At 41.2% G+C, this 72,089-nt stretch overlaps 1 non-coding gene across 1 annotated transcript; it reads left to right on the top strand.

Annotated features, from left to right (window-relative positions):
• Positions 1-39,756: 39,756 nt before the first annotated feature.
• LOC126163328 (U6 spliceosomal RNA) lies at positions 39,757-39,863 on the top strand. The gene has a single exon (XR_007535219.1). It is a non-coding gene; the product is annotated as a U6 spliceosomal RNA (small nuclear RNA).
• Positions 39,864-72,089: the final 32,226 nt, after the last annotated feature.

Genomic DNA, 72,089 nt, shown 5'->3' on the forward strand with positions numbered 1-72,089 from the left:
GCTTCATGGAGACGGTTGCGAATGGTCCTCGCCGATACCCCAGGACCAACAGTGTCCCTAATTTGCTGGGAAGTGGCGGTGCGGTCCCCTACGGCACTGCGTAGGATCCTACGGTCTTGGCGTGCATCCGTGCGTCGCTGCGGTCCGGTCCCAGGTCGACGGGCACGTGCACCTTCCGCCGACCACTGGCGACAACATCGATGTACTGTGGAGACGTCACGCCCCACGTGTTGAGCAATTCGGCGGTACGTCCACCCGGCCTCCCGCATGCCCACTATACGCCCTCGCTCAAAGTCCGTCAACTGCACATACGGTTCACGTCCACGCTGTCGCGGCATGCTACCAGTGTTAAAGACTGCGATGGAGCTCCGTATGCCACGGCAAACTGGCTGACACTGACGACGGCGGTGCACAAATGCTGCGCAGCTAGCGCCATTCGACGGCCAACACCGCGGTTCCTGGTGTGTCTGCTGTGCCGTGCGTGTGATCATTGCTTGTACAGCCCTCTCGCAGTGTCCGGAGCAAGTATGGTGGGTCTGACACACCGGTGTCAATGTGTTCTTTTCTTCCATTTCCAGGAGTATATATATATATATATATATATATATATATATAGTGACCAGCATTGCACTGGGCTGTGCTAGAAAAGTTTCTTATAGGAGCATATATATACGCGTTGTCCAGCAACATAATTGGGGTAAGAATTTTATTTATATATATATATATATATATATATATATATATATATATATTTTAAAAAACTGACTTTCTTTACGATAACTGGCGTGACTATCAATATGAGAAATCAGTAAAAACTTTAAAATCAGATGAATGACTGTTAAAAGTTATCTTTATAAGAAAAATTATTATTGATAAATTATTGAACATTATTTACATGTGACTTTGATATGACAATAGTACAAAATGAGTTATTACAAATTACATATGCGCGCGGCAATAAATATTAATAAGTTTTGCTTTTACCTTATACTGCATCGCTCAGGCACCGCCATCGTTCTCGACGACCGGCCTTGATAATTCCGTACAGGACACAAGTGCTCTCTGTGAGCTATACAACTAGACAACAGCTCTCTTAAGAGCGACCTGACCCAACCGCCCGACTGCGACCTACTACCACTTCTACTGCCGACACTGCTCTCTGCTCTACGATTCTATTGTAGCACACACATTGCAGGCAGCGCGTGAGCAATCCATCGAAGTTACATCTGCTCGAATGCGCTAGCAAGAAATTGCTTGGTCATGGACCTCTTACAACTTCATGTAACGCGTATTTACTTTATATACTGCGGATTCACAACTTCACTCGCTTGAGTGCCCTATTGCGACCATTGTCTACCAGTTCTCGTCCCAATCTTCATTTATAAAAACACTCACAAATAATAAATGAGTCCCTTTTTCTTATCCACATCAGAATGTTCTCTCCCTGGATCGCATTTACTTCTTGTACAAATTAACTGACATAGTTTTTACATTTGTCTTTTTTACAAGTGATGTGCTTTACACGAATAATGTGTCGCTCGAATAATGTGTCGCTCGTGTGTTTTTTCTCTCTTTTTTATGTTAAGCCGTGTTTGCTGCTAGTGGTCTTATTTTTACAAAATTCTTTACTTCCACCTTTTTATATTACACAGATTGAGTATCATTACCTAGGTTATCGTCATGTTACCATTGTAACCTCCCCAGAAAAATTTAAAAGCACAATATTTAATAAAAATGGGAGCCAAGTGTAACCTCCCGAAATGAAATTTACTGACAAAGGCAACAAAAATGTGAAATTCGCAATCTGACTCTGCTGTAAGCTCCCGCAAAAATAATGAAAAACAATTCAGTACTAATGAAATCTCAGTGATAATGATAATTCAATTAAACCGAAATATCGGTCTTTGGCCCTGTGCAAATCAGAATTAAATTCTTACCTCATTGTAACTGCTAGTCAAATTTCTGCTCTTATTCTTGCGCACAGCTTGGAGGAACTGCATTGCAAATAATAATATTCCTTTTTTTTGTAATTTAACTGAAACTTGTCTTCAGGGAAGTGGAATGAAATCGTTAATTCAATTAAATAAATATTTTTTTTGTAAAATTGCTTTTGAAATCAAAATTATTATTGGGGCAATTGTTGGAAATTAATTACAATAAATAAACTTTACATTATCTGATGATTACCTTAATTAACAATATACCTCATTCAGCATCTTGACCAGTGTTGCCGACAGACTACATCACACAACCGCACTGGGCTGCTACTACTGACCGACTGCTCTGCATGACGACTACTAGCGTACTGCTCGACGACTACTTGCAACACTCGCGCGGTCAAGCGCAGACTAACCACGATTATAGGCTCTCTGGTCAAAGATTTTAACGTGCCTCACCATCGCTGCTATGTTACATACGTCTTTCATAACCCTCCACTGGGGGGGCAAAAATTTGGCAGCGATGGTGAGTCATTTGGACTTGCCATCGCAAGAAATTTTTACAATTTACAGAATATTCAAATTTAGTACATAAATTAAATGTTGTGCACATGCACCGAGTACAAAATATATCAGACAAAGACAGGATGTGAATACGAAACATAGTAGTAAATCAGAAAACTGTATATACAAATTATTTGACAGATAGCAAAGTGCACACACACTGAAAAAATTCTTTAGCATTTTCAGAACAAATAAACAGAATGGCAGAAAATCGTGTTGATAAGTGACATGAGTGTACTGGCACTGGAGTTGAGAACATATTAGCAATTTACGAAATGTATATACAATTAGTAACAAATGACATAAGTGCATACGTACTGAAGTATTGAATATACAGAATGAGTACAAATCATATTGAAAATGCACAGGCACTGAAGTTCAGTAGAAAACATTTTAACACACAACATAAGTGCACATGCACTGTAGTTCAGAACATATCATTAAAATAAAATAATAAATAAAAAATGTATATACAATATAAAAGACAAGAGTGCATATACTGTACTTGAGAACAAATCGAAAAAATGTCTTAGGCATTTTTGCAATAAATAAACATAATGGCAAAAATCATATCGACAAGTGACATAAGTGTACTCGCACTGGAGTTCAGCGAATCAAAAAAAATGTATAACCCATGAACATAAATAATGTTAGCAAAAAAATGATTTTCACTATGTGACAAGAATTAGGATAGGAAAGGGAAGGATTGCATCATGGTTGTAGCACTTTAGATTGCACACAGCTGTTCTGAAAGTCCATATCTTTCCACAGAAGTACAACACCAAGTGACACAATTTGAAGTTTCTTTCCCATCAGAATCTATCAGTGTAGTCAAGACACTGAACTGTCGTAGTAATGTTCCATGTTTTCATTTTGGCAGTACATTAGGTACACCAAACAGTGGGACCATAATAACGTCTTCATCGCTCACGGTGGTGGACAGCATGTCGTGTCAACACCACGCTCTTACAAGGCACACCAACGTAGAATTAGTGCAAAACCAAAGATAGTGCTCCATGATCACTAGGATAGACAGGACAAATGGACATTGCAGTAATTCAGGGTAGTTAGCTCATGATGTGAAGGACATTAAGTCACATAATATTGACAATTACAGTCTTCATTAGTAGTTTGTGGCATTCATAGCCCAGTGATTGAACATTTCTGTACCAAGTATGTAGTATTACAGAAAAATGTTCATTAATTGTTTTACATAGAAACAGTAACCTTCTTTTCCTAGTTACAAAGCATTATTAAATAATCGCATTCTTTTCCAGTTACAAAGTATAGCATAGTTAATTAATTATGTGTCATTCCAACAGTATTAATCACTAGCCTTCTCCTAATTACAAAGCATTATTAAACAATCACATTCTTTTCCAGTTACAAAGTATGGCATCGTTAATTAATTATTTGTCATTTCAATAGTAATAATCACTAGCCTTCTCCTAATTACAAAGCATTATGAAGCAATCGCATTCTTTTCAGTTACAAAGTATTACATCGTTAATTAATTATTTGTCATTTCAATAGTAATAATCATTAGCCTTCTCCTAATTACAAAGCATTATTAAACAATCACATTCTTTTCCAGTTACAAAGTATGGCATCGTTAATTAATTATTTGTTATTTCAATATAGTAATAATCATTAATCTTTTCCTAATTACAAAGCATTATTAAACAATCACATTCTTTCCCAATTATAAAGCATAGTTAATCATTTGTCATTTCAATATAGTAAGAATCATATTCTTTTCCAGTTACAAAGTATCAACATTGAAAACAAGAGCTAATTAATGGCATAATTAATAACATAATTCATTGAGTGACATTAATTATTGGCACTCAGTGGCCATCAAGTATCGAATAGTATAAAACATTGTTCCTCATTCAGTATTATTCAGATCATTAAGAAGTAATAACAATTCATTGAGTGACATTCAGATCATTACGAAGTCATTATTAAAAATCAGCTAATTACAGTCATAGCATTAATAATCATACACATTATAAGTAGTCTCATTACAATAAACAGTGGAGTTATTATAAGGGAAAGCAAGAAGAGAAAAAGAAAAAAAAAATTGGTTCTGGGTTGTTCTTGTAAATGAAAAATGTGTAACGTCATTCGTCATGAGTCAGCTGTAGCAAGGTTGTGAAACAAGGCAGTAATGTGATCACATGTATAAATGATAGACACAAATGGGTAAAAAATGTAAGTGCTAGTACAGGTATAATAAGTAACAGGTTTAGTAAGTATCTTGAAAAGCTTCTGCTGGAAAAAAATACAAAATGGATTATTGAACTGAAAGAAGAAACGCATACTATGCTGAAAAGTAGTGAACTTCGAATTAACAAGTAGTGAAATGTGTATAAACATGTGTTCCATAGCTGTCCTTTCCAAAACTTTTCAACATCCTACTATGCAATATAACACCTGCTGTCAAAACAAACTGCAACAAATACTTAAATAACTACGTAGCATAAATACATAACTTCAACATTATCCTCATCTGTAAAGAAAAAACTTCATTATCAATCACTTCATTATCCATATTATCATAACTTCATTATTATCATCACCTGTAAAGAAAAATTTCATTATTCATAATAGCATATTCTTCATCATTATTCATCAGTATTCATTATCATCTGCAAAAATATCACTTCATTACTCATTATACAACTATTCCTTATCTCTAGCATATTTCATCACTAAAACTAAGATGTGTAGTTCTGTCCGACAGCCTGCATCAATCACCTTGTATTCTGAAAGAAAAAATTAGTTAAGACTGCTATTCTACGATGAGTATAGTATATTCTTGTTAATGCTTGTTAATTCTGATCCATTTACTCTTCCTCATAAAGTTATTGCATCTTCTATCGTTTATTCCGTAGTTGAAATACCCATTTCCGTTTAATTTATTTCGCTTACACGTTATTTCTTTCTGAAAATGATGAACAGAGATTAACGTCTTGCATTTAAATCATATACCCACTAAATAATAACTGGTTTATGGTGACACAATTAACCATACAGCATAACATTACAGACAACGTAATATGTCAAAGACATTGACAGTGTTCAAAGCCAAAATGTACAGAGAATATCACAATGCAGCAGCAAAAAATGTAAAAGTCACGATGTTGAGATGTCATAAGGCCAAAAAAAAAATGTCAAAGTCGACTGGTGTGTGTTATATCTTAACTATTTCACAGTGCATATAGACAGAACTGGAATACAATCGTACATAAAAAAAGTGGAAAATGTGCATGGTCTGATGTGTAACGACAAGAAAAGCGACCTGCTAACCTTACCTTGCCGGACACTTGCCAAGAAAAAATACGGTAATCATCAGTAATTAGACAGGTGAATATAATTGCATTAGTAAATGGCATCATAGCATGTTACATCATAAAGTGATTTCATTCAATAAACGGTTTAATGTTTGAGATATGGTGATTGCCTTTCGATTTTCTGGTTCTCAAAGTTTCGACGTGTACAACATTGGGGTGAGGGATGCTGCGAATCCGATATGGACCTGCGTATAGAAGTTCAAATTTACTGCACTTACCTTTTAATTTGCTGGATAAATACTGTGTACGTACTAATATTTTCTGTCCAATGTGAAAGTCTCGACGTGTACAAACCTGTTTTTGCTGTCTTCTCCGGCGCTCTGCGGCACGTTTGATGTTGTTCAGCGCAATGTCAATTATTTCGTGGTATCGTAAGCGACGAGATGTAGGAAAATTTACAAATTCTTTAATTTTGTTTGGTGGTTCAACGTTTTTCAGTATAACAGACGGAGATAGCATAGTGGATTCATTTGGAATGGAATTAATTACATCTTGGAATGAGAGTATGTATGTATCCCAATCAATATGTCTTTTGTGGCAGTATATTCGGCACAGCTTACCAATTTCTTTCATTAATCTTTCACAGGGGTTCGAAGAAGCGTGGTACTTGGATATATAGATCGGAGAAATGTTTCTGGCTCGTAACATGCGTGTCCATATGCTACTTCGAAATTGAGATCCATTGTCAGAAATTACTTTCATCACATGCCCTACATGAAATAGAAAATGTTTTACAAATGCTTTCGAAACAGTTTTAGCAGTAGCTTTGCGTAACGGAGTGAAGGTAACAAATTTTGAAGTGAGCTCAACAGCGACAAAGATGTAGCAAAAACCTCTGTTAGTTCTCGGAATCGGACCAAAAATATCTACTGCGGCCATATGTCTTAATTTAACAGGTACAATATGATATAAAGGAGGAATATGTGAAGTGGTGTCTGATTTAGCTTTCTGGCAAATTTTACAAGACGCTAAAACTCGTCGTATACGTTTCTCCATGTTGTTAAAATAACAGTTCTGTCTCAGTATAAGAAAACATTTTCGTGCTCCGTAATGTGCGTAATTTAAATGAGTGTACCAGATTAGTTTGTTAACAAGTTCGTCGGGGATGCATAATAACCAATTGTTGCTGTCAGGATGAGAGCGGCGAAACAGAATATCATTGCGTACAGTGTAGTGGTTCCTAATCGTAACATTTTTCCTATCTTGCCAAAGGTGTTTAATTTCTTTCCACACATTGTCTTTATTTTGTTCTTGTGCTATGTCCTGTAATGACGATGAAATAAAATTTTCAAATGCTACTTGCTGAATGTACATGACACTGAAATTTGTTTTGCAGAAGTTGGTTGCTACGTCTTGCTGATTGTTGCCCAGAGAACGCGATAGTGCGTCTGCTATAACATTTTGCGTACCGGGAATGTGAACTATTGTAAAATTAAATTCCTGTAAATAAAGTTTCCATCTGCTTAATCTGTCGTGAGTGAATTTGGCCGAAAGTAAAAATTGTATCGCTCTGTGGTCTGTGTACACGGTGGTATGTCTGCCATAAAGAAAGTGCCGAAATCTCGTAAAAGCCCATACAGTTCTGTAACGGAATAATTTCGTTCAGCGGGTGACAAAATGCGACTTGCAAATGCGATGTTTTTAATTACTATCGAACCATCTTCTTCAATTTCCTGGAAAATGTGTACGCCTAAAGCGGTGTTAGAACTGTCGGTGGCAATGGAAAAATTTCTGGTAAGATCTGGGTGCGATAAAAGTGGAGCATTCAACAAAGCATGTTTCAAATAACATTCTCATGAACAAAATTCTGTGTGTCAAAAGTATTGCTTACGTTACTGGAATATGCAATCTGTACTGTATTTAATCAAATTCTATCTGACGTGTTATTGAATGTACACTGAAAATTGTGCTAATTAATTTTACGTATGTCGTGATAGTCATTCCTATACGGTGTATTGCGATAGGAATTGAAATACTGTTTTTTCTGTACGTAGTTATTTCCTCGTGGCTATGCGTTACTATTTGTTGTAGCTGGGACTATACGTGCACGCGGCGAAACATTAAAGCTTGGTTGACCTTGTAGACTGCATTGTTGATTACGTATACTAAGTGGCTGACTTTCATGCTGTTGTGGTGAAAACCTATATTGTTACCAAACTACGTTTGCTATTGCTGAAAATTTTTACACATACTGATGATTATAATTTTTATCTGTTATAATAATTACGGCGATAGTTGTCATTTCGGGAGTCTCTAATGAAAAATTGTCACTTTCGGTAAAATTTGTCTTATCGTGTTTTTTTTTTTTAACTTACTACGTTTCTTAATTCTAGATAGAGCAATAGTTAAAGAGCTGTTTAGATAGATGTAAAGGATAGTAGAAGAGAAGGCAGCAGTGCAGAAAACTAAAGATGAAACAGCACTACTACAGCTCGGGGCCCTATGCTCGCTACGGCACATATTCATTAAAGCGTAATGAATCCCCTGAGGTTTATTACGCACTGCAAATACTTTTCAGCTTTTGCCTTACAGGCAATGCCGGTAAAAATTCAGAAATAAATTGCTGTATCCATACTAATTCAAGTTTTTGCATTACACGAAATGTTGGTAAAAATTTAAGAGCAAATTGTCGTATCCAGTTCAAAGCTAGTTTCTGCGTTAAGGTAATAGCGGTGAAAGTACAAAAATAAATCGTCGTATACAGTCCAAATCGTGTATCTGTGCTCTGTCATTATTAAATTCCTTAGTTTTTCTTACGGATAAAAACTGCTCGTAATCAACGTTATCGTCTCTGAATTTGTGAACACGTTCAGGTTTGTGCGAGAATCGGTTTGTCTGTGTCAGTTCGGAATCTACGTTGTGTACTCTCTGTTGATTACCCAAATGATACGCGCTGCGTGAGTCTGACAAATGTTCATAAAGTGGCGTCTGTTGTGGTATGTTATTAACTGAAATGTTTTTCATCTCTGTTACTTCTTGTTGTAAACTCGACAATTTTCTACGTAACGTGTTGTTAGATGAATCGATCTCATTAATTGTCTGCTGTAAATTCTGAAATTCTGGTGTTTGGTTAAATGAAATCGGTGTAGTATCGTCTGATTTATTGTCATTACTACTTTCAATAGCATCAATACGACTGGCTAATTCATCATATTTTTCAGTCAGTATTTTTGCCTGATCATCGGTTTTAGAATCGGACGCATTAATCTGTTTCTGCAACTTACGCGTAGTTTCGCTCAGTTTTCTAACATCAGCTTTGATGACATCGCAATCCTGCGTTAGTTCTAATTGTTCGAATCTGTCTGTCACTGTTTGAATATCTACTGTGTGTGTATCTGTTTTTGATTTAAGATTGGAAATTTCGTCACGTAATTCTGTGTTCGACTGTTTGATGGAATTAATTTGGTCGGACACTGAGGCAATATTGTTGTCTACGTATGTCTTCGCTTTCGCGAACATTTTACGTTTGTCTTCTTGTCTCTGAGCCGTGATTGTTTCCATGACTTGTCGTTTTACTTTGTTTTGATCTTGAATAAATTTGCAGAAACGCGTATCACTGTTCTGTATGTGCTGATTAAAGCGTTCGTCAATCTGAGTATTCTGTTGGTCGAATTTCGCGTCGATCTTTTCATCCATTGTGCGCGAAAGTTCTGCTGTCATTGCTTTAAACTCGTCCCGTAATTGTGTAGCTTTTTCAGAGCATTGTTTAGCGACTGTACTAATTTCCGCTCTAAGTGTTTCTGTTGCGGCTGTTTGCATTTCCCTTAATTCCTGAGCAACAGACTTAATTTCTTTGCTATTTTTTTTGTGAACAAGCCTCAATTTCCACGCGTAACTGTTCCTTAGTGTCATGACACTGCGCGGCAACGGCTCTAATTTGTTCACTAAGCTGTCTGGAATTGTCGTCTAATTTTTCATTTAACTGTCTGGAATTGTCGTCTAATTTTTAATTTTGTTGTCTGACCTGTTCGCTAAGTTGTCTGGAATTTTCATCAAGGTTCTCTAATTTTGCGCTCTGTTGTTTGACCTGTTCACTAAGTTTGTCTTGTTTTTCGTTCTGTTCGTTCCTAAACTGTAGCATTATTGCCATAAATTGTTCCAAAGTAACATTACCTACTCCATTATCTGTGCTGTTTGATTGTGTACCTGGAATTGTCGCGCTTTGTGTGACCATTTGGTCATTCTGCAATTTACAAAAAGGATTATCATTCGGACCTACACTGTCACTCACTATTTCGGAATTAAATAAATCCGTCGTACTTTGTGTATCCTGTTCATTTTCATTAAAAATATTTGTCTGAACGTTACTTGAATTTTCCAAACCGGGTGTGTTCCGCTGGGCAGTGCTCATTACTATAGAGCGTCCCGCGTCATCAATTGTCGTCAAGTTAACAGACGAGACAATTGAGTTCGTTTGTTCATCATTAAGGTAAAAGTCATCACTAGTGGTTGGAACGCATTGATTGTCAGTGAACGCAGGATTGTCATCATTACACTGCGTGTCACATGTCCTATCGGTAAAGTCGTTTGAGCCGGTAATTTCGTTCGTAATACCTCGCGATACACTATTCACAGTCTTTCGCGGCATTTTTATAATAGTCACAAATATTCACAAAACAAATAAGCACAAATGCAAAAACAACACACAAATACAACAGAGCAACGAATTGCCGTTGACCTGTAGAAAGAAAGTCACAAGATTAGTAAAAGCGTAGCGCCAAATCCTAATTATAACTAAGTAAATAAGAGCAGATATCTGACTGTTTTTCAAAAGACTCTCAACGAAATACGATCCTGGACTGGGTGTCGCCAAGTGTAACCTCCCCAGAAAAATTTAAAAGCACAATATTTAATAAAAATGGGAGCCAAGTGTAACCTCCCGCAATGAAATTTACTGACAAAGGCAACAAAAATGTGAAATTCGCAATCTGACTCTGCTGTAAGCTCCAGCAAAAATAATGAAAAACAATTCAGTACTAATGAAATCTCAGTGATAATGATAATTCAATTAAACCGAAATATCGGTCTTTGGCCCTGTGCAAATCAGAATTAAATTCTTACCTCATTGTAACTGCTAGTCAAATTTCTGCTCTTATTCTTGCGCACAGCTTGGAGGAACTGCATTGCAAATAATAATATTCCTTTTTTTTGTAATTTAACTGAAACTTGTCTTTAAGGGAAGTGGAATGAAATCGTTAATTCAATTAAAAAAATTTTTTTTTGTAAAATTGCTTTTGAAATCAAAATTATTATTGGGGCACTTGTTGGAAATTAATTACAATAAATAAACTTTACATTATCTGATGATTACCTTAATTAACAATATACCTCATTCAGCATCTTGACCAGTGTTGCCGACAGACTACATCACACAACCGCACTGGGCTGCTACTACTGACCGACTGCTCTGCATGACGACTACTAGCGTACTGCTCGACGACTACTTGCAACACTCGCGCGGTCATGCGCAGACTAACCACGATTATAGGCTCTCTGGTCAAAGATTTTAACGTGCCTCACCATCGCTGCTATGTTACATACGTGTTTCACCATGTACCCACGAAATAATCCCGTTCTACTGTAGATACTGGTCGGCAACGAGCAAAGCACAACCAAAATCCAGACAACACCGACCGTGATCACGAAATTAACAAATACTTCCGAAATCGCCTGTGGCAAAAATCTAAACTCCCGCTCCGCATAAACTCACATAACTCATGGTGTCATCACTTAACATATAATGGATCATGCTGATGAAATTGTGACAGTACACCTTTGCGTAGCAATTCTATAATTTAAAATAGAATTCATAACAACTCACATGAAATAGATAAGCAAGAAATTAGCATAGACATAAATAGTCACATAAAAATTAAATATCAGTCCAATAGCACCTTGTACTAGCTTCTGCTTGATTTGCATACTATAAATGCTATGTTTCATGCTGCTTGCAAACTAATATTTACAGTCTGAGTATAGTTATTACATGGCCTGTAGATATTTAACTAATTGTCATTTACTTAGTAGTATTCAATGCATAAGTGCATCACATATTTATTTCATAGAAACTAAACTTGAGAAAACGAATGTTTACAACAAGATAACCAGTTACACTGAATATTACTGTCTCTTGCTCTATGTACACTTAGTTGCAGGTAACACTTCATCTGTTTATGTTTGTATTAGACAGCAAATTATGAAAACATAACTTTAGTTTCCATTTGGCTTTTTCTTATTACTTTCTCTTATCCTTCACTTTAAATTATCTATGCAGAAATATCTTCCATAGTAAACTTGTAAAACTTCTAGACTTCATATAACTAATGCTGAAAATAATCTTTTCACTGACAAAATACTCAGTCCTCATTTCCACATTTCACAGCTTTAGTGCCATACTGATACTTTCTCATTACATAGAGTCACTTTTGACAACATAAACATACTTTCATGAAAACACACAGGAAAACTTCCTAACTACTCCTTATCTTCGAGAAAATACTTAAAACTAAAAGGTCATTATTGCTTCTAATGTCAAATGTCAGCAGTTTTATTACCTTCTAATGCTACCTATACAAACATATCATTGGTAATAATTATGTCCATTGTTGTGATACACTAGTACACGTTCTTCCTTGTGCAGTAGACTGTAAGAGTATGAGCATAAAACTTAAGGAGTGTATATAGTCACCATACAGAGTGGTAGATAAAATATAAAAGACAAAATACTTTGGTATCTGTGCAAATATCCTTACCGAACATATTTCTTCACATCCTATTGGTGATAATAAAACTTCTGGTCTGGTTCTTATGGGAACAATAATTTTGTTGAGAGGTCGTGCATCCAGAACAAGGCTCATCTCTCTTCCTGCCATGCTCACAACTAATAATGTGCTGCTGTATGGCGATGCGGAAGGCTCTATAACACGCCACTGTATCATCTTCTTAAGCTCCTGATTGACAGACTCCCTTTTGGACCACAGGACGGAATAAGTTGCTTGGCAGTGTTTCATGCGGCAGGACTTCTATTCGGTAAACATAATCCTTAATCACGCCAGGCTTTAATGAAAGTACCTCGACGAATTTCTCGAGTAACATACGTAATTCTATTTTCTGTTCATCCGATAAGATTTTTGTTTCATCGGATTTGCATCGTATGAGTCAAGAATTTACCTCGTTTTGCCCACTGTTCTTTAGCTCAGGCGCTAGCTTCCTATACTGTGAATGGTCTTACACCCACAGCATTCTATTCTTGATAATTTTAACTTGTGTTCCTTGGCTCACTCTTCCTGTGTTTCGCTTTTGTCTTTATCGGATTCCAAACCTCATATGGCATTTCCCATGCGGGAGGTCGATCATTACGTCCCGTTCCCACATGAATTCCATGCCTACGAGACAGGACACGGTTAAATTTTTCACGACGAGAGACGTGCATTGATCCGCTCCATTCTCGAATTATATACCCATCCGTGCTTGCAACGTAACTGTCTGGCCTCTGGCAGCAATAGCACCAGATACCACACAGTTTTGAACTGGCAAAGTCGGAATCTTTACAGAGTGCTCTATTTTCTTGAAGAAGTTAGCTTCCACCACGTTTACACTTGCGCCTGTACCTAAAACCAATCTCATGGAATACCTCCCACAACTGCCTGACCAGCGGCTTGTACATGCTCCGAGGAAACTTCAACATTATAGCCTACCTCATTAAATAACTTTAACCGATGTCAGTCCATCGTTATATCGTCGAATGTTTATCTGTTAATTCAAACTATTACCCCATACCGTCCCACGACTGGCATCAGGGAGCTCGATATAGTCGCGTTTAGTTTGACCCCCCGGACGTCGATGTCGGTGGTGCTTCAACCACCTCGACTATCCGGACGCCCTGATTGTAGTTAAACCTATTCTGGTTTACCAGCGTACGCTACTCTTGGTTATTTTGCGACCACTGATTATTGAGGTCTTGATTCCTACTGTTATTTTGTCGGTTCCCGTTACGGTCATTTTGATAACCAGGATGGTACCGATTACTATTTCATCTCTCCCTTTGAAAGAGTGCCTGTCCGCTTAGTGGACCACCATTGTTGCCGTTCTGGTGTGCGTGTACGGTCTGCGACGTGCCACCGTCACCTCGCTACCCGCCCTTACGACAATTATTGTGGCCGTTCTTATTCTCGGACTGCGAGCCATTGTTGTCAGTGCTGCTTATCGCATCTTCCTGTATTAGGTCTATGGTATCAAGCACTGACAAAAAATGTTCAAGGTCAAAATCAGGGACTGTTATTAGATTTTCTCTTATGTGCAGAGGCAACTTTGCCTTTAAGATGCGCAATACATCTTTGTGCGTGGCCGGCTCGTCCCAGTATCTCGTTAAATTAATGTATTTTTTGAAGTCTATCGCTTTGGGTTGTAATTTCTGGGCTGAAGCCGTTTTCTCTAAGACGTTCTTGTATACTCACTGACCAATACTTGGTTAGAAAAATCTTTTCAAATTGTTCGTAATGTGTACAGTTCTCTGCCGCTTCAGTAGTCAACGAATTGCCTTCTCTGCCTCTCGTTCCATGACTTGGGCAATACGCTGCGAGATGAACTTGTTTTTGGCCTCGGATAAACACCTGAACCTGTCTATTTTTTAACAGGCTTTCTTGCTGAAAGATCTTTGTTAACGTTACACCTGCCCCCATCTCATCCCGCGATTGTTGTACAGTGGGGTTTACAGGCTGATGCCGTTGAACGTATGGATGTGGTATTGTTTAAACTGCTCGTTGCTCTTCTCTTACCTACAACGAAACTTCGTGTCACTACTGTGGAAGGTCGTGATGTATCATGTGCCTTATGTGGTCTATTTCAGAGCGGAGCGTTTGTTTTGCCGTGGCGAGTTGGACCATCGCTTCGCTCCCATCGCGTTGTATTGAGCATTTTGTTTTTCTGGTCAAGCCACTTGGCGAATTCGATATTTAATTTTTCACTCTGCTCATCTATCCTGGTTTTTAACACTTCTTCTTCTGTTTATACGGACAGGTTGTCGACACGTTGTGTTAATTCGTGCATCGTATCTTCCATCGTCTTCTGTGCTGATGGTATTGTTTCCACATCTTCTGACAGTTTGGAAACAGGTTCTGGTAAATTCTTATATGCCTTCTTCAGGCTAGTAATTTCAGATGCTATTGCTCCTAAACAAGTGTTTAATTATTTTACTAACCCCTCATTTACCTGAGTGATTTGAGATGGCGTTGCATCTCTCTTAGCAAGAGTAGTATTGACCTCCCTAGAGATTACAGAAAAGGTGTTGTTTATGCGTGAAGCAAGCGCTTCATCGCGTGCGTTAATTGTCTTTGCCAGTTCCTTATCGCGAGCATTAATCATCCCAGCATTTTTATTGAATAACAGGGAAAGGGGATCTACGGTGGAAGGAGGTATTTACTCGGCACTTTCAATTTCTTGTGTCTGCGTATTAACTTCTGCCTCCTCATTTTGAGCATCGGATTCTGCGACCGTCGGATCGGTACTATTATTACCGCCCGCCATCGACGTTATTCTCATAAACACTATCATTTGCGGAATCCACGGTTTTAGGTTTACCTACCCCTGTCATAACACAAATTGAAAATATACGTTGAAATAAAATCTCTGGACAACACACTGAATGTGTGTGACTAGGGCCTCCCGTCGGGTAGACCGTTCGCCTGGTGCAAGTCTTTCGATTTGACGCCACTTCGGCGACTTGCGCGTCGATGGGGATGAAATGATGATGATTAGGACAACACAACACCCAGTCCCTGCGAGGAGAAAATCTCCGACCCAGCCGGGAATCGATCCAGGGCCCGTAGGATTGACATCCTGTCGCGCTGACCACTCAGCTATCAGGGGCGGACAACACACTGAATGATTAGCGTAAACTGATCATGAACTAATTGTTGTATTACTAAACTGACAATATGGATGTTTCAAACTTAAACAATACACTATCACTCGTTTTCATTTCACCTGCGCGCAGCGGGAAGGTAATCATCTTGTTAGTATAGCGCTTAGCAACAATGCCTACTGCAATTGCAAACTACGAAAAATGCAGGAAATCCAAAATTGACCATGAATTACATGAGCTACGCGTTGTAGACTACATGCAACATGTTGATAACCATACATTTTCCGTGTTGCTGCTTGGTGTCTGCTTTAACTCGGTTACATTAGTTAATTTCATTTATCTTTCATGTAGCCGACATCAGTTTTTACTTGTCCCCAACAATACAGTCAGTTCATGAAAAACAGAACAAACTAGCATAAGTAAGCATCTTACAATTTTTTGTTCGAGCCCCACGTTGGCTGCCCCAATTTAATATTACTGGTACTTAAAAAAATAATATTAAAGTTTGGAAGGTAGGAGACGAGATACTGGCAGAAGTAAAGCTGTGAGTACCGGGCGTGAGTCGTGCTTTGGCAGCTCAGATGGTAGAGCACCTGCCCGCGAAAGGCAAAGGTCCCGAGTTCGAGTCTCGGTCGGGCACACAGTTTTAATCTGCCAGGAAGTTTCAATATTAAAGTTATTGATTTTGCGGGTGGCAATGCTTCCGAAATGGTATAGTGGTGCATAGAAAATTTTTACTTGTCGCTGATTAGATTCCCATCAGACCGACGAGAACGTTGACCGACGGCCTTGCTTAGAGGCCAGTGACAGATCTAGAAATTACGCAGGTTGCCTAATTACATTGCCCGGATAAAAGAGAGCTTAGGGACGGTGAAATAAAAGTTTTATAAAGTAATAGCCGATTGAACACTAGTAGCTTTCGGCTGTGGCTACCAAACATTCATCGGCAACTCTCCTTCGCTGCAGCCTGAAAAAGTTCTAAAATGAAGCATAATAATTTGATGTGTGGAATTAATGAAAAAGGAAAGTACAGTCTTAGTTAAAATACGGCTTTTGAAATTAAATTAGAGTAATTATTTGCCAAATTTTACAGAGCGACACATACATTTTTGGAACAGCCATCGAAAACAAATGAGAGAGAGAGAGAGAGAGAGAGAGAGAGAGAGAGAGAGAGAGAGAGAGAGAGAGAGAGAGCTCTCAGCTCTTGCTTTTATATAATCCACAAATAAATTACGGCGACTACGTTCAGCTTACTTTACAGTTTCGATACATTAAGTCGCGAACTTTCTGTACCGGAACAGCAAAAATATACATTCATACATTAAATCGTGACCTTTTCTCCTTACTTTGCGGATTTATTTATACGGAGAAAATTTATTCTTAATGTATTTTAGGCTTAATTAAAAGATTGGGGCATATTCTATTAATTATTGAAAAAAAGCAACATTTCATCCCTTAACTTCGTCAGTGTCACGCTGTACACTGAGGTGATAAAAGTAGTGGAATAGCAATATGCAGATATGCAGAAGATTGGTTGGTTGATCTGTGAGAGGGGACCAAACAGCGCGGGCATCGATCCCACCAGATTAGTGAAGGTCGGGGAAGGAAGTCTTCCTTGCCCTTTCAAAGGAACCATGCCGGCATTTGCCTAAAGTGATTTAGGGAAATCACGGAAAACCTAAATCCGAATGGTTGGGCAGAGGTTCGAACCGTCTTCCTCCCGGATGCGAGACCAGTGTTCCAATCAATGCACCACCTCGCTCGGTGTATACAGATGACGTTGGTATTCGCGTACACGAGGAATAAAACGGCAGTGCCCCGGAGGAGCTCTCATTTGTACTCAGGTGATTCACGTGAGAAAGTTTCCGATGGGGTTATGGTGGTACGAAGGAAATCAACAGACTCTGAACGCAGAATGGTAGCTGGAGCTAGACATATGGGACACTCCCTTTAGGAAACCGTCAGAGAATTCAGTATTCCGAAATCCGCATTGTCAAGAGTGTGCGAGGAATATCACATTTCAGGCATTACCTGTCTCTCATCATCGACAACGTTGTGGCCGGCGGCTTTCACTTATGGACCGAGAGCAACGACGTTTGCGTAGAGTTGTTAGTGCTGACAGAAAAGCAACACTACGAAAAATAACCGCAGAAATAAAATCTAGACTGGGAATTCTTTCGCAGTTATGGACGGCTGGGGCTCATTATTTCTGCTGGGGACTACTAACGACGAACCCGGTCCTTACGACGTCGAGTTACTGCAGTATGCCATTCAAAGAAGGTCCGACACGGTATTAGGAGGTATTCCACGACTTTGTCACCCCACGGCATGTAAGTATCAGTCATCGGTCATAGTCAAGTAGCTGTGACAGGACGTGCCGCTCTCACAATAACAGCAACGGTTAATATACAGTTACAATAATATTTTGCTTCGCCAGCGAGACAAGGCGTTAGACGACCACTGTTTCCAATAGCAGACAGCTGGTATCACGTCCGGTCTGCCTAAGCACTGACCACGCAAATTTACTGTCTTGTGATAGAGGTGTACATCTGTGTCAAGACACAATTAGCCTCTCAGATGCATTCAAATATGATACAAATCTAAGTGGTTCACTCGTGGTGCTCTGGCAGGGACCAAAAGAAAAGGCATGTTTTTAAAGTTACGAAAGAATGTCTGTTTCGAAAAGGAAAGAAAAATGTGCTGGTATTGACTTCCAGTTCTACCATTCAGTATTAAAATCATCTCTCCGTAATGTTGACAAGCTCTTTCGAAGGTCGCTATATATCCATTCGAAGAATTAATGCATGTACACATTCATAAGGTGATAAACGCCTCCTAAACACTTGGTCCATTAGAACATTCATTTAACTTTGACCTATGACGCAGCATAGGCTATGTACAGGGTGATTATAATTAAAGTCATACTTTGAAACGGCTTTAGAAATAACACCACTGGTCAGAATGACGTCAAATTGCAACGGAATATCGTCGGAGAAAGGGGAAAACGTATCGCAGAAGAAAAACACATTCTTACAAAATGTAGCAATGGATGGTGCTGTAAGCATCATAATGTAATAGTGGTCGACTACAAATGACAAATGAATCATACAACAATGCCTAAGGTGTGTGTTTGACGTTAAACAAACTGTACTACTCAGTGTCCATGGGTGTACACGTGTGATACTGTTAGTTACGTAAACCCGTCTGGAGAGCGGGATGGCCAGGGTGTTGGATCGTTCCTTCCAATCCACCGATCCGGACATTACTCCCCTCTCCAGACATTACGCCCCTTGACTTTCTTTTCTGGGGCCCTATCAAGGACGGAGTCTTCGTCACACGTTTCTGACGTCGACGAACTGAAGGCTAGGATACAAGCTGCTGTGGGCACTTAAAAATAATTTAGTCTGTATTAGGAAACCAACCGACGCTTTTTGTTGGAACAGAACGTCGCATGAAGCACGTGACCAGCAGTACTTGTTCAGACTTACTGCAGCTACACAAAGCAGAAAAGAGATTGCAAATATCGGTCGAAGAAGCAGAGAAAATGCGCTTAACGACCCTTAGGAGAGACAAGAGTTAATATTTTTACAATCCAACTGTAACACAGCGTCCACGTCCCAACCAAGGCCTTTACAGACTATACTTCTACCTAATGTCAGCGCACTCAATGCTAACTTCGAAAGTCATCTCTTATACCACCATCTTAATTAGCTGATACTGAGGCTTAGAAAATGATTTTCTTTCCGCACCTTAAACCTCCTGAGTCACTTTGTTATTAAGTGAGGAAATGAGGACAAATCAGGTCAATAGCTTATTGAGTACATCATAGATATAAAAACAAACGTTTGATTTCTTAAAATATGTTGTTTGCAAAAAACAAGCGGCAAATCTATCACCATCTATCGATGGCCCTTAATTTCATTGTTTCATTACGCCCTAAACCGCTTGAGTTTACTCATTAATGTTAAAACAGATTATAAATATATCTGATCTATCTCTAATACGTTAAAGATAATGATGGTGGATAAATTCACCACTTTACTCTGAATAAGAACAGGAACAGAAATATGGTACACTATTTGCTGTGAATTATTGTCATATTTCCCAGATGAAAAAAAGAGAGAAATTCTTTTGGTAAGTTTCCGTTCCAGTAGTTCACTATTGAAAATACAGTGGGTTACAGGACCCACCAAAGCTGCAAAAAAATTTGAAATTTATTTTTGTCATAATTGTTAAACATTTGTCATTTAAAGAAGCTCCAGTTCTTATGAGGAATGGTTACATTTTTCTTGTTGACATGTTTAATTTTCCTTTTTTTGCCAAAACACTGCATCAGTTCCACAAACTCACCTCGCAAAACACTGTGTCGGTTTACTGTACTATATAAAAAAAGAAATTTCACGTTTATGTTCATATTAGCAAAGTCTCTTTTTAACAGATGCAGAAAATTCTTAAAAAATTACAAGACTGGATTGAAAAAATAAAATGAAAACCATAGCTTTCACTATATCGCCTGGGATAATAAAATTATGAGTGTTAATGATATAACAAAATACTCTCCTCTTTGCGTGGTATTACTCGCTATCGATACCTCGGAAAGCTTAGAAAATATGAAGTATGTTATGAAAATTTCATTGTCGCATGCTTATGGTCGTAAGTGTACGTGCTACATAAATTGGAGACCTGGTATTGGAGACAGAGACCTCATCCCAAGTCTAAATAAAAATTAAATATCTTGACTAAATTTTATTTGCAGAAACATATATTCTAATGTGTATCAAATGCAAAATCGTAGAGACCCATACTTTTCATTGCAACTTCCTTAGAATTTCGTTCACCGTCCTACATGACAGTATCACAATAAGTATGACCATTCTTTCAATTTTGGGTACTTCCACATGAAGGTAACATGTGAAGCTATAAGTAAAGAGAAAATAAACTTTTATGGTAAATAGCTCCTTTGTAATCGTGTGAGAAAGACGACAGAGCTAACGGAGCGCGCTTGACGCTCTACCCATAATGGCACAGCTGTACCTCCAGTAGCAGGCTAACCAGCGCACTCTGCATGCACCACTAGGCGCGTATAGTTGCGCTGGACAGCGCTGCGAGTTGGCACGCAGACTTCAGGCTCTCTTTCTGTTATTACACTCAGATGGCTTCGCACGAGTCATGTAACTCGCGTAAATAACGACCGCTGATTTGTGTACGCAGCGATAGCGCCCGATAGCGACCCAGAGGAATTCCGTGGGATTTTCATCAGGCGAATTTGATTGCCGAGACGTGAACGTGAGTATACTACAGTGCTACTCAAACAATTATAGCACGGTTCTGGTTCCGAGACTTGGGCAGTTATACTGCTGAAAGATGGCATCGCTGTCGGGGAGGACATCGAGCATGAAGGCATGGAGATAGTTCGCAGCTGTCAACGTCTCTTCGATTAGTACCACAGATCCCACGCAAGCGTAGGAGAATGTTTTCATAACATAATACTACTCCCACTAGCCTGCGTCCGTGGCGCGCTGCACTTTTCGAGCCGCTATTCACTTCGATGACGGCATTTGCGGAGATGACCATCGACATAGTGCAGCAAAACCGTGAACCATCGGTAGAGCCGACAAGTTTCCATTGATCGACAATCGAATCCCAGTGGTCCCATGCTCACTGCAATCGTAATTGGCAATGTCAGTACGTCTCCCGCCCACAATGCCACCAGGTGGCATCCAACATCCCAGTGGGCAGTGGTTATAATGTTTTGGCTGATCAGTGTATCTCATGATAGTAAAAACAGCATGCTCAGGGCTTTAGTCAGGCTGGGTGTCATAGCGACCGTCCCCTAATGGACGCTGTGCTGCTGTGAAGTGTTGTCCCGCCGGTGGAGTAAAAAATGGTTGTCACTGTCTACGTTCCACTATTATTATTGTGGGAGCTGTGTATACCATGATAGCTACTGGACTCTCTTTGACGCCTGATGCTTACATATGACATGTATTCCTCATCCTTTTTGTAGAGGTGCCGAGTCACTCACTACAGTGCAAGGTCGCCATCACGTATGATGCTGCGCTGAGTTGTGGGTAGTAATTCGCGGACATCAGTCATAAAGTGGTGGCCAGTGGATATCATATTCCTCGGGGATCCGCAAATTGTGGACGACAAACTTTCTTTTGCTGTCATGAACGGATGTGCAGCATTCACGACAGCCCACAAGACAAACTAGGAAAGACACCTGCGTCTGTTGCTAATTCTATGTTTATGAACACTGGCGGAAGTGATGTAAGACAGTGCCGCTTATGCACCACAGCAAGCTCTTGACTTCCCTATTTATTGCCTTGTGATTAGACATAAGCGTACTTGACACACATTGGTAAAATTAAGCAAAAGAATGGAGTTTCTGACAAGGCATTCAGCTAAAAAAGTCCTTCCAATCTGGGAAATGTTAGCAGCAACACCAGTAGTGCCGATAGAATCAGCAGTGAAGAAGCGCCGTGATGGGAATGATTACGATGATGGTGCATCAGGGGCTGAGAAGCGTCCATGACATGAGTTTGGTAATCCTACATAGGTAGATCACATAACTAATGAGGAGGTATTGAGTAGAATTGGGGAGAAGAGGAGCTTGTGGCACCACTTGACTAGAAGAAGGGATCGGTTGGTATGACATGTTCTGAGACATCGATGGATCACCAATTTAGTATTGGAGGGCAGCGTGGAGGGTAAAAATCGTAGAGGGAGACCAAGAGATGAATACACTAAGCAGATTCAGAAGGATGTAGGCTGTAGTAGGTACTGGGAGATGAAGAAGCTTGCACAGGATAGAGTAGCATGGAGAGCTGCATCAAACCAGTCTCAGGAATGAAGACCACAATAACAACAACAACAATCCTACGTGTATGTATTTAAGAGCTTTTTGTTCAATGTTCGTATGTGTTCGTTAAGTCACTACCTGGGTAAACGGCTGTGACCAATATGATGTAATTATGTACAATCTGTAAGAAATCGACAAATATGAATGTACACCTGAGAATATTTATGGAATACAAGAATACAATCTTAAAACAAAAAGATTATCGGCCTAACAAAAGCAAAGGCAAATAGTTCCCTGATGGCACAATTTATACGTCGAAATTGTGCACATATCTCATAGATACAGGTGTCACCCAGAGAGGGCCAACTTTGGGCATGATGCCGCCTCGAAAGCTCTCACGATCAAGAATTACAAAAGGTAAATGTTGAAGGCATTGGAACTATTCCGCATGTGGTTAACTAAGTATTCTTTTGATTGTGAGGCCACAACATACATACTGCATTGGAGGTGGAAATAGGGGTGTTCATCATGATGACGAATGGTTCAGCTGTGGAGATGGGATCAGGACCCTCCCATACTCACATTATTCATTTAATGATTGAATGTGTGGTACTTAATTTACTTGTAAACAATGGTTAAGTATGTGATATAACTGGGTGAACCACTTGACATAATTTTGTGTGTGAGTATGCATACCTGAGTCAGCCCAAACAAGTACTCCTCATCACGTTACTTATGCGACGGCCAGAGTCGACGAAAAGCGTCCGTTTGTTTTCTGTTACAAATCAAATAATCTTAAAATCGAATTTTTATGTGCCTATTCAATACAGCGGTCCCAGATTAGTCTATTGTGATATTTGTCTTACCGGTATGTGTAAAACACAAGGAATAACGAGTACCCCAGCAGCAGCAGCTCTGCCCTGGCCCGCACTGACTACCAGCGTCAAGCATGCAGCGCTACTGGGTCACTGCTGCGTTGCTCTTTATTCTTTGCGTTTTAATGTTCACGTTAACACTTACTGATGAAGCAAATATCGAACTAGACTAATGTGGGACCTCTCTGTCGACTGGACACAGAAAATTTCGTTTCAAGAACTGTCAACAATGGCATTTGCATGAGAAACATGATAAGCGTTAGTTGTTTGTGTAGACTTCATCTACACACTACAAAAACGAAACTACAAATATCTGCTCGAACATAAGAGAAAATGCGCCAGACGTCTCTGAGGAGAAAAGCCCTATATATTTACCTGTGTGGGTGTATGTGTATGTGCATGTGCGTTCTTCACATGCAACTACTAATCCTCGTTTCCTATACATATTGTACACAGTAAATGAATAAGTTGTATATAGACCAATCAAGCCTGTCTATGATAAAAATGTAATCACTGCGCTTAGACAAATCGATGATTAAATATGTATAAACCACATACAACGTGAAGAAAGAAGCAATAATCCATGGGAAATATAGTATTTAAGTGTTCTAGTTTCAGTGTACCTTACATTATTAGTAAAGTATGAAAGTCTTTAGAGAAAAATGTAAGGAAGTAGCTTTGTATATACGAGTATTAAAGGTCTCAAAATCGTCCTTTATCAAAAACAAATTGCTTTGCAACTAAACCAGCAGAGGTATTTAAAAATAAACTTAATGTTCATGAGAAAAAATAGCTTTGTTAATAAACCAACAAAAGTAATCATAAAATTTATTAATAAAAATGAGACGATAGTGCTACCAAGAATATTGTCAAAGAAATTAATTTGTTAAATGATCAGTATTGCTTCCTGACCCTTTCACAGTACAGAAAAAATAATTTTTATTAACAGTTTGTTTACAACAATCCTAAACATCCTCATACAGTGTACAGACGTCAAATGAAGGGGCGTACGCTTTTGAACTAATCACATTGCCTGAGGACGTGAAGCTTGAATCATATTGGTCTGGGGGAGGGGGGGAGGGGTTTTCTTCCATTTTAATGTGTTCCCAGTTGATGAGTTAGACAAGGGTTTCATCAACCTATACTCATACACGTGCCCAACAACCACGAGATCATCATCAGATTATGTCCTATACCAAATAGATGCCTCTGTCTATATGGCAGACGTTCCTCTGAGTGACCTCTCACAATTGCCACTTGGACGTGTGGCGATGCCCGGAGATTGGGGGGGGGGGGGGTATGAGGGATGAGGCCAGTGGGAGGTGACCATGAACATAACCAGCCCAATCTTGTCAGTATTTAACCTCATGCCCTGGAAGTCCTTATCAGTATTGCCTGATACTCAAGATTAAGGTCGTCTTGTAAATGAACTGTGTAAATTTACTTTTGTTACAGCATTTTCTTATCAGTGACCCTTTCCTGAGTATTGATGGAATGTTTGGGTATCTATAACCTGCTGTGCCTTGCTACATCCACGCACAGTAGTCCCCCAAAGTTCTAAGAAATTCGAGATCATTGTGTACAGGCTATCGCCACCATTTCGATGGGTAATGAGCTGTCATCCCACGAACCTTTGTATGACTGATACTGATTCTCTTCGTGTCACATACATCGATGTATAGTATTGTAGTTGCCTTATTCAAAGAAAGTGTACAGTTGCAATTGTGATGTGAGTGGTGATGGTGGTGGTGATGGGCTGGAAGACCCAGTAGAAACACAGCTGATAATAAAGAATGCTTTTATTAGTCTCTGTACATGCTTTGTCAAGGTTCAGCGAGGCAAAACAGGTCTCACGGTGTTGACCATAGCCGGCACTGTCATATGGACAGCAAATTCTTCCTTGAAGATAGGATGCTGTGTAGGTGCCCTGCAATGCTAACGGTGTTCTCCGTAGGCGAAGGTTATAATATCCATCGACAATGTCGCCTGAGATAGGCCTTCGGCTCCACATGTTACCACCGTGGTTGCGTGTGGAGAGTACAGTGTGCCGAATTCGACACGGTGCTTCCTGCCAGGAGCTGGATGGTGGCTGGTGTTGTATTATTGTTTCCACACTGGGGAACTCAGTGCCGGCATCTGCACGTATGAACGCCTGGTTGGTGGTGCTGTGACACCAAGCCGCCAGCCGCAATGACCGAGCGGTTCTAGGCGCTACAGTCTGAAACCGTGCGACCGCTACGGTCGCAGGTTCGAATCCTGCCTCGGGTATGGATGTGTGTCCTTGGGTTAGTTAGGTTTAAGTAGTTCTAAGTTCTAGGGGACTGATGACCTCAGGACTTAAGTTCCATAGTGCTCAGAGCCATTTCAACCATTTGACACCAAGACCTATGAGGAACTTAGTGATGGCGACAAAAGGCATAGCCTAGTCTGGATACAATGGCTCCTGCTGACAATGCCCAGTTATCTCGCTGTGCTGACATTGTGATGGTGATGCTGGGCTTATGTTGATGCTGGGCTTCGGTGATAAGAATTCCTGTGCCTGAAAATTCAAAAATATTGAAAGCGCTACGAGGAGCATTTATTTTACAAAAGTCTGGCTCCCAGTCACATTGTCGCTTATGATATGAGGCATCGTGGTGTGGTGACATCGACCCACTTACTACGGCCATTAGCGCTGCATAGTGCAGTTTTACACGAGTGTAGCTAGACTAGTCTTGTGTGTCTGCTATTCTGAACCACATGTCGCCACAATATGGCTACTAGTATGCGGTTGCTAATGCAGTACCTCGACGTGGCTTTTCACTATTTTCACTGGGTACTGACACTACAAAAGGTTAATTGTTCTGTCTTTGGTGTTATTCAAATTTGGCACGACGGACGTATGGCGCTCTATGGTGCTGAGTAGTCTTAGTGATCTCTCATAAAATGATACGTTGGTAGAAAAAGATACACAACAGTCTTCGTTTCTTTGCTGAACTCCATAATGCACGTAAGCAACACAAATCTTTGCATAGACCGTGTTCGGAACATATCAACTCCTTTTTCTTTAATTCTGATGGTTCTGCATCTTCTTTGGATTCATTGCAGCAGCTTGTGGCAGTTCCACCTGCTTTTATTTATTTCGTTTGTTGATGTTTGTCCTCGGTGTCATCGTACTGCGTTTCTACACTGCCTGAAAAATGTGTTGTGGATTCCGACACTTAGTACTTTAAATGATGTAGCCGTAGATGCACAGTTATGTTTTACGGTACTTTAATTTTCACGTTGGACACCCTCCTAATAATACACAGTTATATGGCCAGTGCACTATTGTTTGAACTTTCCATAAGCCTCATCAATAGTTAGCAGGCGAAACTCCACAAGCTGCTACAGTAGTTTTTTTGTTGAACTTCTACGAGCAGCAAAAACCTAACCACAAAATTCACAATTCTTGAAAAATAATCATGTATGTATGGGGAAGACACTGTCACTGTTCTTACACACGAGTTAATTGTGTAACACTTGTTCCACAGTTAATTTGAAACACTGTTGTTGGTCTAACCAGCACAGGTTACTTGTCTGAAACTCGGCCTTGGACTGACTGTCTCGTGACCAAAAATAGGGCCCTTATATATCATTACAATAACCGGTACAGAAACTACACATTGTCCGGTGTTAAATTTACAGAAATTACAATTGAAACGTAACTCATTAAATTAACTGTGTAAATCGAAAAATAGAGTATTTTTAACAGTTTCATGTACCACAAGGGTTAGGCCGAATTATTTGTTTAAATCGTGAGAGTAACAAATATCATTACGCAAACAATACTGTTGAAAAAACTGTTTATTAATTGCGAATTAATGAAGGGCTGGTTTTGCTAACATGCTTTTGAATTGAGCTAAATAGATACTTTAAGATTACTAGCATTTCGTCTTCCAAATGTATACAATTATTACAGAACTTATATTTCCTTACATATCAACTATAGAACTTAAGTTACGAAACGGTCACTGATTTCGCCCTATAACAAACGATACTAACTAGAAATAGTCAAAATAAATTAAAAATCAATTACATACATAAAAGTAAGTACAAAATTAGATCTGGTGTTATTTACTTTTAAAACTGAGGGCCAATCTTTCTTTTTTATGAAAATACAGCTTATACTCATGTATGTTAATGTTAATTAAGTCTAAATGAAAAAATGAACTTTAAGGAGGTAGATGACAAAACAAGAGGGGAATTAAAATTATCCCAGCTTGCTTTGTCACATCACTCCCTCATTGGAGTGACCAGATAGATATTGCTAATAGCTAAATGGGCATTTCAATGACCACAAGTGACGCCAGAAATTGGGTTTAAAATCTACACAAAAAAATTACATAAGTAATCCTATCAAAAACTATGGTACATATATTTTTCAAATACTTATGTGAACTGGCCATACGAAAACCCCATAAAAATATTTACGTACAGATCACAAAACATCTACAAGCTATACTTTTAACAAAATTTATACATCTTCATCATAAGTAATGTCATTTTGGGTTAAACAAGGATTACAATTTAAAGCACATAGCACTTTGTACAAGCCCTTTCTTGCTAAACAAAATAAATTCTCATGGGTTAGAAAAATTAGATAAATTACATTGCACATTGCAGTTCACTTGCTCAATGTTCTGTATTTTTCATAAGCACTTTCACTTCTTCAATGACCTTTTACGCACTTTCTCACCAAGCTGACCACGCCTTCAGCAGGTCCAAGTGGCACTTAGCAAGGAAAGGCACTCCTATCAGTTCCATTGGAGATGGTTCTCCTCTGCCACAGTACATGAGAAAAGGAGACAAAATGCCCTACATTAGTGTACTTATGCTTCTAACTTAAGTCTAAGAAAAAATATGTTAAATGCTAATGGCAAATGAGTCGTTACATCATAAATAAATATATGGTCCCCATAACATTACAATAATTAGCACTAAATTTGACTGTAGTACGAAAGGTGTGGAGTAGAAAAAAATTTAAAATCAAGTGCACATTATGCTACAGAACATTATTCTAAGTCATAACTGTCTGAAAATGGTTAAACTTGAAAGACTTTTTTTTCTTTCCCATTTCCAAAATTAGCAAAAACTCAAGATGTGCATTACCTCAAGTAAAAACTCAAGATGTGCAGTAGCATAAATTTACTAATCATTATGTTCTGAAAAAAATTAGTTACACCATCACATAAGTTAATTACTATTCAGATCAATATTAAGGTGATGGAAGTTGTACCAAATCATCAACCTATTTCTGCACTGTGAGTACTACTCTCATTCAAGCAGAAAATTAAATCCTCACAAAATCACAAAATGTTACCAAATAGGTTACCTGTCCAACTATTCACATCACTCTCGCACCACAGTAATCTGTTAGTAAGCAGAATTATTGTTCTTTGTTCCAGTATTACCAATTCAAGCTCATAGCTCCTCAGAACACAAATAGAAGTTCTCCAATAATGTATAGATCCAATGATGCAGCATAATTTTTCTTGCACCTCTCTAAAAAATTGCTCTTTCAGTTTATCTCTCATTCAAGCTGCAGTGTCATGAATTTCACGGTATTAATAGTACTCAATGTTGCCTAGTTCAAAATTAGATCACCAATACAGTTACACCACACTTGTTTGTATACAGTTATCTTTTGTGTTAATCATGGCTCTCAGCTCCATTATTTCCCTTACATTTCTTACCTTGTTAGCCAGTGGAGTGTGTTCTCAAAAAAATATCCCTACTGCAGAGACAGGCTCCCTAACCAATAAGACGCTAACGTTACTCATTATTGTATTATTTCATTGTTGTTTCATTATCTAATTAATAAACACCTGCTCTGCTTATCTAATGCAAAATTGACTCTACTGAATATCGCTCCACAGTAACAGATCCTTATGCTAAGGCAAACCTAACTCATAATACCGACCACACAAAATTATTACTTGCTTGACATTCTAGCCTGAAGGGCGATATACACACAAATCTTGGTTACTCCTTCCCCACACATTACTCCAGGCATCTATGTTTGAAGTTTTAATTCCTTAATGTTAGCCGGCCGGTGTGGCCAAGCGGTTAAAGGCGCTTCAGTCTGGAACCGCGTGACCGCTGCGGTCGCAGGTTCGAATCCTGCCTTGGGAATGGATGTGTGTGATGTCCATAGGTTAGTTAGGTTTAAGTAGTTCCAAGTTCTAGGGCACTGATGACCTCAGAAGTTAAGTCCCATAGTGCTCAGAGCCATTTGAACATTAATGTTAGAAAAGGCTGTACCATGACACACTTCTGTTATACTTTAATTAATATTAAGATCTCATATTTTAGATGGTTTATACTGCATATTGCCTCTGCTGCTCGGACCATGAGCTGATTACTTCAGATGTTAATTATCCTCCACATATGCTGACGCCTTTCATCCTCTGCTTAACTTACCTCTTTCACCGAAATTCTTTAATCATGGTACCAATTTGTTTTCTTCCATCCTCTTCTGATTGCTTTACTTATAACTAACACAATATATATACAGATAACATTGAAGAAAACTTTTCTGAAATATTTCTATACTAAAGAATGCTGCTATACAAAATTACAATAAAAGTAGAAGACAGAATGGTTCTGATTCGCTTATAAACTACAGGTAGGATAAGAGAGGAGTTTGGCCATCTCAGGAAACATGGAAAATGAGACAGAGAGCTGGGGTGAGCATTATCGCCACATAATGAATTAAACACAGAATGTTGAACCCCCTACTTGCTAATTGCACAAGAATTTAGTTTCAAAAATTACATCAAAGCCGAGATCTTAAATTACCAAGAAATTTTATTTCAACAGCTGCCATACCAATTCCACAGTTAACAGTATTTCTTGTTCCACACTTTTTGAGAGCTCACTAGTAGCACCAATAATTTTTATTCAGTAACCTGCATTACTACTATACCCTCTGTGTTCTTGTAGATTCAGAAAATGCCTGTGACATGCCTGTCCAGTAAACACTTAACATGTAAACCTTGTACTCTTGCTATTATTACAGAGTGACACACTTCCTCTTTACTCACCATGTGATCTTGTTCATACAACAAATACTCTTTAATCCTTCCTTTACTTAACACATTGCCTTCATTATTAATTATAGATTAAAATACCCCATTCTCATCACTACTGGATTCGTCATTGCTATCATCATTACAACTACAGTTAGACTCAGACATGTTTTCACCCACGCTATGCTCTAGGTTTCTTCCACTTTGTTATCTATTTCTGTCAATTTTGAGTCTACATTTTCATTTACTTTTACCGGTTTCTCCTGTACCACTACTGCACACTTGGGTTATACCTTCGTTTCAAAATCATTTTTAACGTGATCGATTTGGTTCTCAAGATTAACTCTACTTTCAGCACATTGTTTCTCGAAAACCTCCACCTTCCTACAATGGTCATCATAAAGTTTCTCTCACTCTTCTACACATTTACTACTCGATGCTAATTTCTCATTAGTATTGTCACTATCTTTAATACCGCATCAAACGTCTTATGTAATTCTGGAATATTAGCTCTAACGACCTTAAATTCCTGTTTTATTTCCTTCTTCAGTTCATCTTTAAAGCTACTCATGTCAGTTTTAATACCACTAATGACTTTTTTCATACTACTTCCCATCCTATTCATGCCTTCTTTCGTGATCAAAACTAAACTGCTCATAATTTGTCTTATAAACTTTAGCCCTTGCTTTCATTCGCTAGTAGATTCCTCTTCCTTAACCTTAATGACCTCATCCACTTCAGTACTGTTTTCGTCCATTTCGCTCTTTACAATAGGAATTTCGTCCCAATCATTCAAAGTTACATTAATGTTCAATTTAGAATCGTCACCGTCTACAGAACAAGTCGCACTTACGTCCTCCTGTTCATTTAACAACTTAACCTCTACAGCTTTGTCCTCTGTCACACTGTCTTGCTCCTTAAGGTCACTCATTATGTATCACTTAATACACAACAGCTTTTGCAATGAATTACCTTGGTTTTAATTACTCTTCTGCTGCTGCTCTGCCGCTGTGGTTGTCCTCTTGGTCCATCGTCTGCTGCGCGTTGTAATTCTCTCGACGAGGCGTCTTGTTTACCTCCAGTTAGATGTGTTCACCTGTGTGCTGCTTGGTTGCTTCTGTACTCAACGGCTGTTTCCATAGAACCCGCTCGTTAATTGGCTGCTGCACCTTCGTCGTTATAAAACCCAAGCGCTGATTGGCCGTAGTATATCTTCTCTTCACTATCGATTTTTCATTAGTTCTAGTATATTGTGGTCATGTACAATATCCTCACTCGCAAGGGCACCTGCTTTTATTTATTTTGTTTGTTGATGATTGTCCTCAGTGTCTTCGTACTGCGTTGCTACACTGGCAGAGAACAACATGCGGATTTACACAGTAAACCCGACGTTTCCTAACAAAATTTCGGAGTCTGTTCACGGATACTTTCTGAGTACTTTAGGATAAGGGACTCATCGCACCGCGGGCTCGTTACATACTCATGGCCTCCGGTGGTCCGTCACAGAGTATAACACAGCAAAATTGTGGGATTTATATGTCAAATGTAGTTCGCAATAACATCGGCAGTTTTCCAAAAACTGGGATCCTATTTCTTTTCTCGCCAATATTCATTGTAATTGCTGTTATAAAGTACAGGTTCATTTCTACTGACTAACACGTTGTACTGAAGTGTTTATGAAAATTCAGTACTTTTGTGGATTCCGTCGCTTACTACTTTAAATGATGTAGCCGTAGATGCACATTTATGTTTTACAGTACTTTAATTTCCACTTTGCACATCCCCAAAATAATACATAGTTATATGGCCAGTGCACTATTGTTTAAACTTTCCATATGCCTCATTAATAGTTAGCAGGCGAAATTCTACATGCTGCTACAATGTTTTGTTGTTCAACTTCTACGAGCTGTAAAACCTAACCACAATGTTTACAGTTCTTGAAGAATAATCAGGTACGTATAGAGCAGACACTGTCATTGTTTTTACACACTACTTAACTGTTTAACACTTGTCCCACAGTTTGTAGCATTGTTGTTGTTCTAACCAGCACAGGTTACTCCTCTGAAACGCAGCCTTGAACTGACTGTCTCGTGAGCAAAAATCGGGTTCTTACATATAATGACAATAATCGGTACTGAAACTACACATTGTTCGATGTTAAATTTACAGAAATTACAATTAAAACTTAACTCATTAAATTAAGTCAATACATCGAAAAATAGAGTCTTTTTAATAGTTTGATCTACTACAAGGGTTAAGCCGAATTATTTGTTTAAATCATGAAGTTAACAAATATCATTACGCAAACAATGCTTTTGACAAAACTGGCCCAGCACACGTTTTGTTACATTGTAAAGTAATGAGGTAAGTGCGTGTGCGCAGATTGTGGGGTTCCACATAGTACCAATCGACAGTGAGCTTCATTTTCCACAAATTTGCATGCTGAGCGGATCGTAAGTGATTGAAACGTGTGTTTCACGTTGTACAAAACACCGCAAAATACTGTGGTGTCAGATTGATACGGGAGAATTAGTTTGATCGTTTATACATTTCTTGTCGAAACTGAAGATGTAGAGAACTGACTCTAAAGAGTGTGATTCCTACAAGAAATGATAAAAAAAGAATTTAGTCACTATTAATAACGCGATTTATTGAAGAATAGCTGTTTCTACAGACTCATCGACAGGCTGTCACTCACGTTTATTGTCATTTAAATTCTGCTGCACACGAGATACTGAGTCTTTCGTGTGGTGTTGAAGATTTCTTTCAGTGGTGGTGTCCTATAGCAATAACCGATATTTAAAAATGGATTGTATTACTTTAATCGGGCCTGAAAGCGAGCTAAAACAAAGAGTAACTTAAGGTGTGCTGAAACCTTCCTGATCACGTTTTATACCGTCATTGGCTATTACTGAAGGAAATTGAAAATAAATGCGTTAACATAAAGAGTGCAGCAGGAATTCCACTCCTAAATTCCGAGAAGGACAAGATGGATGAAATTAATACACAGAAGGCCTCTACGGGAAAGCTCTCGTGTCTGATGACGTGACAGAAGAACAAACGATAGGCAATACGGAAGACCCAAGGCGCACAGTATTAGAGTCGGAGTTTAATAGAACTTTGGAAGATTTGCGATCAAATACGACGGAAGGTATAGGTAACATACCCTCTCAATTTACTAAATCATTTGGTGAAATGGAAATCAAATGACCATTCATGTTGGTGTATAGAACCTATGAGACTGGAGATGTACCATCACATTTTCCAAAAAATATCATCTACACAAGCCCGAAGACAACAAGGGCAAATAAATACGATGACTATCTCACGATCAGCTTAACAGCTAAAGAACCCAATTTACTAACTGCAGTAATATGCAGAAGAAAGGAAAATGAAACTGAGGATATCTAAGCTGGCATTTAGTTTGGATTTCGGAAAGATAAAATCACCCGAGAGACACTTCTGAGGTTGCCCTAGATAATGCTAACACGAGAAAAATGAAGACACATCCATAGGTTTTGTCGACCTAGAAAAAGCGTTCGCCAATGGAAAATGGTGGAAGACCTTCTAAATTCTTAGAAAAACAGGTGTACGCAACAGGGAAAGACATTGGAACAATAGAGAAGAAAAAAGGATTAAAAAACGTGTAAGACAAGGATGTGTTTTCTTCTCCGTAATGTACAGTCTGTACATCGAAGAAGCAGTGACGAAAATAAAGCAAAGGTTCTCCTATAGCATTAAAATTCAGTATGAAAAGATATCAATGATAAGAATTGATGTTTCATTGCCATTCTCAGAGAAAGTAAGAAAAAGTACACGTTGAATCGAACGAACAGTCTAAAGAGTACAGAAGAAAGGCGGAAGAATTCTGCTACCTTGGAAGAAAAATAACAGATTACAGAAGAAAAAAAGGAAGACATAAAAACAGACTAGAACAGACAAAATGGGCGATTCTAACAAAAAGAAGTCTACTTGAATCAAATATCTGCCTTAATATCAGGAATAAATTACGTTTGTGGCATGGTACACCATCGACAGGAGAAATTAGTTTGAAATGTGTTGCTATGAAGAATGTTGAAAATTACGTGGACTCGTAAGGGACGAGCAGTTTTTCGCAGAAACTTTATGATCTGGAACAACAGTAGATTTAAGTATTGCAGAATGATTCCAGTCGACGGGAGTGACCATGTGCGAGGAATGCCCAAAAAGCAGATACCTCCTATTCATTTCTGTAACATACTACGGCGTTTTGAAAAGTAATGCCTCCGAATTTATTATGTGGAAACTTAAATCTTCTCACATAAAGCAAACGTTATTAACATACTACGTCTTTATTCTTCTCGTACACATATTCATTTTTGAACAAAGTCTAGCGACAAAAACATTTGTCGCACTGAGAGATCTGTTTGTCGATACCGCCACTGTAGAATATTTCACTTTGTTGACGGAGCCACAACCTCACCTCTGGTTGCAGCGGTTCAACGCTATGACAGTGAAATCCTCGCCGGTGTTATTTAAATTCTGTAAAAATGAAAATCTGACGGGACCAAGTCTATACTGTATGGAAGATGGTCTGTGATAGTGAATCCAAAGCCTCGGATTGTTGCACATGTAGCAGCGCTCGTGTGTAATCTGAAATTGTCATACTGAAGAAGAGGGTACTCCATGTGTTGGCGAACTCTTCGGATTCGAGATTAAATGACAGTACGCTGTTTCTCACTCACCAGCACAGTTACGTTGCACACCACCTTGTAACTCGCTACATTTCGGAACTCTCTCGCGGCAGAGATCCGCAAAAATGTAGTCATGAACAATAAAGATTTATATTGTTAATTACGTTTATTTTATTTAAAATAATTTAAGAGTTTTCATGTAAGAATTTTGGAGGCATTACATTTCTCCACGCCCTCGTAATATTCAGTAAGAAATTAATATATGAAGTTGAGGGAACACTATTCTTGTTGACAGGTGCTTTGTATAATAATTTGAAGCGAATTCTAGTAGATACAAATAATTAAATTCGCGAGCACTGTTCCCTCTGAATTTAACAAATCGATCGTCTTCAATGTATTCAGAGTATAAATAAACTGGAAGTAGTCTTGGTGGCATAAATTTTTTTAATGTGAGGACCGGTTTCAATCTTGTTATAAGATCATCTTCAGACCTACAATAATCAGGGATCCTTATAAACATGTAAAGGACGAAATCATATATTGATAAAACAGTAAATAACGCTGACATACCATAATTGTCTGCCGGAGGCGGTGGCGCATGGCAATCCTTTTGCTTGTGACTGGTGGTGTACTGCAGTGTGAAGGACGCCAGTCGCTAATTAAATGCTGACGCCCCGCCCACTGTCTCCGGCATAACGTCATGGGTAGCCAATCACGTAAGTTGCATTTTTTCCGCTTAAGAAAGTAACGTGGTAGTTACTATTAAGTCATTATTACCATCTAAGGAACTTATAAAACGGGTTGAAATCTTATAACTTATAAAATATAGTGTAAACAAGTAATTACTGCGACCTAAACAGTGTGGCCCTCTATCATGTACGGCTATCGACCAAAGCAAAGATGATAGCAAGGACGACACTCTAGTAACCATGGCTACCTACTCATCTTACTAGGGCCAAAGATGATGGCATGGACGCCACTCGTTTAATGGGAAGATTTATTTTCAGAAAGGTGGTCTTGCCATGGGAAATTCGCTAAGAGGACAATCACTGATATTTTTGTCAATCATAGAGAAACTACATTTTTTGAGACAAACCCCAAATTAAGCAATAAAAGTATACATTACAAAAGATATGTGGATGACACGTTATTACTTTTTAATGGTTCCAAAGAAGAGATTGATAAGTTGACGAGCAAACCCAATAATAGCCACCCAGAATTGAAATTTACGGTCGAACATGAAAATAATAAGACGATCAATTTTCTTGACATTCCTATTACTAATCGTGAAGGGAGGCACCAGTTTGCAATCTACAGGAAGCCGACTACTACAGATGTAATAATTAACTCCTCATCATGTCATCTACATAGATACAAAAACGCCTTTTTCCAGTCCATGGTAAATAGTATCGCTAAACTACCATTAAAAATGAGGCTGTGCGAATCGAGTTGACTATACTTAAAGAAATTGCTACAGCCAACAACTATGAAACCGAGTTTATTGATACTCTTTATGAGAAAATTAGCAACTCTGTGCAAAATCTACCACAAATCAAAGCGAAGAATAAGTACAAGTTCACCAAAATGACCTATTTTGGCAATATTTAAGATATAATCAATAAAATGTTTATTGATATAAAACTTACAATCGCCTTTACCACTGACAATTTACTTCAACATAGACTGAGACACACTATGGACAATAAGAGTAATAAATACTTAAATTGCGGGGTGTATAAAATCACATGCAATAATTGTGACAGTCATTATGTTGGCCAAACTGGTAGAAATTTTAAGATAAGGTATCATGAACATATTACTTGTACATCACGTAGTAAATCTATTTTCAGGCAACACATTAACCAAAATAAGCATTCTGAAGGGACTATCAATAACAATATGAGTATCTGGCACACTGTCCCTAAAGGGTTTTATCTTAACACACTTGAACAACTTGAAATTTATATACATGGGAAAAAAGTTCCAGAAACTCCACTTAAAGATCAACTAGATTTCAGAGAAAAATATTTATTTGATCTGTTTGAGGAATTACTCTAAAATACTTCACCCTTCACGTTGTTCCATTTGTCTGGGTGAGTACAGATGTCACGATAACCATATCTCCGCTGTAATGATGCCGTTTAATTAGTGTTTCTACACAATTATTGTCGATTGCGTTTGTCACGCTACTGCTTACCACATTTGTTTACAACGTTTGTATTTTATTATACCATATGTCAGACATTACGTCAGACGAATGTGCCTCTGCTCTTCAATATGTTTAGTATTTTTAGTAATTTATTATGCTTTATATTCTTTGTGTATTTATTTACATGTGATCGTCGTTATACAACATTTTACGCTGGATTAAGTTCGTATGTGCACCAATTAATTTTCTTGCCTTATGTAAATGCTGTATGTCACGTATCTGTGTTTTACTGTTGGCAAAGGGTGGTTTTCACCCTACCTTGCTATGCCAGGAGTAATTGCTACATTTATGAACACTATATTTCAATACAACATTATGGTTAGCGCAGACATTATTCCGTCTGCCCATGACGTGACCATCCAGACAGTGGTTGTATCTGTTCTTTATTGGCATAATGTCAATAATTTTACGCTCATCACAGCCATCACGTTGCATCCTATGCAGACCAACGACCGTAACGGTAATATAGCTCTTACTGTATAAAATTTCCTTTAACATTCCACTACTGATATCACATTTCAGACGTAACATTTTTTGAAGTTATCTTGACGAGATGTTTTTTAACTCAAATTTTAATGGTAACAGTAACTCATGCGCATATCACTTATCCATATCATATAGTATCTATCTTCGTTAGGTCTCCTGGCATCGTTAGAGCGACCAGGATGCTTTCCCGACAGATAGCCTCTTTGGCCCTAGTAAGACGAGTAGGTAGCCATGGTGTCGCGTCCTTGCTCTCATCTTTGGCCCTAGTCAGATGAGTAGGTAGCCATGGTTACTAGAGTGGCGTCCTTGCTATCATCTTTGCTTTGGTCGATAACAGTTTATGACAGAGGGCCACACTGTTTAGGTCTCAGTAAGTACCCGTTTACACATTATTTTATAAGCTATGAGATTTTTAACTTTTTTTATAAGTTCTATAGATGGTAATAATGACTTAATAGTAACTAACACGTTACTTTCTTAAGCGGCAGAAATGTAACTTACGTGCCTCGTGATGACTGGGTGTTGTGTGATGTCCTTAGGTTAGTTAGGTTTAAGTAGTTCTAAGTTCAAGGGGACTGATGACCATAGACGTTAAGTCCAATAGTGCTCAGAGCCATTTGAACCATTTTTGTAACTTATGTGACTAGCTATCCATTCTCCGGCAGACAATTATGGTATTTCAGCGTTATTTACTGTTTTATCAATATATATGATATCGTCCTTTATATGTTTATAAGGATTCCTGTGTATTGTAGGTCTCAAGATGATCTTATAATAAGATCGAAACCGGTCACCACATTAAAAGAATTATGCGATCAAGACTGCTTCTAGTTTATTTATAATAATTATAGATTGCTGTTTCCTATAATAAGAACTATGGTCTTCAAAATGTTATTCAGAGTATCACTGAGCTGTCCTTCAACAAAGTATGGGACTCCTCACAGTTCGATTCCCATGAGTCGTAACGCAGTTTACTTGGTCTATTAATATAGTTTTCATATTTTTGCAATTTTTTGTGCCTGTGAAACAGAAACTTGTCCCATGGTTCCGATTCTACGATAAGTTTTTCATTTACTCTAAAATTCTACCGCGAGTAGTTTCAGTCCTTACAAAAGGCTCTAGGCTGGCGGCTGTTTGCCTTACCGAAATGGCGGAATTACTGCGGTTGCAGTAATATTAGCGCATCGTGTACCGTGGTTTATAAAGCGAATGTCGTTGGGTGCTGACTCTTGCGCCCATACTAGAGAGGTGCTGCTGCTTAATTTGACTGCTTGCTATTGGTCGATCAGCGTTGATCTGGAAAGTGACCTGTTGCAAGCCACACAAGTTGTAGAACATGGCACTGTCCTTTGAGGCCTGAGTGATTACGTAAGCCGCGAGGCTGAGTGCAGTGACGTATATGGCACCAAAGGTGAAAAGCTCGCTAACCGTGCACCTGTATATGAAATATCACTCTGTCACTTTAAGTTTTTCAGCTCATCTGGAACAACGGAGCGAATTAATGGGCACGTCACCTACAATTACCGTTACACAAAAACTAATAAGTTATCAAAACATATTACAGTTCCGACAATGCTAATATTTGTATCATTATTGTACTTGACAGTTATAAACAAGGATTACTATTGTTTTATCTACATGGAGGTCAGTAGAGATGGAACACTGCTCGAACCAGACTATTCATCGTCATATACTATAAAATTATTTACACCAACTTTCGTGACAACGTTCGAATTATTGCATCAAATAAAATTAAATTATCCTCGACACTGAAACTGTAATCGGTCGTTAAATATAGTAATACATTCAAAAGTAAAATGTACTGCTCTACTTAAATAATCTTCAGGATCGATGATCATTAGGCTACAGCCACTTATGTGGAGACGACTCGTCTCCACATAGACTTTAATTCTGAGATAGTCCGCCCCCGGTAGCTGAGTGATGTACTCGCTTCGGCGGTACATATACTAAAATTGGAACGATACAGAGAAGATTAGCATGGCCCCTGCGCAAGGATGACACGCAAAATCGTGAAGCGTTCCACATATGCCGGCATGGTAGCTCAGCGTGTTCGGTCAGAGGGTTAGCTGTCCTCTGTAATAAAAAAACTGAGTTCACCGATCAACAACGAACCAAAACGGGTGTGTTACGACGTCCGCCCCAAGCAGATACAACGAACGAAAGAGAACACCCAATGAGATTAAAAAAAAAAGTGGTCAGCGCGACAGACTGTCAATCATAAGGTCACGGGTTCGATTCCCGGCTGGATCGGAGATTTTCTCCGCTCAAGGACAAGGTGTTATGTTGTCCTAACCATCATCATTTCATCCCCATCGACGCACAAGTCGCCGAAGTTGCGTAAAAAATCGAAAGACTTGCACCGGTCTACCAGAAGGGAGGCTATAGTCACAAAACATTTACATTTTTTATTGTGCAATACATTCAAAAATTTACATTGCTTGTCAAGTAAAGGAGAGACGGATGTAGCATTTATTACTTTGAGTGATAGGAAACCAAACGAATTGTGCATTGTCGAATACAGTGTAGTGAATGACTTAATCGTGACTCTAATGAAAATGTAATAGGAGTGGGTGAGACTTGTAGCAGGAGGAATGGATAAATCAGTCATGTGTTCTAGGAGATTTTTCATTCTGGAAAGAGCAGACAATCAGTTATTAGCATCCTACTTAGACAATAAATAGACATCATTTAGTTCCAGTATGACGGACGTAGAGGAATTATGAGTTAAGTGAAACGCACTGTAAGTGGAGAAGTATGAGCCGAGTAAATGCACTAAAGACGGAAAATATCCACTCTGGTTTAATAACGTAATTCGGAAAATTCTAAGAAAGCTGAGGTTGTTGCACTCTCGGTTCAATAAAGAAAAGGAAAACATTGAGACGGAAAATTTATTAGAAATTTCCTCGTGTATAAAAAGATAAATATGCGAAGCTTACACTAACTTCCGTCGTTACACCTCAGCGAAAGATGAAAGATCTTGCCGAGTACTCGAGAAAATCCTGGTCCTACCCAAAATCACTAAGTGTGTTGAAGACTTCTATCCAGTGCCTCGTCAACCAGTCTCCTGTGGCAACAGAAGACAGAAAAAGTGAAGCCGAAGTTTTAAATTTTGTGACAGGGAATCATTCACGCGGCAACGACCTTGCCGCAATGGATACAGCGGTTCCCGTGAGATCACCAAAGTTAAGCGCTGTCGGGCGCGGTCGGCACTTGGATGGGTGACCATCCCGGCCGCCATGCGCTGCTGCCATTTTTCGGGGTGCACTCAGCCTCGTGATGCCAATTGAGGAGCTACTCGACCGAATAGTAGCGGCTTCGGTCAAAAATATCATCTTACGTCCGCAGTATTAGAATTACGAAATGAGCAATTTAAGTGAAGTTACAAAACTACAATGGTGTCCAAAATTAAAGCAACAAACTGCTATTTCCCCGTCCTGAGAATAATTCACGATATAGTCACACAAGTTTAACAGATGTACATAGGATCGAGTTCTGCAAAGAAGATGGTATTCCGATCAACGGGCAACCACGCCAACAATGACGTCGGGACACCTATCAAACGGAGTATTGTTTTACGGGTAGTCCCACGACCACAATTGCTGTGTGTACTGTCACAGACGGTGCAGTATGGCACAGAGAAGATGACTACCAGTAACTCTGCAGTAGAGGGCCGTAGGAAGAATGGAAGCAGGACAGTTGAAAACTGATGTGGCCAGATGACTTAACATGAATCGTTATGTTGTTTCTCGGATGATGTGACAGTTTAGAGAAACCGAAACTGTATCCCGAAGACCACGTCACGGCCGACCACGTGTGACATCATAAAGAGAGGACCGTTATTTCGCTGACGTTCCGCCTTAGTGCTGCACTGCAACTGGCATTTAACCTCGCAGCACCCACTGTTCATGCTGTACCGAGGCAAAGTGAGTAAACACGGCTTCGGCAGAGTGGCCTTTATTGTCTAGGACTCCATCTGGACGCTCGAACAGAGGGCCAATTTTCTTTCACACATGACTGCAGATATGGTCTGGAGAGTGGCTCTCGACGGATTCGCTTATGGTGCGCACGGGGAACACGATTTCGGGACTCAAAAATTGTGGAAAGAGACAGAAATCGACGAGGATCCCTAATGGTGTGGGCAGGGATTACGTTGGCCACCCTAACACCTCTTCATCAAATTGTGCGGGTGAACCGGAAAGGTTTAACTGCTGGCAGGTGTCTTGACGAGATCTTGGGACCTCATGCACGGTTGATGCTAGGTGCTGTGGGGCATACTTCTCTTTCAAGGACAATACTTCCCGACCTCATAAAGCATGGGTGGTTGATGTTTTCTTAGAGGCGAAAGATATTCCACGCCTGACGTGGAGTGTTCACTCTCGCGATTTGAATCTCAGAGCATACCTGAGGTGCACCAGGGAGGCGGGTTGCATCACGTTAGAATCCACCAACCACTCTCGAGGACTCGTGAGAAGCTCTGCAAGAAGAACGGGCCTTATTGCCTCAACGTGGGTCTGATGACATCGTTCTCAGCATGTCCTGTCGTTGTCGTGCCTATTTTGGTCCCAGAGGTGGTCGCACTCAATACTGAGCACATTAACCAGTTTTCGGTATGTGTGTACAAACCCGTTAAATTGAAAAAAAAAAACGAACATTTTCACCTACCGCCATAGTTGTTGCGATTGTTTACGTTTTGCAATCTACACGTTGTTCTTACTTTACTATCACTTGTTTATTGTATTTTGTGGCAAAACAAACGCAATATTGCAAAATTTTCGTTTGTTGCTTTAATTGTGGACATCACCAAATTCTGGTGGTTCTTTTCCAGCAAAGGACACTATTAACCAAAACAAAGAGAAAGTAATTTCCATTAGCGAATGTTACATTCAGTAAAGTAATCTAAATGGATATTTAGTTATCAGCTCAGGGCAGGCAATGAGCCACGTTAAAACACAGTATAAAACAAATGGCCAATGACAGAAGATCCGCAAATAAATTTAATAAACAATGCCCAATGGGCTTCAACTGCATCTCCAAGCCAGCGCAAATAATACTCCCAAATTACAAATTCGGCTCTACCCCAAAAAACAGGAACATTTGTAACATAGCGAGGCAGAAATCCTCAGCATTTTACATAGCTTGTCTTTCTAAACTTCGCATGAAAATGTATGCATATATATGTATGGTGACTGTTCTTTTTGATATGTCTGACATAACAGAAACAATTTTCATCCAGCAGCCACTATGAGTTGAGATGCAAAGGAATCACCGACCCTTGTCTGCGAGCGAGTATTGATTAAATCAACTGGGGAATTTGAAAATTTGTACCAGACCAACATTCGAACGTGCGTCTCTTGCTTAGTACACAGATACGCTGACCATTGCACTAGCCAGACACACCGGTCATCGCAACTCCATGGACTACCATTACACGCCTGCCATCAGACCCGAATTCTCAACCTACCCCAACACTACTTCTGTAGTGCCCCTTGCCCATTACCCTCATTACTTGTTTTATTTCGCCGATTCCCGTCCACAAGGAGAGACACTATTTTGATCCAGTTGCCACTATGAATTAGATATAATTAAGGCGAGGACGCCAGTGAACTCTAAAGTGCGGATGTCAACGGGGCTCCAAATCTTAAGGGAATTGCGAAATGCCGTGCTTAATGAGGATATTGGGCAAGGGCGCTACATTAGTAGTGTGCTGATAAGTTCAGAATGTGGGTGTGATGGGAAGCGCTGTCGAGGGTAGTCCGTGCATTTGCGATGCCCACTGTGTCCAGATGACGCAGTGATCAGTGCAAGCAGGCCGGTGGGGCCGAGCGGTTCTAGGCGCTTCAGACTGAAACTGCGCGACCCCTACGGTCGGAGGTTCGAATCCTGCCTCGGTCATGGATGTGTGTGATGTCCTTAGGTTAGTTAGGTTTAAGTAGTTCTAAGTTCTAGGGGACTGATGACCTCAGTTAAGTCCCATAGTGCTCAGAGCCATTTGAACCATTTGATCAGCGCATCTGCCGAGTAAGCAGGAAACCCGGGTTCGAATCCTGGTCCGGCAGATATTTCAACTACCCTCACTGATTTAACCAATGCCCGCTCGCAGCCAATGTCTGTAATTCCTTTGTGCCTATGTAAATATAATTTGAATTAGAACGCCCATATGGTTTCTGAGTATATAGTAACTGTCAAAAATCTCATGAATTATCCACAGGGCACAAAGAGAGCGGAGAGTAATAAGCGTGAAGCATAACAGGTTTACGAATGTGAGTACTGGTAAACGCCTCTTAGCAACAATGTGGTTGATTGGTAATGTGGTTGATTGGTTCAAATGGCTCTGAGCACTATGGGACTTAACAGCTGAGGTCATCAGTCCCCTAGAACTTAGAACTAAAATTAACCTAACTAACCTAAGGACATCACACACATCCATGCCCGAGGCAGGATAAGAACCTGCGACCGTAGCGGTCACGCGGTTCCAGACTGAAGCGCCTAGAACCGCTCGGTCACATCGGCCGGCCACTGTGGTTGACTGAAGCTTGAAACACGCAGTATAAGAGCACGACAGCAGAGATAATTCCAAATGGTTTCCCGTAGATTCTACAAATTAGGAATCAACCATAGAGTCCATTAGAATCAGCCACTTCGACATTATTGCATTTTCCGTAGATAAAAAATAGCGGACTTAATACCAAGCGCTTATTCCACCAGATTCGAGCTTCGTGTTTCTCAGGCATATAAAATGTCGGATTGGCAAGGCAGACTTTCGCTCAATGAGCTATTTAGTTCCAGCAGTGGCTTGCAGCGTCCATTCCCCGTCCATGTCCCCAACCACGTGCACATAGCTACTACTCGCGGCCTTTGGATGGCTGTTCTCCTGGTATCGGTCAGCAACAACTGAGGCCAAGCTGATCTAGGACAGCCTTAAGTCGACAGACAGACCGCGCGTGTGCCCCGTCCAGAACGCTAACAAGGCCGTTGCTGAACTGCAGGTATAGAGGATGAATCGCGCTGTCGATTACACATCGAAAACACGTATCTCAAATAAAACCATCAAACTTTTTCTTCACGGCTAGACCAGTACAGAAGACATAAAATTGGTTACACATACACAACATATACCAATAAGTTATTTTAAAATTTATATTGTGTGAATTGGCTATCAAATTAGTTGTAATTATGCACTGAACTTGAAATAATCACTAAGATGAAACCAGCATAAAGTAATACAAAGCACAAATAAAATGAGATTGGTTAGTTGCCACTGTGACGCAAAATACTTAGGGAACAGATAACAAGTTGAATTGATAAGACATGAAATACATATGCATATAGAAGGAAACAAACAGGAAATAAGGTGGTAGGCAATGAGTATTTACATGGACAATTAGTACAGAGGTATAGGATTAAAGGACCAAAAACGGAAAAATATGATTCTTAACACTACCACAATCATGCACAAGAGAAAACTGTCATCATTAGGATATTAATAGCATACGAATAAAACATAGATAATAATAGAAAAGCACACGCACACGCACAGATACGCACAACAATCCGCTGATTTTAGTGTAAGGCTCGCCACTCTTAACTTATTGGTCGGACTGCATATGTAATACTCAATGGTAAAGTGGTGGATAATGGTATACACCACTGTGGCAAGAAAATTTATTTTAAACATAACTGGAAGACGGGCATGGGTGGGAGCGGTGACATGGGAAAACGAGGCGTCCTTGCTGTCCATGAGGTTCGGCTTCACTGGCACTGTCTCCACCTCCTCAAAACAGTAGTCTTTCCTCTGCCACCCACCATTCCATTGTCTGATTTCTCCTAGATCCTGATAGCCTTACGTCTCTCTCAAATGACTGGAAATGTCAATAACAAATCTTTACATTTTCATCCAATCGCAGGCAATCAACCATATTTGTGTGATCACTGTAATGCTTCAGTACACTTTTCAAGAAGCAACGCCGGCTTGGCTAAGTTTCATGCATCCGAGAAATGCCTAGCACATGCCATCACATGGGGCAGTGAAATGAAAACGAGACAGGTGAAAAAACAGCACGTGAAATGCTTATTATTTTAAAAGTAATCATCACTGGTAATACATTAATCCCACTGTGAGACAAGGTGGCCAATGCCTTCTTGGAAAAATGTCTGCGGCTGCCCACGGAACCATGGTTGTACTCCTGTGGCACCTCTGCGTCCATAGCAAATCGAGTGCCACGAATGCCTCTCTACATGGCTCCAAAACTATGGTAACAGCATGGATAGGGCTCTGATATGCGTGGAGGGCGTGTAAGGGTGTCCCACCGAAATATCTGCCAGTATACCGGCATTTGCACCACCTAATTATCATATTAATGGCAAAGTTTAGCCATACGCACCACCAAACATATACACAATCTCCAAACTAAAATATGTGCCAAAAAGACTAAACAACAAACGGCAATCTATCAATTTTACTAGGCCCCACGCAAATATACCCAATGCATACAAAAATAAGTTATTTACTGTGATTAACGCTGAGGCCGGGTGGACGTACCGCCGAATTGCTCAACACGTGGGGCGTGAGGTCTCCACAGTACATCGATGTTGTCGCCAGTGGTCGGCGGAAGGTGCACGTGCCCGTCGACCTGGGACCGGACCGCAGCGACGCACGGATGCACGCCAAGACCGTAGGATCCTACGCAGTGCCGTAGGGGACCGCACCGCCACTTCCCACCAAATTAGGGACACTGTTGCTCCTGGGGTATCGGCGAGGACCATTCACAACCGTCTCCATGTAGCTGGGCTACGGTCCCGCACACCGTTAGGCCGTCTTCCGCTCATGCCCCAACATCGTGCAGCCCGCCTCCAGTGGTGTCGCGACAGGCGTGAATGGAGGGACGAATGGAGACGTGTCGTCTTCAGCGATGAGAGTCGCTTCTGCCTTGGTGCCAATGATGGTCATATGCGTGTTTGGCGCCGTGCAGGTGAGCGCCACAATCAGGACTGCATACGACCGAGGCACACAGGGCCAACACCCAGCATCATGGTGTGGGGAGCGATCTCCTACACTGGCCGTACACCACTGGTGATCGTCGAGGGGACACTGAATAGTGCACGGTACATCCAAACCGTCATCGAACCCATCGTTCTACCATTCCTAGACCGGCAAGGGAACTTGCTGTTCCAACAGGACAATGCACGTCCGCATGTATCCCGTGCCACCCAACGTGCTCTAGAAGGTGTAAGTCAACTACCCTGGCCAGCAAGATCTCCGGATCTGTCCCCCATTGAGCATGTTTGGGACTGGATGAAGCACGTCTGCACGTCTGCACGTCCAGCACGAACGCCGGTCCAACTGAGGCGCCAGGTGGAAATGGCATGGCAAGCCGTTCCACAGGACTACATCCAGCATCTCTACGATCGTCTCCATGGGAGAATAGCAGCCTGCATTGCTGCGAAAGGTGGATATACACTGTACTAGTGCCGACATTGTGCATGCTCTGTTGCCTGTGTCTATGTGCCTGTGGTTCTGTCAGTGTGATCATGTGATGTATCTGACCCCAGGAATGTGTCAATAAAGTTTCCCCTTCCTGGGAAAATGAATTCACGGTGTTCTTATTTCAATTTCCAGGAGTGTACATATAGCGCTGTAGTGTCCAGCGGTCGGCAGGAAGGAACTAACGATCAGGTTTGAACACACTTTATTATAACAAAAACGCTCTTTTGGCGTGCACTAATTTCCAAACGCAAGAACAACAAAAAACACAAGAATTCTTGCTGTGGCAAAAACCAGATAGGAGTACAAGACAATGAAAAGAAAATAATAACGAAAATACTACTTTACACAATTACAAAGATACAACTTTGTACTGAATGCTACGGCGAGTGTCTTCTATGTTAGAGCAGGCGTTGCCGGAGCTGTCCTAGCTGTAGATACACGATGCCAGTCTGATTCTACTGGCGCGCTTATAACGCCGATTTGGCGGAGTTCTACATGTAGTCACATAAGTTCCTATTGGTGGATCTCTGTCACGTGGCTTTTCACGAAAGTAATTCCGTGTTTATACGGAAAGTCTGTTGTTGTTTACATCCACTGGCGATGTTTCTATCTGAGCTGTTGAAGGCAGGTCGGCAGCCAACCTTGCTTGTCTATTGTGCGGGCCCTCTAACTGATTATGGGCCGCTATGACAAGCGCCGCCATCTATTGGAACTTAATGAAACTATAAAGACTAAAGTGAGAATATCCCACCATGTCTCACAACAAATTTCGCATTTTCGTAACCGATGTGTTACATTACTTATTGAACGCGCCTCGTTTATTTTACAATTCACTCAAAATGAAAGGCAAATGCTGGTTAAACGTACAACTTAATTCAGCTCGCCGCTTCCTCTCCACATTACCGAAACTTATGTCTTATTAATATTGTCTTACAACTCGTCTTATTACTACCATGGATATGTGGCATGGACTTCATCTCCTCCGTCCTTTTATCACGCCATACACATCTGAGAATACAATGCATTCCACCTAACCCTTCGAATCCTCTTACCCTGCCCAACTACATCCTATACCAAGTTATAAAATTCCCCTCCCTCCTCTTACATCCCGAACACCTCACCCTCTAGTTCCCCCCCCCCCCGCTCCCTACCCAGTACCCCCACCCCTTTCTGGTCCTGATACTCTGCCTCGCCTCTGCCACTAAATTTTCCCACTACTACGCCTCCACGCTCTCCACACCCTCTCCCAATGAAATTATAATCATCTTCGTTCCTTGGCTGACCATGAAATCCGCACTGATATATACCCATTCTACTAGATGTAAACAGAATCCAGCCCACCTCTCCCGTCAGGGCTCCCTTCCTTTCTACTCCTCTCCATCAACATCCTAAGGCTTGGCCTGGAATTGCGTGTTCTTTTCCTTCACTCTCCCGAAAGCCTCCTCCAAACATCCACTCACACAGACACCCTCTTACACATTACCCCAACTATTATGTTACCATTATGCCTGTCTTCCTGTCAGTCCAGAACCATGTGAGACCTGAGTTTCTCCTGGCGTATACAACTTTCAAATAACTTCCGCGAATTCAGCCAGGTAACACTTTCAGCGACCGCCGATATTTCGGCGGGAAAACACCCCGCCATTTTCAAGGCAAACTGCAACGGACATGCGGCGTACATGCAAATTGAATACCTCGGTTCTCGGACCGAAGCAGGAAAGATAACACACACACACACACACACACACACACACTGAACACTAGTGCCACCAAAGTTGACCAAAGTCAGAGCTATCGATAGTGAGACTATGAATTCGCAGGTGAGGCAGCATTGACTCTGTTCCTTTGTTTTTTGACAAGGGAGAGAGCCGGATTCCAAACAGAGTTTAAACAGAAACCTCCATCCCTGTTAACGAGGTTGCTCGCTAATTTAATCTCAACTGCCTCCCTAATCACACTGTCCCAATAGCTGGACGTGCATGCCAATATCTCGGTGTTATTATATAACATGGGGTGACCAGTATCCAAGCAATGTTCGGCAATAGCAGATCTATTTGGCTGCTGTAATCGTGTGTGCCGTTTATGCTCAGTACATCTGTCCTCCACGGTCCTGATAGTTTGACCAATATATGCCATGCCGCAGCTACAAGGGACACGATATACACCCGCCTTACGCAGTCCAAGATCATCCTTAACGGAACTCAAAAGTGCTCTAATTTTAGATGGAGGTCGGAAAACACATTTCACATCGTATTTCCGTAAAATACGACCGATCTTATTGGACGTGTTTCCTACGTAAGGCAAGAAGGCAGTAGACTTAGGTGTTGACTCAGAACTATTATCAATCACCTGATGTACAGTTGGTCGATAGCGCAACGCACGTTCAATCTGTCTATCACTGTAACCATTTTGACGAAATGTAACTTCAAGATGGGACAGCTCATCTGGCAAAGTCTCAGCGTCAGAAACGACATGTGCCCTGTGTACCAAGGTACGAAGTACCCCTTCACGCTGAGCCGAATGGTGACAACTATTAGCTTGTAAGTACAAGTCGGTGTGAGTACGTTTCCTGTAGACTGCATGTCCCAATGATCCATCATCCTTCCTCCTAACCAACACGTCGAGAAAGGGAAGGCAACCATCCTCTTCCACCTCCATCGTAAAACGAATGTTCGGGTGGATCGAGTTCAGATGTTCTAGAAAGACATTCAAATTCTCCCTACCGTGAGGCCAAACAACGAAGGTATCGTCAACGTATCTAAAGAAACAGGCGGGTTTTAAAGGCGCCGAATCCAATGCACGTTCCTCGAAGTCTTCCATAAACAAATTTGCGATCACAGGAGACAATGGACTACCCATCGCAACTCCATCTGTCTGCTCGTAATACTGGTCATTAAATAAAAAGTAAGTGGATGTCAACACATGCCTAAAGAGATTAGTTAAATCACCACCAAACCTGGCTTCAATTAACCGCAACGAATCAGGCAGAGGAACACGAGTGAAGAGAGAGACCACATCGAAACTCACTAAAATATCAGAGTCATTCAGCCTCAGTCCCTCCAAACGACGTAAAAAATCAGCTGTGTTCCTGAAATGATGTTCACACCGTCCTACTTGTGGACTCAACAGAGAAGCAAGATGCTTGGATACACGATATGTCGGGGCGCCGATGTTACTCACTATAGGACGGAAAGGAACCCCTTCCTTATGAACCTTTGGAAGGCCATATAACCTAGGGGGAACCGCACTATAGGTGTTAAGCCTCTTGATTGTGTCCTGCGACAAACCACTTTTCTTCAGGAGGCTGTTGGTCTTTCTCTCAACACTTTTCGTGGGGTCAGCATCGATTCTGCGATACGTTGAATCAGATAGTAAACGTTGCATCTTTTGTACATAATCATGCTTATTTAAAACAACGGTGGCATTGCCCTTATCAGCAGGTAAAATTACAATAACAATCTTGCTTCTCTGTTGAGTCCACAAGTAGGACCGTGAGAATATCATATCAGGAACACAGCTGATGTTTTACGTCGTTTGGAGGGACTGAGGCTGAATGACTCTGATATTTTAGTGAGTTTCGATGTGGTCTCTCTCTTCACTCGTGTTCCTCTGTCTGATTCGTTGCGGTTAATTGAAGCCAGGTTTGGTGCTGATTTAACTAATCTCTTTAGGCATGTGTTGACATCCACTTACTTTTTATTTAATGACCAGTATTACGAGCAGACAGATGGAGTTGCGATGGGTGGTCCGTTGTCTCCTGTGATCGCAAATTTGTTTATGGAAGACTTCGAGGAACGTACATTTGAGTAATATGGGCTTTCTAAAAGAATCGAGCTAACATATACATCAGTGTTACAGGAATTATGACATAAGTAAATATACAAAATAATTAGAATAGTTATCGAAACATTAATTTCACATATGAGCATTGAAACAGAACAGAATAAATAATGTCTAAGCATTTCTACAAAGTAAATAACATACTATTAGAAAAATTCTACAACATAATTCTTATTAGCTAAACACATACAGACAGGAAAAACACAAATACACAAGAGTACACAAACACATAGCAGAATAACACAGGACGAAAGGACAGGGTTTGTTTTCAGTGTAACATTTGGTACTGCAGTCCAACCCAAAAGTCATTCCATAGGTCTTTCGTCTTATTTCAACATTTGTTTCCACCAAAAAAAATCCTATCCAAGCATGCTTTTTGTATTTATATGTTCACATATTTCTTACCTCATTATTTATTATCCATTATCTTACCTCATCATTTATTTCCAAGAAAATCCTACCTAAACCTGTTGTCCTTAAACCCTAATACCTATAGAAACGTCCCCATAGAAAAATTATTGAATTACTGTGCTGATAAATCTCTTCGTTATTTGATTTTCAAACAGCTGAGCAGAACTGAACGTACTCAAACATTTCGCTCTTTACCTATTCTGATCAACACTAAACTGACGCACGACATTTTTTAGCGCAACGCAATCTGACTTTTAATAATCTCTACAAAAGAATGGCCCTGACTAACATTAACTTATTCCCTTCACAAATCACTTACCTCACAAAAATCTTCGTTACTCGAACTACCGCAATATGGCGAGCGCCACTACTGCCATCTAAATAAAAGATTCATACTATTGAAGGCACTAACTACTGATAGGCATAGTTAGCAAATGAAAGATTTTGATAGTGTTCAAAAGTCATAATATATATAGCAGTTCATGAGATCCATTCTTACAAATGTACTGTTTCTCATGGACACACGTCCAGATCATCCGCTCTCAAAAATCCGCCATCCGCCATCTCTTCCCCACATCCACCACTGTTGGCGGCTCACCTCTATCTGCGCAACGCTACGCGCTGTTAACAGCCAACTGCCCAACACTACAATAGCGATTATTGCAACAATGCCGCCGGCCGGAGTGTCCGTGTGGTTCTGGGCGCTCCAGTCTGGAGCCCAGCGACCACTACGGTCGCAGGTTCGAATCCTGCCTCGGGCATGGATGTGTGTGATGTCCTTAGGTTAGTTAGGTTTAATTAGTTCTAAGTTCTAGGCGACTGATGACCTCAGCAGCTAAGTCGCATAGTGCTCAGAGCCATTGTTTGCAACAATGCCGACCAGCCTCAGACTGCACACAGCACAGCCAGTGATTTTCATACAGAGCGCTACGTGGCGTTACCAATATAAAAACCTAAACAGCCGACTTACACTATGTGTTACTAAAAGAAATGTTTTGCGAAGACTCTTTATCGTGTACGCTAGTCTTTGAGTAGTTCAGGTGTTTCTATGGTGGCCAAGAAGACAATGAAGAAGATTCACGCCGAGGACGCCCTTCAATAACATCTGTTGTTATAGGTTATCTTGCTAGAGCTAACTGCAGTGTAATTAAAGCGAATTACAGCAGACGCGTTTATGTTTTACTTATAAAACATCTTCTGTGGTATTCTGTAAATTGTATACGTACATTTGTACATTTATTTTTTGGTTCTTTTAAAACAGTGTTTTCTGTATGAAGTTAACCTGTAAGCTACTTACGGTGTTTCTTTACATAGTCTGCACCTTCCCCTCTTGCTAGCAGTGGTTGATGTCGACAGGTTCCATTTCACATCTGCAGTTTTTGGCTTTTTGGCATTTTTAGTTATTTCCTGCGCTGCACCATTTATAATTGACTTTCTTAACTGTTTTTCATTCGTCATTGCTATAGTGTTTATACCTATTCGTTTTTTTCGTTCACAGTGTGTGTGTTGACAACCTATGAAACAATGTTGTGTGTGTATGTGTGTGTGTGTGTGTGTGTGTGTGAAAGAGAGAGAGAGACAGAGGCCGAGAGAGAGATAGTTAGTGAAACTGTCTTATTTGTAGATAGAGACGTGAGAGGGGCGTTTTTTTCTTTTTTTTTCCTGTTTTTTACGGGTATGGGGAAGAACGACATGGACTAAACACAATACCATCAGATAAAGACAATTACAAAAAAGCCGTGAATACTGCAATACAAATAGCCACAAACAATGGATACACAGAGAACTTGGTAACAAAACTGAACAATAAAATCAAGAAACAGAAAAGAGCGAACACCGAACTTTCACCAAGACAAGGACAAAATCACAACTCTTTTGTGGACACGTGCGTAGCGAGCACGGGACCCCGAGCTAATGTGGCCCTCCTTCCTTTCCGGGCTGCATACCTTCCCTTTCCTCATCCCTCCCCCTCCCCCATCTTCACCCCTCCCCCCTCACCTCTGGCTCTTTCCTTCCCTTTCTCCCCCTCTGGGAGTATGGTTTGTGCCTACGTCCGGAGACGGACGCTCTAAACTGTTACAAATTCCTTGCTTTCTATACTTGCAAGTCTTCGTCCTTCTTCTCTTTTCCTTCCCGCTTCTCTCTGCACTTTTCTCCGCTGCGGCGTTTGAGACCCCTCTTCTTTCCTTTCCCTTTCTCTTTCTTCCTCCCTATGCGTGTCTGAAGGCTGACCCACGCACTTCCATGCGTAGCCGGTGACGGGGTAACGCGTAATTCCCCGCCCCGGGTAGACAGGTAGGACACGTACGTACCCCCTGGTAACGGCCAGGCCCAGGGAGGGGTGATTACCTGAGCTGATACCTTCCGAAAGTGCCGATTGGTCCCTCCGTCCGTTCGTCGGGAGGTGTGACCTGAGGTGTGAACTATCACCTAAGGCCGGAGTGCCCTCAGTGAGGGCCCCCACAAGGGAGGAGCGCGCCATCGGAGACGCTGGTAATCATGGGGGAGTCTTCCGCAATGGTTTCCTCACCTTACACTATGTCTGCTCACAAACGAAAGTTCACTGAGTCTCAGCCACAGACGATTCTTCCATCGTTGCCACAGTTCCTTGTTGTTTCTCGGTCTGACGAAGGTCACGACTTCTCCGCGGTCAACCCTTTCATTATTCAGAAAGGTGTCGACGCAATTGCAGGTCCTGTAAAGTCTTGTTCCAGATTACGGAATGGCACCTTGTTGTTGGAAACAGTCAGTGCCCTCCAGGCACAAAAATTGCTGCGTACTTCTCTGCTCCACACCTTCCCTGTCCGGGTGGAACCGCACCGTACCTTAAATTCCTCGCGTGGAGTCGTTTATATACGCTCCCTCGATGGATTGTCTGACGAAGAAATTCAGCACTACCTGTCTGACCAGGGCGTAACGGCTGTTCATAGAGTTATGAAAAGGGTTGACACGAACATCATTCCAACCCACACTGTCTTCTTGACATTTGACAAAGTTCAACTCCCATCGAAAATCAAAGCAGGCTATGAAATAATTTCCGTTCGCCCTTATGTCCCAAACCCTACGCGTTGCTATCGGTGTCAGCGGTTCAATCACACCAGCCAGTCCTGTTCCAATCCGGCCAAATGTGTTACGTGTGGCAAGGATGCCCATGAGGGTGCTTGTCCACCTCCATCCCCTCGATGCATCAACTGTATGGGTGACCACGCTGCTTCCTCTCGAGATTGCCCCGTTTTTAAGGACGAAAAGCTCATCCAGGAAATAAGAGTGAAGGAAAAGGTGTCGACCTTTGCTGCTCGAAAATTATTCGCCAGTCGCCAGCCCACCGTGCCTCAGGCAGGAAAATACAGCACTGTCCTTGCTTCTCCTCGGCCAACAAAGGAGGCGGAAACGCAGACTTGCGACCTCACCTTTAGTGCCTCGGTCGTCAGATCGGCCACCGCAAAGATCGCCCGTTCAACCTCACCACTTTCGCCTGCCCACTCTATGGCTCACCCTTCATCAGGTTCTGCTAAATCTCGAGCCCAAAAGTCAGACACCAAGCCTTCCAAAAAAGAGCATACTCTTGAAGAGTTTTTACGTACCGCAACTTCCCAACCAACGGTTCCTCCTTCATCTAAACATCATACTTCTAAGAAGGCTACAAAGAAACCCAGTTCCTCTCCTTCTCCGCCAAGGCGTGTCCCATCTACAGCACCACCTGGCGGAAATCGCCCTCGGCCGTCTTCTGTGTCGCCGAGGCGCACTGCTGGTGGCCGGTCAACCGACCGATCGCTGGTGGCAGGAGCTGCTCCTGACCAACCTATGGATCAGGATCTTCTGCCTTCGGCTGAATGCCATTCCAAGCTGTCGGTCGCTAGCTCCGAGCAGTCTTTGAGTTGACAGCACCTTTGGTCACATTCCTCCATTTTCTGTTCACCCCATGTCCATTATCCACTGGAATATCCGCGGCATTCGAGCCAATAGGGATGAATTGTCGATCCTCTTACGATCCTACTCGCCGGTCATCTTCTGTCTTCAGAAAACAAAGTTGCGTCCCCATGACCGCTTTGTTCTCCCTCATTTTCAGTCCGTCCGATATGATCTCCCCTCTGCTGAAGGCACTCCAGCCCATGGCGGACTCATGATTCTTCTCCATGATACTCTCCATTATCATCCAATCCCCTTAAACACTTCCTTCCAAGCTGTCGCCGTCCGTCTTTCCCTTTCCGGATACACGTTCTCTCTTTGTACTGTATACATTCCATCGTCCACACCAATGGCACGAGCTGATCTCCTTCATCTTCTTGGTCAGCTTCCACCCCACTATTTGCTGGTTGGGGACTTCAATGGCCACCACCCGCTTTGGGGATCTCCACATCCTTGTCCACGTGGCTCCCTATTGTTAGACGTCTTCCACCAAGCGGATCTAGTTTGCCTCAACACTGGGGTCCCTACATTTTTGTCTGCCTCCACGACAAATTTATCTCATTTGGACCTTGCGGTCGGTACTGTTCCGCTGGCTCGGCGCTTCGAATGGTTCGCCCTTGATGATACACACTCGAGTGACCACTTTCCATGTGTCCTTAGACTGCAGCCTCAACTGCCATATATGAGTCCGAGACGCTGGAAGTTTGCCCAGGCCGACTGGACACTTTTTTCGTCTCTAGCGACCTTCGATGACCGTCACTTTCCCAGCGTTTACGATGAGGTCACACACGTTACCGACGTTATTCTTACAGCTGCGGAACGTTCAATACCACGCACCTCCGAATTGCCCCGGCGCCCCCCAGTTCCTTGGTGGAACGAGGCATGCCGTGACGCACTACGCGAGCGGCGACGTGCTCTCCGCGTTTTCCGCCACCATCCTACTTTGGCCAACTGTATCCGCTATAAGCAGTTCCGTGCGCGATGCCGCCGCGTCATCCGCGATAGCAAGAAGGCAAGCTGGAAATTCTTTATTAGCTCATTTAACGCCTTCACTCCCTCCTCGGCAGTTTGGAGTCGGCTTCGACGGTTCTCAGGCGCGCCTAGTTTCTCCCCGGTCTCTGGGCCCACTGTCGCGCATGATACATTCGTGGACCCCGTCACAATTTCTAACTCGTTGGGTCAGCACTTTGCTGAGATTTCGAGCTCTTCCAATTACCCGCCAGCGTTTCTCCCGAAGAAACGTGCAGCGGCAGTGCGACCTCTTGCTTTCTCCTCTCAAAATCGCGAAAGCTATAATACTGTTTTCTCCATGCGGGAACTCCAACATGCACTCTCTTCTTCTCGCTCCTCCACCCCAGGACCGGATGGTATCCACGTCCAAATGTTGCTGCATTTATCAACCCATAGTCTGCATTACCTCCTTCGCCTTTATAATCGAATTTGGACCGACAGTACTTTTCCCCGACGATGGCGGGAAGCTATCGTCGTTCCCGTTCCGAAACCTGGAAAGGACAAACATCTCCCCTCTAGCTGTCGCCCCATTTCTCTAACGAGTAGTGTCTGTAAGGTTTTGGAGCGTATGGTGAATTACCGTCTAGCGTGGTGGCTGGAGTCCCGCAGTCTTTTAACACCTGCCCAATGCGGTTTCCGAAAGCATCGTTCTGCAGTTGACCATCTTGTTTCTCTCTCCACATATATCATGAACAATTTTCTCCGGAAACGCCAAACAGTAGCAATATTTTTTGATCTGGAGAGAGCATACGATACCTGTTGGAGGACGGGCATCCTCCGCACACTGTTCTCTTGGGGCTTTCGAGGTCGGCTGCCCCTTTTTCTTCGAATTTATGGCAGAGCGCACATTTAGGGTGCGGGTGAACACTACTCTCTCCCGTACTTTCTCCCAAGAAAACGGGGTACCCCAGGGCTCCGTGCTGAGTGTTGTACTGTTTGCCATTGCCATCAATCCAATTATGGATTGTCTCCTTCCTGATGTCTCGGGCTCCCTCTTTGTGGACGATTTTGCGATCTACTACAGCACTCAACGGACCAGCCTTCTTGAACGGCGTCTTCAAGGATGTCTCGATCGCCTCCACTCTTGGAGCATCGAAACCGGCTTCCGTTTCTCTCCCAGTTAGACCCTTTGTGTTAATTTTTGGCGACGTAAGGAGTGTCTTCCACCCTCCTTACATCTAGGACCTGTCAACCTTCCGTTTTCAGATGTAGCTAAATTCTTGGGTCTTATGTTTGACAGAAAACTATGCTGGTCCTCCCACATTTCGTATCTTTCGGCTCGCTGTCTGCGATCCCTCAACACCCTCCGTGTCCTGAATGGTACCTCCTGGGGAGCGGACCGAGTGGTCCTTCTCCGCCTCTATCGCACCTTAGTGCGCTCGAAATTGGACTATGGAAGCATAGTCTACTCCTCTGCTCGGCCGTCTATTCTTCGGCGTCTCGACTCTATCCACCACCGTGGATTACGTTTAGTGTCTGGAGCTTTTTACACCAGCCCAGTGGAAAGCCTTTATGCTGAGACTGCTGAACCTCCGCTGTCCAATCGGCGAGCAGTCCTTCTGAGTCGTTATGCCAGCCATCTGTATTCCATGTCTGCTAATCCAGCCCATGATATATTTTTCGACGCCTCCTTTGATGTAGGGTATGCAGGCCGCCCCTCCTCCCTACTACCACCGGGAGTCCGCTTCCGTCAACTGCTCCATTCTCTTTCCTTCCGCTTTCCTAAAACCTTCTTGACAACTTGGGGTACAGCACCACCTTGGCTCCGTCCCCGGATCTGCCTGCTCCGTGACCTTTGTCGATTTCCCAAGGATGGTACCCCTTCACTTGTTTATCGTCGGGCATTTGCTGCTCTCTGTGCACAAATGACGGAAGCCACATTTATTTACACCGACGGCTCGAAAACATCGTTAGGTGTAGGGAGTGCCTATGTTGTTGGCGACACCCCAAATCACTTTCGGCTTCCCGACCAGTGTTCGGTCTATACTGCGGAGCTTTACGCTGTTCTCCAGGCTGTCCACTACATCCGCCGCCATCAGCGGATACAGTACGTTATCTGCTCCGATTCTCTCAGCTCTCTCCTCAGTCTCCAAGCTCTTTATCCTGTGCACCCTCTGGTCCACCGGATTCAGGACTGTCTGCGCTTGCTCCACCTGGGGGGCGTCTCGGTGGCGTTCCTCTGGCTCCCGGGACACGTTGGTATCTGCGGAAATGAGGCGGCCGATATTGCAGCCAAGGCTGCAGTCTCTCTTCTTCGGCCAGCAATTCAATCGCTTCCCGTCGCCGATCTCCGGAACGTTTTAAGTCGTCGTGTTGTTCATTTGTGGCGCGCGCACTGGTCGACACTTCCCCAAAATAAATTGCGGGACGTAAAAACTCTTCCTTGTGCTTGGACCTCTTCCTCCCGAACGCGTCGTCGGGAGGAGGTAATTTTAACTAGACTCCGGATAGGGCACTGTCTTTTTAGCCATCGACATCTTTTAAGCGGCGATCCTCCCCCACTCTGTCCCCACTGCTCTCAGTTGTGGACGGTAAGACACCTTTTAATTGAGTGCCTCTATTTTACTCCGTTACGCGCCCGTCTACAGCTGTCGCCTGATATATCGTCAATTTTAGCAGATGACACGCGATCGGTCGATCGCGTTCTAGAGTTCATTCGTGCCAGTGAAATGACGTCAGTCATTTGAAGTTTTTTTGGGATACCCAACCCCTTTCTGTGGTGGATTTTTAAGCCTTCCTTCTGCTTTTAGTTTCTCCAATTTTATGACTTTCGTTCCCACTGCTGCTGGTTTCTATTTTAGGTTTTTTACTGTTTCTTAAGTCCCGGACAGGGCGCTAATGACCTTAGCAGTTTTGCGCCCTAAAGCCACAAAAAAAAAAAAAAAAAAATCACACACAAAGAAATAAAAAAAAAGAATAGAAACAGCACAAAGTATGAAAGAAACAGAAAGTAAAAGATGGTACCCAATGACATACAACCACAATACACACACTGAATATCCAATATTTTCAAAAAAACAAGGCATAAAAATATCGCACCAAACCGAAAACTCAATTCAGAAATACTTTCTAAAAACAATAGGAAAAGATGATCTGTATCAGAAATCAGGAATATACCAACTGAAATGCAATACATGTGATCGAAGATACATAGGTCAAACCAGGAGGACATTTGACACCAGATACAAAGAACATGTAAGAGCATGGAAGCATAGGACAAACTTTTGCAGAACACTTACACCAATACCAACATAAAATTACAACCAGAGACACACACATGGAATCACAAGGATAAACAACAACAAAAAACACCTCCTCACCTTACAAGAGAACTACCACATCCAAAAAACCATAACAGAACAGAAACAACTCATAAATGATCAGATCAACATGGCAAACCACAAACTCTTTAAACTGATCGACCACTTAGTACAACATTAAAATTACAAAAACAACCACAGGCTCCATTTACCACTACCGTTTTCTCCCAGGTCTAACCCATGATCACTGTCCAGGCCATCCCTGTGATTCTTCCCCGCCCCCTTGGAAAAAAACCCACCCACCCACACACACACACACCCAAAATCGTTCCATAGCATCCCTGTGATTCTTCCCCGCCCCCTTGGAAAAAAAACCACTCACCCACACACACACACACCCAAAATCGTTCCATAGGTTGGCAAAATACACAAAGTGAACGAAAACAAACAAATAGGCATAAACACTGCAGCAGTTATGAATGAAAAACAGTTAAGAAAGTCAATTACAAATAGTGCAGCGCAGAAAATAGTGCAAAATGCCGAAAACTGCAGATATTAAATGGAACCTGTCGATATCAACCATTGCTAGCAAGAGGCGAAGGTTCAGACTATGTAAAGAAACACAGTAAGTAGCTTACAGACTAATTTCATGAAGCAAACGCTGTTTTTAACCTAAAAGAATCAAAAAATAAATGTACAAACTTACGTATACGATTTACAGAAAGCCACAGAAGATGCTTTGTAAATAAAAGCGAAAGTCGTCTGGTGTAATTCTTTCTAATTACACTGCAGTCAGCTCAAGACAGATAACCTATAACAACAGATGAAAGCCGGTAATTCCTTTCGGTCTGAATGTCGATTACGTATTCGGTAAGTTGCTGACAGTGAAGGAATTAACAAACAATGCGTAAGGCATATATTACATAACCAGTTTTACATGAGAAAAGTATATGAGAAACTGGTGCCAAAAATCCCCACGATCGAACAGAATGAAGCTTGTGGAAATGTTTGTATTGACACTTTGAATTCCACTGAAAATGGTCCTAAGTTCTTGGTAAGAGTAATAAATGTGAAGAATCTTGGTTTTTCGCTTATGATGCAGAAACTAAGCGGGCAACCCGTTCACTGGAAGGCCCCATCTTTGGTCCTTGCTCAACTTCGTGAGGAAAAAAAAAGAAAAACCAACTCAGTTCTCAGTTATGGAAAGCGAAGTCATCGGTTCTGAATCAAGGCCGATCGTCTGTTACGAAGTTTGCGCGAAGTGTGCAGCATCCCAGTGTTAGATCTCCCACATTAATCGCCTGCCATAGCATCATGTAACTTTATCTATTCCCAAAGGTCAAATCTGCGTTAAAAAGAAAAATATTGCAGCCTGTTGAACCAGTTAAACAATATGCGGGACGCTTCTTCAAGGAACACACAGAGAAAGACTTCCATTACCGTTTCCCTCAATGGAAAATTCACATGTAGCATTTTAGGGATAGAGGAGGGGACTGTTGAAAGTAACTAAATGTGTATATTTTTGAAATAAAATATGTTACACCTATAGTCGGTTGTTCTGCGGCCACACCTCGACTGTTCGTAATGTTACACGATGCAGTCAGCACTCCAAACTGTTCACCCTCTGAGTGCCACTGTGCGGTAGAGCTGAATGGCAGAATACTTCGGCGTAACAGCGACGCGGTGCCTCACTTAGCGACAAAGCAGCGCGAAAGTAACTGAGTGGATACTCTTGCCGACGCTGTTTGAGCCTCACCAATATGTGCAGCACGTCCGGAACAAGTCGCTGTGGGTCGCGCTACGCTACGCTGCATCTCCGATAAGAACTTTCTTGTAGCGGCGTTCCGCTACCTTGCTAGCTGTTCTTTATTGGTCAACCATTTCCAGTGGACGACTGCTACGTACAGGCACAGATACAAACGGTCGTTGAAAGAGGCGCTCTTGTGACGGCTATTCATCGACTTCAGTTATCCGAAAAGTTACGTAATTTGATAGTAATAGCGCCTGTTTTAAGATGTTGCAGAACACAGACAAGTAGCATCTGCGCCTATATATTTCTAAGAGAGTACCATAAGGGCTTCCATTGAAAATATACTTCTCTTTGTGACGTAAATTTCTGAATCGTGTGGATCATGGCTGTGAGGGACACACAAGAAATGTCGATTCAGTAAGTGCTAACCATCGTGATTGATTCGGGAACCTTGTTGATAGTATTACCTTGTCTTGCATCGAAATAACGTTCTGCTGTTATAGTTACAGTCCTCAAGTTACTGTCTTCGTCCACTTAAATAACTGTTGATTTAGCTCTCCTACAAATGTCGTTTCATGTAACCTGAAACTCTATACCACGCGCTACTTTTTCGTATTCTCCCGCTAGCTACGTGCAACTGTTGATACTACAGAAAAATGAACAGCTTCTTTTTATGGGATATTTAATGAGTTAAATTTTGCATCGGGTTAAGTTTTCGCTGGAGGCCACTGTTTACGAGTTATTCAATTAAAACGTACAAAAGTGACCTTCGAATGCAACCCTATCCATACACTCATTCCTTGCCAGACACGATTTATAGTATGTTGTTCGTGGCATTTTCCCCTACAACACTACAAAAGATTCGAACTACACGAACTGTTCTAGATATTCGACCGTTCTTGGTCTCTATTAACTAAGGTAGCACAGTCGACTCTTTCGTTAACGTTATTAATTTAAACCTGACAGTGTGTCTAATAAAATAAAACCGACTCTTCTAAGCGTTACGCTAAAACTACTTACATTGAGAATTCGACCCAAACTTAACCATTACAATCACAGTAATTTCGTGCTCAGAAGGCCTGACAAATACAGCGACGCAGTTGTTTACTTTATTTTGTTAAAATTAACAAACTTCTTAGGTAAAATGTACCCAAATGTCAGTTCCACAAATTATGAGTGTTCCACTAAGCCGGTTGCTTAATAAGGACAGTCAATGGAGATACAAGAAGACCGAATATTGGAAGTAACTCGTGCAGTCACAAACTTTTGTGCAGTGGTAGGAGGGAGTGCGGTGAACAACACATTAGAAATCCTGACCGGTGGGGCTCGGTGTAGGGCTTCGGTTACGTTCAAGGTCACTTTTGTACGTTCTTCATCGATAACCCGAAAACTACGGTCTCCAGCGTAAAAGTATCCCGGTACAAAATGTAACTAAATTAAATTTCCTACAAAAATCTCTTGATCATTTTTTTCTGTACGTCTAATAATTTTCACGTAGTGAGCGAGATAATATGAAAATGTCGGTCGTGGTTGTTGAAGGCCAGATATAGAACTGCGGGTTGCATAAAACGACATCGTTATGGACAGCTGAATCATCATGTGTTTATCGCATACGAGAAAAAAGAATACATCTCTACAAAATGCATTGTTATTTGTAAAAGGGACAGTATACATTCATAAACCTTCTAATGGCTTAGTGAAATATGTGGAGGCATAATACAAACAAAGCTTATGTGTTGCAGTGAATTTTGTGCTGGAAATACAAGAAGATAACACATGATCTTACTTAATTCAGCAACTAGTGCAGATAATACGGTGTGTTGTTTTAACTCTGGACAACTAAATATCTCGAAAATGATGCACCACACGTAAAAACTGTGCTATAACTTGGCACCTCCTTCGTGGGAGGGATCAAAATTGAATTTTTGAGTAGGAAACCCCCATTTTATTACATATTCGTATTCTATGGCAAAAACACGCACAGTTTACTCAATTCGTTGTCTCCCATTCGTGGTAGATGTCGCTGTAATGGACCAATATCTAGTGCGTCTGTTTTTTTTTTTTTTCAGATAAGAATGGAGACATTTGATTCTACCTTTCATTTACGATATGTAAGTAAATCATTGTGCTCTAACGGTTGGTATGTATTTTAGAAATTTACTTCAGTGTAGCACATTTAATTTTACAGCACAATACGGTTAGTCGTTTGACTATCTGGTAATAAAGTACGTTTCGCGTGATTCAAGAAAAACGAAAAGGACGTAATAATTTTCCGTTCCCATCGGGATGCTTGATTTCGATGAGTCCACTTGCCTCTCATCACTGTGGTGTTTGATTTCGGTGAGTACCCCTTGCCTTTTATCACTCGGGTGCTTGATTTTGGTGAGTATTTACTTATTATAGTAGTTGTGCGTTGCATTCCGCCGAAAGCAGCGTAATGGCCAGCGCGAGAATTACTGCATTTGGATGGGAACACGTAAACGAAATCAATCACCGTGATGGCGGGGCTCGAGAGTGGCCACCGGAATCAAGCGTCGGTTGGTCTAGGGTTTCAATATAATCAACCACGTAGTGAATAGAAAAGTAAGTTACCATAGAAGTAGCTTATTTGCAAGAAATGTCAATGGCTATCCATATTATTTATGCTATGTTATCACATTTTCAACAATCAAGTAACATCAGCACCAACCGTCAGATCACAAAGGTCTACATTTACATCGTAAAATGAAATGTAGAATCAAATACCTCGGTTCTTAACTGCAAACACAGGTATCCCTGTTATATGTCGATTACAACGCCATCAACCACGAGTAAGAAACAATGGTTTGAGTAAACCGTATGCATTTTTTGTCGTAGAATCCTAATATGGAACAAAATTGGGCAAGGGGGGGGGGGATTTGAAAATACAAATCTGTCGCCGCCTACGCAGGAGGCGTGGGTAGGAGGTAGCCAGTTATCCGCAGAGAGTGCCGCAGACAGATGTCCTCTTTCCTAATATGAACTTTTCAATAGAACTTTTTTCTCGATGTGCTGTTTTCGAGTTACATGTCTCAAGTTAAAACGAACGCCATGTGTACCATTTTCTCGTTAACGTAATCAAGCCGTTCTGGCCATGAAACATTACGCATTGTACAAAGCTTGCGAAAATGTGCCTGTATAACTGATATTATATGGATGTAATCTTTGCGTGGTGCCAGCTTATACACTCATACTCTCACTGTAGTATAAATTTGGGTCTTACGTGTGGTCTAGGGCACCTTGCCACGGTCCGCGTAGCTCCCGCCGTCGGAGATTAGAGTCCTACCTGGGGAATGGGTGTGTCTGTTGTCGTTAGTGTAAATTAGTTTAAGTTAGATTAAGTAGTGTGTAAGCCCAGCGACCGATGACCTTAGCTGTTTGGTCCCTTAGGAACTTACCACCAATTTCCAAAATATGCACCTTAAGTTTTTAATGATGCAAGTTGTCATAGCAATCTAGCACGTTTTGATTACGCCGACCACAAGATTAAGCACTACCGAAACAAATCGTTGAACAAATAAATATTACAGACTCTCGGTTCTGATAACTTCTATTTTTATCTTCCGTGTTACATCACCGCGTAACACTCTTGCCAACAGTGGCCACATTTCTTGTACACTGGCTCTATATTTTAACAGATGAGTGAAGCGTGTGCTAAAAGCAGCCCATCGTGACAGCCAATACATCAAAAAGCCTCTGTAACTTCAGATCTGCATGAAAGAAGGATTTATTTCGACACATATAACTTCATAAAAGACCCTTTACCTCCGAATTAATACAGATCGTTGAACGAATGAATGGGACCTCTTTATTGCATCCTGTTCAAATTTAAGTTTGCGGCGAAACAGGGGGTTAATATATATATATATATATATATATATATATATATATATATATATATATATATAACTCCCAGGGTTTTCAGTAGTTGCAGGGGCAACAGTCTGAATCATTGACTGATCTGGCCTTGTAACACTAACCATAATGGCCTTGCTGTTCTGGTACTGCGAACGGCTGAAAGCAAGGGGAAACTACAGCCATAATTTTTCCCGAGGGCATGCAACTTTACTGTATGATTAAATGATGATGGCGTCCTCTTGGGAAAAATATTCCGGAGGTAAAATAGTCCCCCATTCGGATCTCCGGCAGGGACTACTCAAGAGGACGTCGTTATCGGGAGGAAGAGAACTGGCGTTCTACGGATCGGAGCGTGGAATGTCAGATCCCTTAATCGGGCAGGTAGGTTAGAAAATTTAAAAAGGGAAATGGATAGGTTACAGTTACATATAGTGGGAATTAGTGAAGTTCGGCGGTAGGAGGAACAAGACTTTTGGTCAGGTGAATACAGGGTTATAAACACAAAGTAAAATAGGGGTAATGCAGGAGTTGGTTTAATAATGAATAAAAAATAGGAGTACGGGTTAGCTACTACAAACAGCATAGTGAATGCATTATTGTGGCCAAGATAGACACGAAGCACACGCCTACTACAGTAGTGCAAGTTTATATGCCAACTAGGTCTGCAGATGATGAAGAAATTGAAGTAATGTATGATGAAATAAAAGAAATTAATCAGATAGTGAAGGGAGACGAAAATTTAATAGTCATGGGTGACTGGAATTCGGTAGTAGGAAAAGGGAGAGAAGGAAACGTAGTAGGTGAATATGGACTGGGGGGAAAAAATGAAAGAGGAAGCCGCATGGTAGAATTCTGTGCAGAGCATAACTTAATCATAGCTAACACTTGGTTCAAGAATCATGAAAAAAGTTTGTATACATGGATGAACCATGGAGATACTGGAAGGTATCAGATAGATTATATAATGTTAAGATAGAGATTTAGGAACCTGGCTTTAAATTGCAAGATATTTCCAGGTGCAGATGTGGACTCTGACCACAATCTATTGGTTATCAACTGTAGATTACAACTGAAGAAACTGCAAAAAGGTGGGAATTTAAGGAGATGAGATCTGGATAAACTGAAAGAACCAGAGGTTGTACAGAGTTTCAGGGACAGCATAAGGAAAACTCACAGGAATGGGGGAAAGAAATACAGTAGAAGAAGAATGGGTAGCTTTGAGGGATGAAGTAGTGAAGGCAGCAGAGGATCAAATAGGTAAAAAGACGAGGGCTAGTAGAAACCCTTGGGCAACAGAAGAAATATTGAACTTAATTGATGCAAGGAGAAAATATAAAAATGCAGTAAATGAAGCAGGCAAAAAGGAATACAAACGTCACAAAAATGTGATCGACAGGAAGTGCAAAATGGCTAAGAAGGGATGGCTAGAGGACAAATCTAAGGATTGAGAGGCTAATCTCACTAGGGGTAAGATAGATACTGCCTACAGGAAAATTAAAGAGACCTTTGGAGAAAAGAGAACCACTTGCATGAATATCAAGAGCTCAGGTGGAAACACAGTTCTAAGCAAAGAAGGGAAAGCAGAAAGGTGGAAGGAGTATATACAGGGTCTGTACAAGGGCGATGTACTTGAGGACAATGTTATGGAAATGGAAGAGGATGTAGATGAAGATGAAATGGGAGATAGGATACTGTGTGAAGAGTTTGACAGAGCACTGAAAGACCTGAGTCGAAACAAGGCCCCAGGAGTAGACAACATTCCATTAGAACTACTGACATCCTTGGGAGAGCCAAGTCCTCACAAAACTCTACCGTCTGGTGAGCAAGATGTATGAGACAGGCGAAATACCCTCAGACTTCAAGAAGAATATAATAATTCCAATCTCGAAGAAAGCAAGTGTTGACAGATGTGAAAACTACTGAACTATCAGTTTAATAAGTCACAGCTGCAAAATACTAAAGCGAAATCTTTACAGACGACTGGAAAAACTAGTAGAAGCCGACCTCGGGGAAGATCAGTTTGGATTCCGTAGAAATGTTGGACCATGTGAGGTAATACTGACCCTACGACTTATCTTAGAAGAAAGATTAAGGAAAGGCAAACCTACGTTTCTAGCATTTGTAGACTTAGAGAAAGCTTTTGACAATGTTGATTGGAATACTCTATTTCAAATTCTGAAGGTGGCACGGGTAAAATACAGGGAGCGAAAGGCTATTTGCAATTTGTACAGAAAGAAGATGGCAGTTATAAGGGTCGGGGGCAATGAAAGGGAAGCAGTGGTTGGGAAGGGAGTGAGACAGGGTTGTTGCCTGTCCCCGATGTTATTCAATCCGTATATTGAGCAAGAAATAAAGGAAACAATAGAAAAGTTCGGAGTAGGTATTAAAACCCATGGGGAAGTAATAAAAACTTTGATTTTAGCTGATGGCATTGTAATTCTGTCAGAGACAGCAAGGGACTTGGAAGAACAGTTGAACGGAATGGATGGTGTCTTAAAAGGATGGTATAAGATGAACATCAGCAAAAGCTAAACGAGGATAATGGAATGTAGTCGAATTAAGTCGGGTGATGCTGAGGGAATTGGATTAGGAAATGAGACAATTAAGGTAGTAAAGGAGTTTTGCTATTTGGGGAGCAAAATAACTGTTGATGGTCGAAGGAGAGAGGATATAAAATGTCGACTGGCAATGACAAGGAAAGCGTTTCTGAAGAAGAGAAATTTGTTAACACGAGTATAGCTTTAAGTGTCATCAAGTCGTTTCTGAAAGTGTTTGTATGGAGTATAGCCATGTATGGAAGTGAAACGTGGACGATAAATAGTTTAGACAAGAAGAGAATAGAAGCTTTGGAAATGTGGTGCTATAGAAGATTAGATGGGTAGATCACATAACTAATGAGGAGGTATTGAATAGAATTGGGGAGAAGAGGAGCTTGTGGCACAACTTGACTAGAAGAAGGGATCGGTTGGTAGGACATGTTCTGAGACATCGAGGGATCACCAATTTAGTATTGGAGGGCAGCGTGGATGGTAAAAATCGTAGAGGGAGACCAAGAGATGAATACACTAAGCAGGTTCAGAAGGATGTAGGCTGCAGTAGGTACTGGGAGATGAAGAAGCTTACACAGGATAGAGTAGCATGGAGAACTGCATCAAACCAGTCTCAAGACTGAAGACCACAACAACAACAACATATTTATTTGTGCTTCATAATTACGGCCTATTATCAGAAAGGTAAAGTACATCATGGAAGTCACACTTACTTGAATAGCAATAAATTTATGTGCTAAAAATTTATTTGTGATATAACTGCGTAGGCTTCCGCGCCAGTAGACATAAAACTTTTCTGAGTATGATACCGCGTCATATTGTATGACACTAGTGCTGGAGAAAACCAACGTTTCGGCCACGGTTGCAGCGGCCTTCTTCTGAATCTACTGGTGCGTTCTAGCTATACAGTGTCCCTTATATTTTGTTATTACTGTTCACTGCGCATGCCATTACGTATATTTTTAAAAAGATGGTTCATTTCATTGGTCAGTTAAGGAAGAAGGAGAGGGAACTTAAATTTTAGTAGGTTACTGCGGTGGAGGGAGAGCGTAACCTCTGCTGTCTATAGGCTCTTGCACTATGTGCCATGACTGGTGGTCACCAGCGAGTGAGAAGTTGGCTCCTGTTTACCAAATGCTGAACGTCGGCCGCGCGGCAGCAGTTACTCGCCCTCGCGCCTCGTGTCGATAGTGCGTCCTGTTGGGCTCTGATTGCTAGCAGCCAAGATGGGGCAAGCTTAAGTCCATTCTCTCTACTGATGTTATTAAGGTGTTTAAATATTTCGATGGCCTCTCTGATTTTGCATTTCGTCACAACTGACTGCTTGGCCAACACACAGACTTCGCTGAATTTTATTTCTTTCCCGCAATCTTGCTGATGTTCTGCCATTGCAGATTAGTTGTGTTGCCCTAGACGAACGTAATGCTCGTGTTCCCGAATGCGAGTTGCTGTTGGCCTACGAGTCTCGTCCATGTATGCCTCTCCACATTCGCAATCCACCTTGTACATGCCTGCAGTGTGTAGTGCATTCACCTTGTCCTTATGAACGTGCCAGTAGACGAAACCATCCGCATCCTTCAGGAGCATGTCCCACCCGACAAATGCGACCTGGTTGAGTTGTGCCTGACTTAAACGCAATTCAAATGGCAAGGAAAATACTACTAGCAGACAGACGGCGTAGCAATGGGGTCTCGCCTATCTCTGCGGATAGGTAGAACGCACCAGTAGACCCAGGAGAAGGCCGAAACGTTAGTTTTCTCCAGCAGTAGTTTTATAAAATACATCGCGGTACCATAAGCAGAAAACTTTTATGTTGGCTATTTATTTCTGGTACTTAATTTTTTTCAACACTTCAACTACTGCTACTACCACAAAACTATGTTAAAACTCTTAGCCAGTTACCCAACAACTAATGCTACTATAAGCTCTACAGAATATATTCTCTGATTTTCACTTATTTCGGTGCATTTAACTTGTAGATGGGTGTTTCTGCTACCGAATCCGCCCTCATAGTACCCCTCCGTCAACAGCCATTATCTGCTGGTTTCCTTGGGCGTCGGGCAGCACTGCAGCACCGTTTCCACTACAAGAAGATATTCCACACGTCACTGTTACGTCATAAAATCGGCACTTCCATTATTACTTGCACCATCGCAATGTAGATTCTTGGGAAACTATTTCATTAGGTGGTTGCCGACATCAGTTATCTTCTCTCCATCTGTAAACTATGTTGTCTAACCTGGACGGCAGCATGGTGCTTGTGGTTGAAGTCTTCCTTAGCCTTCCTGGATGCTGCAGCTGCAGTATCGTCCTAGATGCGCCAGGTCGACTCGCTCCTTAGTGCTGCTTTGAAATCTAATATCCTTAATCTCGTACTTACATAACCCGCTGCATCTTCACAGAGGATGCAATCTCACAATGTGTGTTCTGGTGTGCCCACACTACCGCAGGCGCAGCTATCATTCACCTGCCTTTTTTATTTTGTGTAGATAGGTAGCATACGGCCCATGGACAGTCAGGTAATCAATCAGTCGACAGGAATGGTTAAGAATTACTATTTTTAATCTTCCCCTGATGTTAAGGAGAAATTTCACAAGCTGCGACATAGTCGCGAAAAAACACAGTGGCCCGTATACGTAATAAGTTTCATTTAATTTACGTCTATGGTCACAATCTTTTCTGTTTAACAGATTACCGGTTTCAGTCTTTAATGACCATCATCAGATCTGTTTCTTGAAAACAAAGTCCTAATGTATTGTAGCCATAGTGGCATCGTCAAATGTTAAATGCGGAATCAGCACCAGCATCGTCAAATACGAGTCTATGTGCATGTGATGTGATTTGTATGAATTTGACGGTAATTTGTTAAACAGAAAAGATTGTGACCATAAACGTAAATTAAAGGAAAGGAGAAATTTTTTCGTTCTCCCACCTGTATCTGAAGTGTCCCATTCATTTTGCCACAGATGCAGTATACCATCTATTGTTAACTTTTTCTGATTGGCGTCAGTTCCAAGCACCTTTCGTACGTCCATTTGATTGCCTTTTAGGCAATAAAAGTCTCCCGATTTCCTAATTTTCAAGTCCGGTGGGCATTTTCCTAGAATTCCTCACAAAGCGTCATTCGGGATTGTAGCAGTGTACGCCCGTTAATTTTAGTAGCACTCCTCGTTGAATTCTTCTCACTAATGAGGTTCACTTCACTATCTGCCGTCTATGAGTCCAAACGCTAGCAGCTTATACTATCACTGATGCTAGTATAGGTTAGTTATACACTCTGTTTTTAAGGGAAGCCGAAATTGCCTCTTTACAGTGGTTATAATGTTATTCATCAGTTTCTGCCTTTTTGCCCTCTTTCTTCTACATGATATGCAAAGTTACGACGCCCGCTTTCTCTTGCCTGGGTCATCTTTTGCCCAGAAAATTTATTTTCAGTAAATGTCGTCAAGCCTTCATACCGCTGTTGTATATTCACTGCTTCTTCAGGGAGTATGCATGAAGTCTTCGATGCATGGTTTGATCATGAGGATTTATGTAAGGGAACCGAAAACTGGGGAGCGAAACCACATACAGCTAGCAGACAGAAACTATGTGATCGTTCAGAGGGAATACTGCAGTCGTCACCAATAGAAACGCTACTGTTGCTTGACGTACAACTGGGGTATAGACGGAAAGAGGGCGCTCTTTGCGTACGTTTTTTGATACTGGGGGTGGGGGGTGGGGGGGGGGATGTTGTTGTTGAAGGGCTTCCTCTACATAACCTCCAGTTCACATGGCGGCAATGTGAGGCGAATTGTGGTCACGATGAGGTTCTAGGAGCTTCAGTCTGGAACCGAGTGACTGCTACGGTCGCTGGTTCGAATCCTGCCTCGGTTATGGATGTGTGTGATGTCCTTAGGTTAGTTAGGTTTAAGTAGTTCTAAGTTATAGGGGACTGATGCCCTAAGATGTTAAGTCTCATAGTGCTCAGAGCCTTTTTTTTTTTTTTTTTTTTTTTTTTGTGGTCACGATACTGTCTGCTCACCACTTAATTTACAATAGAAATAATAAAATCCAGTTTACTGAACGTGAAACGCCTTACGCCAGGCAATCCGACAAAACGTTTAAAAGAGATACAAACGATATGCCTAAACTGGAAGGAAAATTGTACCATAGTGTCGTACTA

Source organism: Schistocerca cancellata, chromosome 2 (genome assembly GCF_023864275.1).
Source record: "Schistocerca cancellata isolate TAMUIC-IGC-003103 chromosome 2, iqSchCanc2.1, whole genome shotgun sequence".
Lineage (NCBI taxonomy): Eukaryota > Metazoa > Arthropoda > Insecta > Orthoptera > Acrididae > Schistocerca > Schistocerca cancellata.